At 41.2% G+C, this 72089-nt stretch overlaps 1 protein-coding gene and 1 long non-coding RNA gene across 2 annotated transcripts; both read left to right on the top strand.

Annotated features, from left to right (window-relative positions):
* The first annotated feature begins 6142 nt into the window (after nt 1–6142).
* Nucleotides 6143–23428, top strand: LOC308563075 (amyloid beta A4 precursor protein-binding family B member 1-interacting protein-like). Its single transcript, XM_081149781.1, has 5 exons — nt 6143–6272; nt 8472–8549; nt 14500–14659; nt 18165–18346; nt 22897–23428. The coding sequence occupies exons 1-3, from the start codon at nt 6180–6182 to the stop codon at nt 14653–14655; spliced, it is 327 nt and encodes a 108-aa protein (XP_081005907.1). The 5' UTR covers nt 6143–6179; the 3' UTR covers nt 14656–14659; nt 18165–18346; nt 22897–23428.
* A 10036-nt stretch (nt 23429–33464) lies between these two features.
* On the top strand, nt 33465–53972 carry LOC308558367. The gene is made up of 5 exons (XR_013998991.1): nt 33465–33728; nt 38149–38337; nt 49552–49626; nt 50915–50949; nt 53890–53972. It is a non-coding gene; the product is annotated as an uncharacterized lncRNA (long non-coding RNA).
* The last annotated feature ends 18117 nt before the right edge of the window (nt 53973–72089 follow it).

The raw sequence follows: 72089 nt of genomic DNA on the forward strand, positions 1-72089 counted from the left end.
TTATATATTTTTGAAGATGTTAAGCAAAGATTCTATAATCTTCCATTGATTTGAAAACATCAGTATGAATTCATGATATATTTTTTCCTTTCTATGAAAATGTGTGTTTCCTAGTCTGTCCACTAAAAAGGCCTAAAAGAAATGATGCCTAGTGGCAATGGGCTTTCCTACTCACTATCACCTAGATGGTGGTCTCTAAACACTATTTCCCAATAAAAGTGGCTAGACTTCCTTGCCCAGGTCTAATACAGGACACTTACAAAATACTCCTTAAGTATCTTGTCATGCCAGAAAGAAAGGACCTATCAGAATACTAGGGCACTATAAAAAGATAATTAACCAAAGGGGTTCCCACTCCCTAAAGATGAGACAATTTAAACATGACTGCAGTGGATTGAATCACATATAACCCATGTGTTATAAATCTATACAATTCCATGAGTTCATAAAGATGCTTAACAAAAAGTAAAACTATAAACATTTGGAAGTAGCTCTTCTGAAAACTGGTGATGAAAGGGAAAGTATCAGACACTAATTCTGCTTTCCTCATAAAATCTGTACTTCAGAGTAATAATTGGATGACAAGGGAAAAGTTTATAGAAGAACTCCAGCTAATCAGGGCTAAAGCAATAATAAAAATGTAAAACTCATCATGTTTCAAGCCTTAATAAGATAATGCATCCAAGCAATGAATCAAGGGATGCCAAAACCCTTCCATGAAAGGTGGATCAGATTCATTCTGTTAATCTTTTGATTTTTGTGTATGTTTAAATGTTTCCATAATAAAAGTTTCCATGTTTAGGTTCCTTGTTCCTAGCATAGCACCTGGCATGTAATAGTCAACTTTTTTTTATTTTATTGTGACTCAGTTCAGTCATACCTTATCTGTTTTCCTCAAACAGCTTCCCATTTTTAGGAAATCTTTTGTTTCTGTCTAAACCTGTGCTGCTCACACTTCAATGTGCCTGAGGATCGTGGAGTGGGACTGGAGGTTCTGCATTTCTAATAAGCTCCCAGATGGTGATGCGTTTCCTTGGCTGTGGACCGTGCTTTGGGCCTCAAGGATCTAAACCAGTGATGTAGTTAGTGGACAAGGTATGATCTCATATCCAATTACAGGAATAAGAAATAGAAATACATTATAGCTGTTTACTCATTCCACCCACTTAGGGCACAGCACTGAAAAAAAATCTACCACATTGAGCACGTTGACCCGACCCCTCAACCGCCACTGTTCGACGGGGGCTGTGGGAGCCCCTGGCTGCCATCGGGCTGCGTCTGGGATGATGCCGCAGCCGGTCATGGCCCGGGGACGGCCACATGCTGCGGGAAACAGTGCGCGGTAAAGGCGGCCGAGAGCTAGAGCCAGACAGTATGTATCTGTTGGCTTTGTTGGGCACAGGGTCTGTTGGAACATGAGAGTAGACAATATGTAAACAAAAGGAAGGCGTTGTGTTCCAATAGAGCTTTATTCACTGCAATTCAAATTTCATATAATTTTCACATATCACAAAATATTATTCTTCCTTTGATCTTCTACCAACATCTTAAAAATACAAAAAATGTTCTTAGTTCACAGGCTGTACAGAAACAGCAGATCAGATTTCAGCCATAGTTTGCCAACCACTGGCTTAAAAGATGGAAAGTCAATTATTCTTATTTTTTGGTTTTTGCTTTCTTACTGCTACTATATATATTTTCAACCCACTCAAAAAGTGCGTATTCCTAAAAAGTAGACCCCAGCCTCATGCTTTCTCAGAGCGCAGGGATCTTCTGAGGGAGTGTTTCTAATCTCTCTCTGAGGGTGAATTCCAATACAAATTGGTATCTTCACACCAACCTCTTTCCCCCTCATATTACCAGGTCTTAGCTCCCACAGAGAAGGTCATTACAACCAGGTACTGCAGTTCATGCTAAGGTATTCATTGGAGTGTTGTTTAGAATAAATTTAAAAAACCAAACAAACAGTTAAATAGAAATTATGGAATTATGTGATTCTATCAGGTCACCACTAAGTGGAAAAATACTGGTAGAAGGATAGAATTTACAATGTGATCACGTTTTACGCATTTATGAAACAAGTGTGATTTGTAATATTTAACATCAATCTAAATACACTCACAGATTTACTGAAAGAGTAGAAATATATTTAACCCCGAGGTACCAAAGGAGTTTTAGAATAGACACTATTTTTATAAGGTATCCTAAATGTCCAGGTCTATAGTCTGAAGCTGTGTATCATGTTCTTCAATATTAGAGTTCTGCTCAATCTAAGTTTTGGGTACAGCAAATAGTTGAAGTGTGGCTCAATTATGTTTCACTGAGATGCAAGAAAGCTTTAGCATATATATCAAGAATAAAGGGCTTCCACTCTTAAGGACAATCAGATCACGAATGGAATGAGCCTTCTGTTGATAAACATAAACCCCAGGTATATAATCTACATCCTAAAGTCAAATTCATTCACAGAAAACCACTGGTGTCAGGAACCAGCCTGAAAGAGGAACAAACCTGAGGTCCAGGGTGGGAATGAAAGAGAGAAACACAATCATGGGGTCAGGAGGGCTGCCTCCAATGGGGTGCACCCCAAATGGCTTCAAGCCTTTATTATATAGTGAGTAACAAACAACTGGTAAGGAGGTGAGGGTGATACAAAGTATTCTTTCAAGGCTGCAAAACACACTTTCAGAGTAAACATCCTGCCTCCTGCATGAGCCCAGACCTTGGTAACTATCTTCATTTCGGCTCCACACAGGAACCTGGAGGGAGGGTCGAGTCCCTGACTCCAGACCCTCAGGTGGCGTGGACCATGTCCAGATGCGTCACCGGCTCCCAACAACCAGGAGAAAATATAGATAAGATATTTAAAATTAAAAGATCAGTCATGACTTGATCATTGTTAAAGCTGGACATTGAGTACATGAAAATCATGATATTGTTTTCTCTACTTTTGTATATGTTTAAGTTAACATATATAATGATTAAAACACAAACACACCCATACACACATAAATATTATTTGGCTTAAATAATACATGCTGATCCTCTACTCTAACCAGACTTCTTAGCTTGGACTATAATTAGCATTAATCTTCCAATGTTTTAGAGCACTTAGGACCCTTATAAATTATCTGCAGCAAACTTATCTTACAAGTGAAGTAGTTAATTCCCTCTGCCAAACAGCATACTACTAATTAGCAGCTGAAAGAAGCCTCGTAATCATCTCTAAATTTCCTAATTCAGCCCTGCCCAAATGTTAGGAAGAGGGTTCCCACCCCATTGTATGGAAACACTTTTCCTCTCTTGGGCAATTGCTTCATTTGTCTTAGGCAAAGAAAGGTTCTGATGTAAGATACTACAAGACTGGCTGGTTTTCTCCATTTTTTTTTTTCTTTTTTTATTTTTTAAACAGTACCATGAGAACAACAGTGATTGACTTGCAAAGTCTGTGTCTGTATGGAAAAGGCAGAACAGCAGTACGGAGATATACAGTGTACTGTAAGCAGTGGTTTGCTGTAGTGGTCCCACAGGCACAAGCAAACATTTTGGCTCAGCTCGGCAGTCATCCGTTTCGACCACTTCCCGGGCTATAGCCGACCCCACCACACCTTATGAGGAATTGCAAAAGAATGTTTTTTTTGTTTTTTTAAAGAAAAATCATGATGTTTTGTTTTGCTGTCCAAAAATTCAAAGGACAGGGTCATGAGGGCAGAACTTTGCCAACTAGATCTAGAACCATTGAGACGTCCTTTCCCCTTCAACCATTCTGGAGACTGTTATAGTTTCAAAGGGAAATCAGCATCTCTAAGAAGCACCTCTACACCCTGCATATCCACAGAGAGCTAACTCCAAGACTCATTCCCTTCCTCCCCAATTTGGCAAACAGCAACCATGAGCTTATGCTAAAAAGGGGGGAAAATACCTCCTGTATGGGAGATCTCTCCTTGACACTGAGCACACTGTCCCCAGCTCCATCTATTCCTCAGCCTCAAATCAGACAAGACAATACAGGTGTTTTTGTCCATTCCTTCCAGTAGCTGAGTGAAGCTGTGACGGCACTGCCTTAATGAGATCTCAGTAGACCTTGGTAATGCTAAGGAACCTGACCATCTGCTCTTGGGGTAAGGGCGGACAATCTTTATGGCCAGGGGGAGTACAAACTGTTTTCTGAACCAACCATGACTCAGAAACAACATTTTTGTGTGCTGTGTAGGTTTGCTATAAATATCCTTCATTTGCAATAGTAGTCTCTTCATACAGTTTGCTTGATTTTAGGACCATTGCCAATCCTAACCCATCCCAGAGTCCTCAACTTTTACAAATATAACTTTTGCCTCCTGGCTTTTTTTTTTTTTTTTGTAAAGAAAAACTCCTAACTACAGTATAGCATGACATCATTACATAATTCTGTGTCAAATTAATTAAACTTAATCAGGAACTTCCCTTACTTAGAGAAAATGGTCAACAGCCCTATTTAACCAGGAGAAAAGATTGCCCAAAAAGGGGAACAATTCTTGATAATTCTTCAGTTTATGTAGAAACAAAATTTCTATCCCTTTGGGGCAGCATTTGGCAAATAATTTCCAAAAAGGTATGCATTTAAAAATACTTCCTTTAATACTACACATTAGGCACAACACTTTTCATATATATATTTTTTCTTATAAGATGCAAATGCATGAAATGTTTGTTGCTCTTCACAGGATCACCAGGTGTCAGCCGCTCCATTAGGTAGGAAACTAGCTCTTGCAGGTCTGTGACCTTCCTCCAGGACCTGTGACAGGGTCAAGGGCGGCGGGCCTGGCGCTCAGACGCTGAGGTCGGCGCTACATTCTCTGTGCCCCCAGCGCTGCTCCGGGGGCTGCTGCTCCTGCCCCGGCCTCGGGCCTGGGCTCCTCCTGTCCCGGGGGCGACTCTGTCCTCTCCGCTCCTTCCCTCCAGGGAGCGCTCTCGCCTCCGCCCCGGGGACCGTGCCCGCCTCGGGTCGGGGGACTTGGCTCTCCTTTCGGGGCGCCGCCCGCCTGCCCCCGGGCCCCCCTCGGGTCCCCAGCCGCTGCAGGGAGCGGCGGGCGGGGCGCTGTCCCCCGGCCGTGGGGCGCTCTCACCGCCTCTCCGGGGGGGGGCTCCCTCCGCTGCTCCCTCCTCTCCAGGGGGCGGCGCCCCGGGGCCTTCCCGGCGCTTCTCCCGCCGCCTGCCGGGCGCTGGCCAGCGGCCGCTGGGCGCCGAGTCCCCGGGTCGCCGCCCCGCCGTCGGGGTCCCGGCGGCTCCTTCCCCGGGGCGCTCGGGGCCTGTCTGCCTGCGCCCCGCTGCCCGGCGCCTCCCCCGTGCGCCCGCCTTTCCCGCGTGGGGACTCGTGGGGACCGGGTGGGTGAGGGGGCTCCAGTGGGCGGGCGGCCGGGCCGGGCCTCGGGATTCCATGTTTACAGAACAGACTTAGAAAATGTGTTAATAAGTCACTTTGACCTAATGACTAAATGTGCTGCAGAAATGTTAGCGTAGTGATCAACCTTCTGGGGCGGGGACCTGTTTCCACAGAGTTGAGGAGCCGACAGGCTTCCTCCCTCGGACCCTGAACCTCCCGGGCTGAATTTAACTACAGTGCGGGTTTAAGGATTTAAATGGTGAGCATAATAATTTCTTTCCTTAAGTAATTTGAAGTAATAATAATGACTGAACTATGTGTGGAGCTGTAATCTGAAAACAACATTTAAGGAACCTTGACATCATGGTAGGTACAATTTTTATAATTCTGGATTTCAGATTGCATTTTGTGTGTCTGGATTGAGTTGAAGGGGCAAGAAGATATTTTTGTCAGCAATGAAAGGGAACAGGATCCTGCATTTGAGTAAAGTCTCAAAACTATCTTATTTTTTGTAAGAAGTAAAGGGAATTTTTTTAATCTAAGCCTTTAGAGTAATAAGGTACAGTAAGTATAAAAATATTAATAAGTAAATGTTTCTTCAAAGATAATGTTGAACTGTTTGTTGAATAATGATTGATAATATATGAATGGATGCTTCCAAATACAATATATTTTAATTTCTATATATATTTAACATGATACATTTGCTCTATTTGACATTTTTTATTCTCCCTGAGATGTCACATTATTTTATTAACAAAAATCTCTCTTCTTGTTTAGTGCAGAGACAACCTCTGGCCCATGAGCCGTTCAGATTATGAGCCATTATGAGGATGATTTACCACCTCCAGCAGCAGATCCCACGTTAGACCTTCCTCTGCCCCCGCCACCTCCTGCACCTCTCTCTCGGGTAAGTGCGTGGGGCCAGAGATGGCAGGAGCTCTGCTACCCATCATTTTGATTTTCTTCAGTGAGAGTTACATTCATAATCTTGTACCTAAAAGTTCTGAGATACTAAGAAACAAGAATACTGACTATGTTCAATGCAAAGGCAGAGTCCTCTAAAAATAAGATGTGTAGTGTGTATAGAGAACATGTTAAGACCATAATCAGGCATTTTTATAGTTTGGCAAAAATCTATATTTATATGCAGCACTTCTTGACAATAGTTACCTTTGGGGGTAATTTTTTGTTAACTGGGTATGAACTGTGGAACTGATTTCTACATTTCTGTGTCCCTGGTGCTAGCCCAGCACATGAAGAATAGAAAGCATTCCTTACATATTTCTGAATTGAACTAAGTGGAATTTTGCTGAATTGGGGCAAAGATATAGCTAAGAGTCACTTGTAATGTAGTTAGGGAAGGGTGTTGTGGGGCAGGCAGGCGATGAGTGTTTGATATTAGTACATTTGTGAATACTGGGAAAACAGCTAGAAACTTGATGTGGTCACTGTTTGGGACATTAACTAATAACGTGTCTCTCATAAAAGTGAAAAAAGAACTTTTAAGATTTTTTTTTTTAGAGTAAATCACATTAAAATATTTAGAGCAAGAATATAGCTCCATTTCTTGTGGCTTCCACATTTGTTGAACAGTGTGATGATGGTTGGTGTTCATAAATATGACTCTAGTAACCCTGAAAGCTTCTGCAGTGCCTTTTGAATGAACAAATATTAAATAGAAATCAAATGTTAAATCATATTCACTGCTATATTGTGTACTTATTATAGAAAAATTGTTTAAAAATTGATGATCCACATAGAGCAGAGGTTCTTTTTTTCATCTATATTGAGCTGTAACTGACATAATGGTCTGTAAGTTACAGGTGTGCACATGACAATTTGATACACAGGTTGTGAAATGGTTTCCACAGTAAGGTTAGTTAATCCCTCCATCCCTCCACATAGTTACCTTTTTTGTGTATATGTAGTAAGAACATTTAGAACTACTGCCTTAACAACTTTCAAGTACATAATACAGTATTTTTTACTATGGTCACCATGCTGTACATTAGATCCCCCAAACTAATTTACCTTATAACTGGAAGTTTGTACCCTTTCGCCAACATCTCCCTGTTTCCTTCATTCCCCATGCCCTAGCAACCACCACTCTACTCTCTGTTTTCTGCCTGCTCATGTGTGTTTGTCAGTGTTCTTTCGGTGAATTGTAAGTTTAAGTTTGAGCCGAAGCCTTAACTTTAGGGAAATTTAGGACTCTTTTAGGAATCTAATGAAAACTAGGGATCCCAGAAAAGTGCATACTGATCCAAAAGTATGATATAATTTCAACTTTCAAAACTAAAACTCTATGCCTATTTTTTAAAATCCTCGCCCAAGGATATGTTTTTATTGACTTGACAGACAGAGGAAGGGGCTGAGGGAGGAAGAAGGAAACAGATCGGTTGCCTCCTGTACACACCCCTCACCAGTGATCCAGCCCACAACCTAGGTATGTGCCCTGACCAGGAATCAAACCCGAGATCTTTTGGTGTATGGGATGACACTCCAACCAACTGAGCCACCCAGCTGGGGCTGAAACTCTATACTTATTAAATGATAGTTTCCTACTCCCCCTTCCCTGAAGCCCCTGGCGACTACTATTCTACTTTCTATCTCTATGAACTTAACTACTCTAAGTACCTCATATGAAAAGAATTCTGGAGATAGATGGTGGTGATCATTGTACAGCACTGTGAAGTTATGTAATGCCACTGAAACTGTACACTTAAAATGGTTAAAAAGAAAAGCTTATAATTTCTGGAAGTGGGCAAAAGTGCTTTAAATTCCTTGAGCTCTACCCATAGACGCCTCAGGTTGGACCCCAGTTTTGAGCCAAGCAAAGATTTTTATGGACCAAATATGTGAAGTTCTGTTAGTGTCATCATTTCATTATATTCTTTGATATAAAGGGTGACTGCCTTTTATATCTTTGGGCTGGAGATTTCTGTTATGGTCACTTAATTCTGAAAATCGATCATGCAAAATTTGCTGCCTTATAATACAATCTTTTGTTAACGTAAAGTAACTAAGACACTAACAACGGCACAAGCATTTACTAGCTCGTACGTAGTCTTTAATGGGCTGCGTTGACTGTCTTACCATTTTACAGGAAGAAGAAGAAGCCCAGGCGAAGGCTGATAAAATTAAGCTGGCATTGGAAAAACTGAAAGAGGCCAAGGTCAAGAAGGTAAACTATGGATCACTTTTGCATGGGGAAGTTAAATTAATGACATTTTATTATACTTGTTTATTAAAAATAAAATGTCAAGTGGTACTTTCCAAATAATTGTAATTTTTTCAATTTAAGGACAAAGATAAATTATATAGGTATTCTTTCTATGACATCAGTTAGCTCATTTATGTTGGTATATGGCTGGAAGTTTTCAAGTGTCTATACCCAGGGTTCCCTCACACCCAAGGAGCCCTCTCTGGTTCTGCTTAGCTGTTAGCTAATAGCAGGTGGCACCACCTTCTGGGCCTGCCTTAATTGGGTTAGAGCTCAGCTTCTGTTGGCCTTACCTCCATCTCAGCATTTCTGTGATCTCTTTTGTACATTTTTTATATTCCCTGAGGCAGCCTCCAGCCTCGCTGCCTGCCCTGGATGTCCAGCTTATCTCCCAGTGTACCAAAGGTTGATCTGCTAGTGCTCTGGTTTCAAAGTTGCATGGGTTTGAACCTATTTTCCCAATAAGCCTGTAATTTTACTGTGCATTTTCTGTAGAACATAGGTTTTTCAGGAGTACGTACATTGTATTATAACAGAAACACCTATATTTAACTTTAGTAGAAGCGTATACCTAATTAAAGTTAATAATAGTTAATTAATAAATAAAGAGAAAAATGAAATACTCTTTGTCTTATTTCAACTCCTGAAGCATATCCATCGCTGAGACTCCTTAAGAGCTTTTCACATATAGTTGGGTGAATCATTGTTTTCATATAGGGCCCTTGAATTTATGTTCATGGCCCTTTGAATAAAGGCATTCAATACATGTTGATCGATATTCAATTAATATTGCATGACTGTCCCTGGATCCAGACTTTTTAAAATATTTATTGACTTTTAGAGAGAGAGAAAAAAACACACGCATCAATTTGTTGTTCTGCTTATTCACGCATTTATTAGTTGATTCTTGCATGTGACCCGACCTGTGATCAAACCCGCAACCTTGGTGTGTGGGGACGACAACACTCACTGAATGAGCTACACAATCAGAACGGGACCCAGACCTTCACGTTTTCTCTTTGAGTCTCCAGATCACCCGGTTCCATGCATCCTGTGACGCCCGGTTCAGTCCAGCTCTCCTCAGCCTGGGCCCTCAGTGCTGCCTGAGCTGTACCAGTCCAGTCACTCTCCCACTAACCTCGGAAACTCCTTCTACCTTGTCCTCTCTTAAACCCTCCAGGACCCCTCTCCCTCTCCCCCTCCACACCCGCTCAGCTAATGGTGTTGCTGCCCGCTGCACTTACCTGCCTGCCTGCACCTGTGACACAGAGTCCATAGTATTTGCTGTTACTTAGAAACTGTCATGTTTCTAGGACCAGCCTGTCCTCGTGTGCTCCAGTTCCCATCCTCGCTTCTTGTCCCTCTGCTCAAAAGCGCCCAGTGGCACTCAGCTCACACAGTAAAGCACACACTCTCACGATGGCCTAAAGCCCCTCTATGACCTGGCTGCCCTCTGCCTCGCACCACTCCTTCACTCACCCCCTTCTTACTAGCTGGTCTCAGGGCTGCTCCTTAAATGGTCTAGGCACACCCTTGCCCTGCTGCCTGGAAAGCTCTCCCCCAGATTCCAGGGGGTCCTCTCTGTCCCTCTCTTAGGTCTGCACACCTGCCCAGGGAGGCCTTTCCTATCAGACATCACACACACCCCAGTAACTCCCTGCCCTGCCCAACTTCCTTTTTCTCCTCAGTGCTTGTTACCTTCCAACACAGTCTACCTTATTCATTTGTCGTATTTACTGCCGACATCTCCTCCTTACCCCCACAGAGGCTCCTCCAGAGATTGTGTGTGTCCTTCACTGATGCATCCCCATCTCGCAGAGCAGGTGCAAGGGAGATAGAGAGGTGAACAAGTCAGGTGAGGTCCCTGCTTGAGGGAGGATAAATTCTAGCAGGAGAGAGAAGTGCCCAAAAGAAAGTAAAGCAGGAAGGAGCGATAGGCCCAAGCAAACCTCTGGTTGTTTATAAAATGAGGGCCACGTTAGATACATTTTCAAGAGGGGAAATGAAAAGAGAAGTTGATTCTTACATGAAAAAGTAGAGCCACTAACACATTCAGTCTGTTTGCTTCAGCTGGAGGTTAAGAGAACAGGGAGGAGAGAGCAGCTGCTTCCTGCTGTGTATCAGAATCCGAGAGAACACGGCCATAGTTTACTGGAGGTGAAAAGTAACAGTAACACCAGTCACAGCCTGCCCTGATACAACAAGGAAGATGTAAAGCAGAAAAATCATCCTGATCAGTGGGAAAGGAAAATTAAAAAGCCAGGTTGTATATTTGTGCTGATTTCAGACACTCCAAATGTCTGTCTTAAAACAAAAGTCTGTGTGTGGCACAGAACATTAAGAAAATAACTCACATACTCATACATCAATAAAATGACTAGTAGATGCCCACACATCATCTACACCGTGCTTTCCTCAAGATTGTGGAAAACAAGTTATCTGAAGTACTTTGCCCTCCAGTGTTCAGAAATGTACACATCTTGTAGGACAAAGCTTTGGAAACTGGGAGCACAATCAGACTCGCTTGTTAATTTTGTTGGTTTATTTGTCTGTTTTAAAGCTCCTGTAACCCAGGAGAACAATTCCATTTGTAAATTTTGTTATAGAAGAAAAAAGTATTGCAAATGACTCAGACCTGGGATATTCTTTTATTTAACAGCTTGCAGAAGAACAAAAAGACTTTCTAAAAACTATAAAATCTGTACTGGAATGCAGCAATTTTCAACCCTTTTCGTCTCCTGGCACACATAAACGAATTTCTAAACTTCTGCGGCACACCAAAAATACATTTTTTGTCCATCTGACAAAGAAATATAGGTATAATTTTGATTTGTTCACACCAGATGGCTACTGTTGTTTGTGTTGGCTGTTGTCATTTTTTAATTTGACAGCTAAGGGAAAAGAGGTCAGTGTCCCTGACTAAATAGTCAGGTAGTGCATGTTTTAAAATTCCTGCAGGTCACCAGTTGAAAATCACTACTGTAATGGATTAGAAAAGCAAGCTTTTCATTCTTGAACCATTCTACCCCGTATCACATAGTGTAGATGTGAAAAGTGCTTAGTTGACTAAATCACATAATTGCGATTTAGGGCTGTTCTGTGTTGGTGTAGATACTCTTCAGTTTGCAAATGAGATGGAAGGTGTGAAAAATAATAAATATGATTCCTTCTTGCTAAAATCACCAGCCTTCTCTTATTTTTTTTATTTTCTAAGTTTTATAATTGTGGACATTTATAACTACATGTGGATTCAATTTAGTTTGCAATTTCTGCAAAAAAACAACTTTTCATCATTGTCAAATTATGTGGTTTATTTTTTTCTATATACATATATAGAGAAAAATAGAAGAAAACACCAACATGCATTATTTTCTCAAGATCTCCTAAGAAAGAATGAAATGTGGTCAAACATCATTAATTTTTCCACCAGGAAGATTAAGTCTTCTAAATCCTATCATTGGCAGTGAGCTGCAAGAACTTTTAAAACATGCCATACCTGACTATTTAGTCAGGGGCATTGACATTTTCCCCCTTATATTGTCAAATTAAAAAATGACAACAGCCAACACAATAGCCATTCAGTGTGAATTAATCGAAATCATACCTTTTTTGTTTTTTGTCAGATCAGCAAAAAAAAAAATTTGTTTTTTGATGTGCTGCAGAATTTTAGAAATTCATTTATGTGTGCCATGAGATGAAAAAAGTTGAAAATCGCTACTTTATAGCAATAATTCTCAGCAGAGAGAAAATAAATCATAGTATAGACCTCTCTTTGAAGAATATCTGTTTTTCCATGCAACCCTCCAGGCCTCATTTTTCAGGTCAGGTGAATGTGTCTTTGGCACTGGCCCTATCATTTTAAATGCATCAAAAGACAAACTTGATAAAAAAGCAACTACCTAACTAGAGGTATCTGCGCTGCAGGTTGGAAAGAAGTATTCTTAGGTAAGCTTGGATTTGAATCATCCCAGGAGCCAGAATTGCACTTTTCCTGCCCTGATTTCTACATTTTGACTCCTGGGAAGACCAGGCACTACATGAAGCTTCGACTTGTGGTCCTTGCATGCTCTAACCCAGAATTTATCACCACTCACACCCTTGTTTGCTATCAGTAACTCTGCATAACACTCAGGGGCACTGCACCTTCTCGGTTGACAACTTGATGTTCTAAAGATCATATTAGGTGGAAGTGGGGCAGGAGGGTAGTTCCGCAGCTTGCTCAGAATCTAACTGAAAGTTTTGGGGAGGAAGAAATGTTACCAATTGTATGGCCTCTCTCTCCAGTCCATCTAATCACTTTTTAAAATAATGATAAGTCTCCTTTGTTAATTACCATGACCAACCCTACACAAACTGAATAGGCAGAACTTATCTTGAGCTATTTCCCTTTTTAAGTTAGAATAGAAATGTAAGCAAGAAGATCAGACCTAGCCAGTTTGGCTCAATGGTTAGAGTGTCAGTCTGCAGACTGAAGAGTCCCAGGTTTGATTCCGGCCAAGGGCATGTATCTCGGTTTCAGATTCCATCCTTGGCCCAGGTCAGGGCTCATGTGAGAGGCAACCAGATGATGTGTCTCTCACATCAATGTTTCTCTCTCTCTCTCTCTGATTCCCCCCCACCCCCCTCCTTCCCTTCCACTCTCTCTAAAAAGCAATGGAAAAAATATCTCAGGTGAGGATTTTAAAAAAAAAAAAGTACCAGATAGTTCTGGTTGATGATGTTGTTTCCAGGATTTCTCCACCGGAGTAGCTGCAGGCACCGCAGGTTGGAGGTCGGACAGTGATTGTCTGGAAGGAGGAAGGTGGCACCTTCTTCCCCCATTGCACTCAAAGATAGGCCCTAACCTGACTGACTCTGACTAGACTAATTCCCACTTCATTAGGTAGGATCAGTTTAGTAGGCACCTTTCCACTCTTCCTTTTGAAGACTGTATATATACCACCATTATAACCTGTAACACTCATAAATAACAAACTACTGTAATTGAAAATACACTGCAAATACACACATGTCAAAGACAAACCCTAGCTGCATTACTTCATGAATTTTGTTGTATTGCATCAGAATCATGGTCTCTCTTGAGGATCAGAAATTGAATAACTTTTATGAGTTGTCTGGGAAAAGCCAGAGAAATCCTATGTCCTTATTGGAGATGAGTAAATGCTGCTCCTACCCAACCCTCCGGGTCTGGAGTGAGGTAACTACCAATTTGACTGGGAACTCAGTGCAGTAGAATTTTTACATACAGAATGAAAAGTCAATTAGATCATTAATTTGCCTGCGTGTCTCCTTAATAGCTTCTTTCTCAATCTGCTTTATTTCACTTAATCCACCTCTGATCCCAACCGTGTTCTGCTGGGATACAACCTGGCTCTCAGGCTCCTCAGTGATGCCAGGTCACTGTGCAGTCCCCACCTTCAAAGAACGGTAGGCTCACCAGCTTAGTCTTACGTGTATCTTAGAACTCTTGGGTTACAAGAAAAGGGACCCAACTCCAGCCAAACAAAAGAGAATAATTTATACAAAGATACAGGTGTGGCTTTCAATCAAGAAATGCTCCTGGGCTCCAGGATGAACCTTGAATAAGTCACAGCCAGATGTCAGGAGAACAGGAAGTCAGCACTTGTTCGGTTCTGTTTGTCTTCGGTCCCCTCACCAGAATGCAAAGTCTCTGAAGGAAGGGCAAGGACTTTGTTTATTGTACGTTTTTCTATTTTTGTGAGTTGGTTTCTCCACCTCTACATTCTTACCTCCTTAAACAAGTGTTCAGAGTGTGAGTTCAAGTGGAGTTCATTTGTGGGACACATGCTCATGTAAATTAGCAGAAGCAATAGCAACTTTGAAACCTTAAATCTTGGTGGCCTTCTTCAGTTGCTGACATTTAGTGGCTGCTCTGTGGCTTTATCCTCAGCTGGTTGTCAAGGTGCACATGGATGGTAACTGCACGAAGTCGCTGATGGTGGATGAGCGGCAACTGGTCCGAGGCATTCTAGACAATCTTTTTGAGAAAACCCATTGTGACTGCAGTGCGGACTGGCATCTTTATGAAACATACCCAGAACTATGAATTGGTAAGTCCCACCCCCAGCTCCAGGCTGTTCTCCAAATACCTGTGGGTTTGCTTTAATATGGGTTTTGGTCTACTCAGAAGAGTTTGGTTGAAGGCCGTCGAGACTTCCCAGACATCCCCTCCCTTCTGTCAGGTTCAGTTCTTTCCTCTTCATTTCTTTGTGGGGAAGAGACTCAGGTGATAGCAGGTGGCCAGACCTTGGGAAATGTAAGCATTATTGCTGTCACTTCTCTAGTGCTTCCTAAGGGAAAGAAAGTGACAGGCTGATGCTTCTCACTGCATGCTTAGTAAGCTGAGCAGATTGTGGGAGGGCCTGGGCATCTGTCTGCTGATGTCTCTTTAGAGTTCGCTTTTTTAACTATAGTGTAGCCGCCTCACATCACTGTCCATTTCCCCTTTCTCCCTCCCACTTGCTTAATGTCTGATACTTTGTCTACTGAAGAGGCTCTGCCCCAAAGAGCAAAGTACTGTTGAGAGAAATTGACTTAGAGAAAAAAAAAAGAAATACTGTCACTTCTCATTCTTAATACCACTCACAGAACAATTGTCTGCCAGGAGAGCTTGGTGGAATATAGCATTGCCTGTGTTAGAAGCTTTTGGTGAGATTTGTTTCTGGAGGAAATAGCCTACACTGAAAGAACCCCTCGAAGTTTTCTTCAACTCTGAGTCAAACACAAAAACGAAAGCCTTCCTTTATGCTTAGGTCTGGTTCCAATATTCATGTATTGCTTTTAGAGTTTAAGGAACAATATTTTAGAGTGCTTATCGCATATCTCACAGTTTCATTCACAGTTGTTTAAACCGATTATTGCCTAATATTGCTGGTAGGTGCATAAAATGGTGCAGCTGCTTGGAACAGCTTGGCAATTCCTCAGTAAGTTAAACATAATTACCATATGACCCAGCAACTCTACTCAATAGTTATATTTCCAAAAGAATTGAAAATGAGTGTTCAAACAAAACTTATACACAAATATTCATAGCAGCAATAGTCAACAGCCAAAAGAATGACTGGATAAACAGAAGGTGAGGTATCCATGCAGTGGCATATTTATTATCAGTCATAAAAAAGGTGAAGTACCAATATACACTGCAACATGGAGGAACCTTAAGAAGGTTATGCTGAGAGAAAGAAGCCAGACACAAGGCTACATATTAAATGATTCCATTTATGTGAACTGTCCGGACAATGCAGATCCACAGAGACAGAAGCAGACCAGTGGCTGCCCAGGCCTCGGGGCGGGAGGAGTGACTGCTTAACACACGGGGCTCTTGTTGGGGTGATAAAAATGTTCTGGAACTGGAAAGGTGGTTGCACCACATCGTGAATGCACTAAATGCCACGGAATTGTATACTTTAAAATGGTAAAAATGGTAAGTTTTATGTTATGTGTATTTTACCAGAATTTTAAAAAGTAAACACAAATCCTAATTGTTGACAAATTTGCCTTATTTTTATAAATTGGAGAGTCATTTACTAATGACTGTTTTACCCCTCAAAGAGTCACATAAATTTTATTTTTCTTGTAGGTATTTTTTCTGTCATCAAAATTGTTAGACTTTCTTCTTCCTGGACTTTTAACTCCTTCCTTTGAGGGCAGAGTGTGTATTTTGTATCACATAGAAGGTTCTTAATAGAAGTTTTCTAAGTGGAACGATGTCCATCAGTTGAAAAGAGACAAAAATGTATTAGGGCAGAAAAGTGACGAGAAAGTGAGAATGTGAAGCATTATTCACAGGCTTCTGTCTCCTCACCTGCCAGTCCTTTAACTCATTTCTTGCAAGAGATTTAATTTTTCTTCACCAGGTACAGAGTCCTGTGGTTTTGCTTTTGCTTTTTTTTTTCTTCAAGGAAATTCCTTTGGTGAGAAATGGGAGAGAAGAGAGGATTTTGGGAAAGCAGAAATTTGGAGAAAGGGGAATGAGATCAGAAAGTGTGGGTTATAGGCTCTAGAGTTAGTAGTGATGATTAATACTCAAAAAACTATCTGAGAATTTGAAAATTCTACAATATAAAAAGTCAAATTAGCTTAAGGTAATGGCAAGAAATGTATCACCATTATTTTTCCACAATTATAAGAAAATAATCTGTGGAGCATTGGCCAGTGTGACTCAGTTGGTTGAGTGTCATCCTGTGCACTGAAAGGTCTCCGGTTCGATTCCCAGTCAGGGCACATACCCAGGTTTCGGGTTTGATCCCTAGTCAGGGTGTGTGTGGGAGGCAACCATTGTTTTTCTCTCTCTCTCTCACTCTCACTCTAAAACCAATAAAAACATGTTTTTTAAAAAAAGAAAATCTGTGGAAAGCTACTTTAAAACTCTATTCTAATTTTTACAATAAATTAGTAGGTATTTGGTTTCTGACATATAAAATTAGACTTTACAACAAATTTTTTAATATCTACATATGTTACATTTAAGAAACTAAAGAAATATATAAAATCAAAACATCATTACTAAATAGCATATTTCTTACATCATCAGTATATACCAGGTTTTGAGATATGTTAAAAATGTATTTTCTCCTCATAAATTTTTTTTGTACCTTAATATTTTAGCCTAAGTAAATAGAATGCATTCAAAACAGATACTATGACACCCAGTAACTTTAGACTGTTTAGGAACAATCTAAAATAGGGGATTACCTGGGTTCTGTCAATAAAAGGAAGACTTAGGAGACTGTTACTGTGTCATTATGTGAACCATAAAACCACACTATTACAGCTAAATACTTCCTAAACATTTAATTTTCTTAGCTATATGAAGAAAATGATGTTTCAGTTTTATTTTATTTCTTAATCTGACAAAATTTATATGTAGAAAGTATTATAAATATGAAGCATTCACATAATGTTAAGTCATTTCCATTTACCTTTTTAAAACAACATTTCTAAAAGGGAATAAATAGCATGTCCCATTGTTTGGCTGGTTTATTTACCAGGAAAAGTTTTAAAATGTATCATGGTTTTGCCTTTACATTGATTCAGTGATTGATAAGTGCACCTCGAAAGATGGCTGTTATTTCAGGATAACTTAGCACACCAGAAAGATTAGCTGAGGTCATGAAAGGCCTGCCAGGCTTAGAGACTGAGGGCAAGTAAAGGAAACAAATCTGTGAGTTGACAGTTTAGTTGCACATGCAAACAGTCCAAGAGTTCCCATGGGTCAAACAAATACCTTTAGTGTAATGCAGATACATAAAAAGCTCGTTACATAAAATAATGAATTTGTAGGAAATATAATTTGCAGGAAATACTTTCTTTTATGAATGCATGTTTTAGAATAAAACATTTGAGATGTAATATAAGACTGTTTAGCTACTAAAGGAAAGCAATGGGGGAACATAAAAAAATCAAAATAACGTTGCAGGATGCTTTTGTTTCATATTTAAAAGCTGTTGAGTTTTATTATATTAACGTTATTTTTACGTTAGTTTTGGTCTATTTTAACTTTTCGTTAGATAAGTGCTCAACTCAGTTTGAGTTTTATCTGTTTTACCCTTGAAGCGTTTCTACAGGAAAGCGGCTGCCTCTGCGTCACGGGCAGTTGCTACACGTTCCCCTCAAGGAGCTCAGGCCGCAGCTGATGGTGCAGCGCTGGCCACGCTGGTGATGCGCTCCGAGGATTTTGACCCTGGAGCCAAAGAGGTGCAGCCTGGCACTTGGATATATTGCAAGACATAATGCAGGTAATGCAGCATATTTGAAAAAGGATTACTGAAGTTTATATTTAGTATTAGGTAAATCTGGCTTTGTGTGGTAAAGCATGGGTGAGGTTTTGACGATGTTTTTATACATTATGGGAGATAAGCTCTGAACGATGCTCCAGTTGTTTGGATTGCAAATTTATACAAATATGTGCACATTCCGGTCTTGATCTTAGTTAGCGGAAGAGAAATTTGTAGATGGAAAGAGAAAGGGCAGGAGGGGGCGAGGCTGAGGCAAATGAGATATTAATTCTCAAAGACCTTGGTCAATTGGTTCAGTTAAGAAATTATTTTAGCTTGTCACCCCTCAGGGTACATTGAGTCTTCAGTTTCACTCCTGACATAGGGTATTCCGAATCAGCCAGGGGCTGTATCATGTAAGTAAGTGACATTAAAAAGATATGGGCATAACTTTCTAGAACATGCTTGTATTCAGCCCATATTGGGAAGGAAGGAGAAAGAGAAGGGTCATCTCTCACAGATGACAGCTCAGGGCCTGGCCCTCTCGCGGGAAGGCTGTGCTGACACCTGATCAGGAAAATACAGAGGGAACAAACTCGCCCGCCTCTTTACAGAAGTCGCTAATTAATACAAATAAGTAACACTAGAAGAATATGCAGTTTAACACACATGTAGAAATGATCCACTTTGCTAGTAATCAAGAACTGCATATGAAAACATCAGTGCAAATGGCTTTTCCCACCTATGGTTCCCGGGGGGTAAAAAAGAATGAAGCAGGAGCACAGCCAAGTGGGCGAGAGCGCTGTGGCACTGGGCAAGGCCCGAGTGCGAGCCCAGGTCCTACCGCTTAGCTGCCATGCGACATTGGATGTGGCTTTTAAGCTTTCTGAACCTTTACTCCCTTATCTGCAAAAAGAGGGCAACTGCTTCAGAGTTATTCAGAGATTTGCTGTGAGGATGGCAGACATGGGAAGCACCGAGACCAGCGCTTAGCACACAGTCAATATTCTGTAAATTAAAGGAAGTGGTATGAATACCGGAGGGTGGGCAGGACTGGATAGTGTTTATGCCCATGGGTGGAGGCGCCACAAATTGTCTAAACTTGTGGGAAAGTGTTTGGTAAAACTAAGTTACAAAAGAGCTTATGGTTACTCTAATGATCAACTTTGCTAGTAATTCACCCTAAGGAAAGAATCCCACAGAAAGAAAAGCGATATTCATGCAAATGTTATTGTAGCATTATTTGTAATATCAAAAAAACCCCTCAAATGTTTGGCAGAAATTTAAAAAGGCAATTGTGAATACTACATGGTAACATGGAAAAGTGATTATAATGTAAGAAAGGGCAAAACTGTGCATTAAATTTATAATAATATAAAAGTAAGTTTTTTATGTGGACATAAATTACAGAGAGATACACGTTTGTGTTACTAGGGTGATAGAATTAAGGATATTTTTCTTCGTTTTCCAGATTTTCAATGTTTATGTATGTATAAAATCATAGCTACCATTTACTGAGTAATTACTATGTCCCTGGCTCTGTACAGTGTGCTTCAGATACATTGCCTCATTTTGATTTTGCTGCCTTGCAGGTAGGTATTACCCTCCTTATTAAACAGAGGAAAAAGGTGAACTTAGAGAGGATTCCTGAAATTATGATAAGGGTGGAACTGGAATTAGAGTCTAAGTCTGAATCTAAAGCCCATGTTAACCTTGTGCCATATGGCTTCACTAAATGCTTCTTGAAAGAGTTTTGAAGAAGAAATTCAAAACAGAAACAGTAAGAAGTTCTCCCATGGTTATGTTTAATTTGGTTCTTAAAGTGATGACACTATTAGAGACAAAAAAGAAATTAAATGATATAAAAGTAAATTGAGAAAGAACACTATTGTCATGCTAAGAATAATTCAGAATTAGTATATTAAATTATTTCCTTAATATCTGGATTTTGGTTTTCCAGATAGGTTCACCTTAGGACTATTGCTTAATATATGTTGGTTGAGAAAACTAAGGTAGTGTTTTAAACCAGAAGCTGGTTGTCATGGGGAAACTACATGAATATATTTAATAATATATTTTTTTAATATCAGAGGACTTAATGGTAAACAGATTGTAACATGAGTACTTCAAAGGGTGGTGCAAAGAGCTCTGAGGCAGAGGCACAACTGTACAGATACATTCTCAGGCCGGTACTGATAGGTAACCTTTCCATATCTCCCTTTTGTTGAGTTTGAGACTGATAGTTCATAAGTAGGGTCTATAGTCCATAAGTAGGGTTTGTCTTAGGGATTCCATTCTAATTTTTTGCTATAATCTGGCTCCCACATGAAAGTCCCCCTGTAATTTCAATATTTCATAAAACTTAAAGGCCTGGACCCCAGAAGCTCCCAGAGTAGCTTTACTGCATATAATTCTTTGAAGTAAAGGGAATTGTTATGTAGAAAGCAATAAAAGAAGTCATCATTCACATCCTGAATATCAATGAAAATAGAGGATTTACCTCCAAATAACCTGATTTCTTTCTTGACAATTTCCTAAAAATGGAATATATTGAGATTAAGGGGAGGACAGTCATTCAATGTTTACTTCTTAGTATAAGTGGTGAAATGTTTGATTAGACTGATTAAGAAATATAAACCTCAGAGACGCAAAAGAAATAAAGTGTATCTTTAAGGGCACTAGAAGGAAAAGATTTTGTGTATAGAAAATAAAAATAAAGTAAGCACACAATTAGTAGAGGAGAGAAACCAATGGGCATTAGCTGACTTTTTCTTATTTAAAAAATACCATTTCTAAAGGTTACTTGTATGTATAGATTTTTAAAGCTTTTTATAGATAACTGAAGGGAACTGGGGGTTAACAACCAGAAGCAGTGTGTGTGTGTGTTTTAATTCTGTACAAATTGTATCATTAAAATTTCTATGATTGAACCAGCAGTTGTTGAATACACTCATAAAAGTATCTCTTACTTTGAGGATGTTATTTAATTTTTTGCTGCTCCTTAAAAAGGCTGAGGTAGAATTCTTCTCATATTGGTTGTCTCTCTCCTTCCTTCTTGCCACACTTTCCCACTCTGCAGAATGATCCTAATCCGTGTAAACGCTCTCACTGTTTCTAAAGATCAGTCTTGCTTTGGAGATCCAAGCAGCAAGGCGAGGACCCTGGCGGGCTGGAAGTGTGAGGGGGAGGCAGAGGAACCAGGGGCTGTGGAGCCACAGGCTTCCCCTGGGAGGGGCCCCCTCCCCCCCCAGGCAGCCTGCTCGCCTCGGCCGCCTGCAGGACAGTCCCGTTGAGGCCCAGCGCTTCCAGGGAACCGTGTCAGGAGTGGCAGCAGCTGGAGGACTTGGTGACAGGAGGGCAGTAGTCTGGCTGCAAGTGCGAGGAAGGGGGAGCCATGTGTTTTTTGCAGGAACAGTCTTCCACGTTTGGGCTCAGAAATAAGTTTTAGGTGCTTGTTTTGGGAGCATTAGCTGAACATGCTGTCCCTTGTGAACTTGGTCTCTTGTAAATGTTGGCTGTTCTCAAGCCTGGCAACAGGAATGCGTGTGATTAGGTGTTCTAAAGCGTTTCAGTCACCAAGGTAATTGTCATCTTATAGATGAGGAAACTGAAGTAGAGAGGTTAAAGGGTTTATTCTGGTCAGACAGCAGTTTATGGTGGAGCCGCCTGGCAGTTACTCGAAACCCTTCAGAGCGCCTTGGTCTTCACGCGAGGAAGGACCGTGTCCGAGCTCATTGCCCCTCCTGCCGCCTCCTCCCTCTGTTTGAAGGCCACGCCCGGTGCCTCTGCTCTCAGCCCCGGTGGCTGGTTTCCACGTGTGACTATTCTTCCTCCCACAGACCCGACTGATGTCCTTAGGACCTAGATCAAGTGAGGCGTTTCCATTCAGCTCAGGAGCAGTTAGGAGGGGAGACTGCAGCTGCCAAAGCTGAGCAGCGCCTCCAGGAAATGGCTGGTTTGCACGCGACGGACACTTACTAGAGTGTATCCAGGTTACTAAATCAGTAACATAAGGGAAGAATCCAGACAGGGCTGGCCAGCCTGATTCCTTTCTCTCTTATACACAATGGTGAAATGATTAAAGGGGAAAACAATTTTAAAATTCAGATTTTTGGCAAGCATTGTATTCTTATCATCCACTCATACCACCTGTATGTGAATACCAATATCCCAAATTGTATGGAACAGACTTAGGAAGCAGTAATTAAAAACCCACATTACAAACAAATACCTGAGTTAACTGGGGACTTTGTAGTGTATGTCTTAGAGTAAGTAAGGGTGGACAGGAGAAGGGGACAAGAGCCTGGTGATTAAAAACTTTTAAAAGCCCTACAGGCAACTGTCTTCACAGATGCCTGTAGATGATATTAATTTATGTACCATCCTTTTCTTTTTATAACATTTTGTTTTTATCATGGAGGGTTTGAGAAACACACAAGTATAGATGAGGAAGGCCAGTAAGCCAGAACAAGTGCAAGAAGGAAACTGAGACAGATAACTGAAGAAACTGGCAGAGCAATTTACAGCAGACACAGAAGGTCACCTCCCTAGAAATAACATCTAGGCCTCAGTTATATTTCAGCTCCAGACCCAGGAAAGCAGCAAGAACCAAGTAGGTGACCCCAGGACCATCTGTGATGACTGACAACCACCTGCCCTGACACTGACCAATCGGTGGAGACCACGGCCCTGGAGGAGCACACCTAGAAAACGGATTCATACTCTGCTGAAACCCTCCCCTGAGACCTCCCTAAAATTCCCACCTTCAAGAAAGAGAGAAAGCCTCAAGACAAAGCACCCAGTGCCTGCTCTCCCTCTGGGGAGCAGCCCCCACCATTCCCTTTCCTCTCTTTTTCCCCTAGTTCTTCCCCCATGGGCACACATCTCCTAAACTCTAAAGGACCCCACAAAGCTTGAAACCAGGGCAGCAATGGGCAGCAGCAGCTCCTCCCAGGCTAACCCCTGAACCTGACCCCAAGGCCCCCTTTCTCTGGCTTCCCAGAGATGCAGGGCAGCCCAGCCTGGGGTCTCCTGTTGCTTCTTCTATGCTAAGCCCTTTCTTGTTTTACTGTCTCCAGCTTTAATAAATGTTCCCTCATAGTCACTTGACTGGTGTTGTGAAATTTTTCCTGCACAAAGTCAAGAACCCACACACTATCTGCTGGCCCTAGGCAGATCCACCAAGGGCCTGGTCCCCTTTCCAGTAACATAGAGGCAACTGATGTTTATGAGATTATATATATTATACCTATTTTGACCCTAGTTTTTATTTCCACAAATACTAGGTGTTGGTGAAAAAAGATAGAGTGAAAATAAATGTCTTGTCAATGTAAGAAATGGTTTAACTTTTAGAGAATTTCTATGAGTTTATTTGAGCCAAAATGACAATTGCCAGGAAGCAAAATCTCAAGGGACTGAGAAAATGTTCCAGAGAATGGTAGTTTTGCATCTTATTTTATACATTACAATCAAAGGAGGAGGCATAAGGGGTTCCATGAGATCCATTGGTGATAGATGAAGGAGGCAGGAGAAAGCAAAGGGGTGGGATATCTGGGGTTGGATGAAAAGTAAAACGAGTAGACACACACTTCTTTTACATTTGTGGGTATCGGATAGTTAACAGTTAACAATAACAGTGAGGGCTTTTGTGGTCTTTGCTCTGGTGCAGCGAGGGGCCCAGAAGAAGGGGAATTACATTGACATTCCAAAGGTATGTTTGTTATGTAGATGCACAAAGACAATAGACAGGCTCAGTTAAGGTAAAGACTGACCTTTGTCAGAGAAGATACCAGCCTAGGACAAGACTACCCACCAGGACTCACTTTTAGTTAGAAAGTTTTAATTTCAGACCATCCTATGTGGTTACTTTAGGTCTCTGAGTTTTAAGGCGGCCAGGCAGGCCTCCCCTGAGCTTGTCAGGTTTAGTATGTGGCCCTTTTTATCCACAGTCTCTTCTATGTTCTTTGGACATAGAAGCCAAATGTATTAAACAAAATTACATTTTAATTACAACTTTACTCACCAGTTACCTAATGTGTTAGTCATTTTTAGGGTTAGTTTGTATGCTAGTAAAAATGTGTTGTAAATTCTCCTGTATTTTTATTTATTGTGATTTTTAAAGTTATGAACACTTGGTTAATAAAATTTGAGGGTTTCTTTGACTTTTTTTTTTAATTTTTTTTTTTTAGAATTCAGAATATGGGAAAATAAAATATAATTCTATAATCTCAGGTCCCTAAGTCACTGAGACCTATAACTATATATAAGGCTAGCAGTTTCTTTATCACCATCATCATTATAATCACCAAAAAAGCATCTGAGACACTTAACCCTCTACCCCACACAATACTTCCTCTACCTGATGGCACCTAACATTCTTATAGTCTGAGGCTTTGTTTCCTGTTTAGTGCCAATACCTATGCAAGAAATATCACCAAATGTGTGTGCTGAGTGCATAAAAAGAAGGGTATTTGTATCCTAGGGGTTTCATACATTAGATTAGAACAAAATTGTTTCTCAAACTAGGTTTATTTTCCGGTAATTACTGTATAAATCCTCCTAAGATCTTTTAGACATTGAGGGAAAACATACTTTTGAGTTTTATTTACATTTGAATTTCTAGAACTACATTAGGCATAGTGTACTTGACTGAAATTTGAAAGTGCTTCTCTTGGTGGCAGAATTGTTAGACCTGTGGGGTCAGAGCAGATCTGGGTTCAGCAACCTCGTTACTTGAACTCTGGCTAGGAAAGAATTCAGAGCCAAGACTGAAACTATAAGAGAACATTTATTTGGAAAATCACAGAGATAGAAAAAGTAATTTGTAGATGAAATGGGCTGAGGAAATAAGTTATAGAGGCAAAGGAAGGGCCCTTGAGCTTAGAAGTGAGGAAGGTAAAAGTGATGTGCCTGGGGTAGGGGCTGGGAGGGGAAGGAGGAGGGGAACGCGCTGGTGTGCTCCTGGGAGGGAGAGCGCACTGGGTCCTCTGTCCTAAAGGCTTTAAGGGTGGAGATTTTAGGGGAGTTCCTAGGGGTGAACTCAACAGACTATTCAGCAGCTTTCTAAGTGTCCTTTCAGGGTCTTGGTCTTCCTTCCCTTCTACTCTCTCTCAAAATCAATGGAAAAAATATCCTCAGGTGAGGATTAACAAACAAAAAAAGAATATGAAATATCTCATTAAAAATGTAAAATATTAATTACATGTTGAAATTATAATGTTTTGTATATATTATGTTAAATTATGTATATTATTAAAATTAATTTCACCTATTTATTTTTACTTTTTAAATGTGGCCACTAGAAAATTTTAAATTATATATGTGGTTCATGTTCCTATTGGACAGCACTGAGTTAGAATTACTGTGGTTTGTGCTTTGTGGTTATTTGTTAAAAGGCAAATATGGTAGTAATGCTGTGGGCTAAAAAAGTCATACTTGATATTCATGTTTATTAATCAGTGTAACTTAACCACATTTTAAAAAATATGTTTTTATTGATTTTAGAGAGACAGGAAGGGAGAGGGAGAGAGAAACATCGATGAGAAAGAAATATCAACATTGATCGGCTGCCTCCTGCTGGGGATTGAGCCCAGAACCCAGGCAGGTGCTCTGACCAGGAATGGAACCGGTGACTTTCTGGTGCATGGGTTGATGCGCAACCACTGAGTCACACTGGCTGGACTCAGCCATATTTTTAAACTCACTGTAATATGCAGTAAGTTAAGGAATATGGAACTAAAAATACCATTTGGGGAGAAGTAAATGATGACTCAGCTTCTCAATTGACGTAAGGGCTGAAATGAACTTTATAAGGTAAATGGCCAAACTGCCAGCCTCACACATTGTCAATAGGGACATATACAGATAATCCCCTTTGGGAACAATATTGCAGTGCATGTTAGGTTGACTTATATGAAATTACCTATATTCGACTGGTTTTGACTTTAAAAAAGCAAACACAGCAGTCTCATGTGGTTTAATCTAAAACTATCAAGAACCTCAAAACTGTCAACATTCTTCCCCTCAGTAAGTTTGCCTCTGGGCCTCTATCCTAAGTAAATACACACACACACACACACACACACACACACACACACACACACACGAGGACACTCAGGCAGCCTTGAAAAGGTCCATGTGGCCAGCGAGAAACTGAGCTTCCCAACAATGAGTAAGCTTGGGAACAGGTTCTCCCCAAGTTGTGCCTTCAAATGACTGCAACCTCAGCTGATAGTATGAAGGCAGCTTCATGAGAAATTCTGAGCCAAGACCATCTAGCAAGGCTGCTCCTGGATTCCTGACCTGCAGGAAATGTGAGATAATAAGTGATGTTTTAAGTTGCTGAGGTTGGGTCATTTGTTACGTAGCAATGGGTAACTAATACATAATCTTAATGCACAAAGAGGTTCACTATACTATACTTTATAATGGCAAAAACCAAAACCAAACCAAACCAATGTCCTAGAGGATGGGAATTGCTAAGTAAATTTATGGCATATTTACTTGGAATATTATGCAGTTGTTAAAAATTTGGGGCTGGCTTCATTTTCAGGAATGAAAGTGGACAGTGGAAGCCCACGTATAGCTTCAAGGAACTTCTCGAAAGGAGTCACACTAACAACGGCTGACTAGGGACCACTTTTATAAAAATACCATGTAAACTTTCTAACCATACAGTGTCTCATTTCTGTCTCCCTTTTCTGTTTCCTCTTTCCTTTGTGTGTTCTTGTAGAGAATCCCACCAGAGCACCAGGAGCCGTTTACTATCTAGCCTCCCCCATGACCTGAGCTCCTTGAAGTCAGGGACTTATCTAAACTAGGCTGGAGCAAAGTGTGAATGCCAGTGAAGTCTGAATACTAAATATGCATTTTCCATTTAAGTCTTTTTTAAGCATAATGCAAAATTTTAGGTAAGGTGGCTCAGTTGCTTGGAGTGTTGTCCCATACAGCAAAGGGTTGCGGGTTCGATTCCCAGTCAAGGTACATACCTACATTGTGAGTTCCATCCCCAATTGGGGCAAGTACAGGAGGCTATTGATCGATGTTTCTCTCTCACATTGATATTTCTCTCTCTCTCTCTCTCAAATCAATAGAAACATATCCTTGGATTAGGATTTTTTTTTAAAAGTATTATTTTTATAGCTGTTATTCTTGGACACACAAGTAATCAACATGCATATTCAAAAGATGTTTATTTCTGACAAGTAAAATGGTTAAGATAAGTTTATTCCTTTATCTAAACATTAGTATTTATATACATAAAAGTAGCCTGTTTAGTTGTAGATCTCATTTTGAAAGTGTTCTTATATGTGCAAAAATGCACCTTTTTATTTTGTAAAAAGTTTGTTTTAATCTTGATTTTTTCAGGGGGGAAGGGGGGAGAGAGGAAGGGAGACAGAGGGAGAGAAAGAAATATCGATGTGAGAAATAAACATGATCCACCGAGACTGAACCTGAAACCTGGGCATGTGCCCTGACCAGGAATCGAGCCTGTGACCTTCTCATGCATGGGTCAGTGCTCAACCAACTGAGCCACACTGGCCAAGGCTTTAAAATGTCTTTTAAAAATACTATAAGATAAATGGAATTTAATATTTGACATATTGGCACAAGATTCATGTTAATGTTTACTCATGTAAATAGTACAAAATACTGCTTAATTAGTGTGTCTGACAAATTTTTGGTACTTTTTCTCGTTATTGTAAACCATGCATAAAATGCTTGTCTACTGAGAAGTGCAGAATTGTCAGAGCTCAAACAGCTGACATCTGCTTACTCTCCTAAAAAAAATCCATTTCCGCCTAATCTACCTAAATGTGTTCATGTAAATGGAGGTCCATCTATTGACCTGTATTCTTTTCAGCTCAGGATTGGCCCACATGGTTTATGAAACCAGGAAGGCTGATTTGAAATGCAGATGTCGAGACACTGAAGTACACCCTCCCCTTTTTTCTTCGCTGTATCTGTCAGGGTGAAAAATGGCTCGCACAAGGGTCAGTCCCCCATCCTCACTCAATTATTTTCTTGGACCCACAGAACTGTCACAAGCTGTGGTGGATGTGGGAGCAGTTCCTCTTTTAGTACTTTGTATCCAGGAGCCAGAAATTGCTTTGAAAAGGATTGCTGGTCGGACCTCAGTGATATTTCAAAGCATTCTCCAGAGTTAGCACAGACGGTAGGGAATGCAGGAGCTATTGCTCACTTAGCCCAGATGATTCTGAACCCTGGTGCTAAATTGAAGGTATTTAAGAATAAGTTAAAAAACAGACTTCTGCTAATCTAAGAAAATGGAAATGTGTATAGATTAATATATTTTCAAAAATAATTTATATATCATTGAAAACGTGACTATATTACATATTTGATCTTTTAATATGTGAAAATTATGCTGTAAGGATTAGACAATAAAGACATGACTGGGAAAAATAAGTTCAATGTTAAAAATTAGAAGTAGCATCAGTATTAACATTAATCATTAAAATAAGGAATCACATGATTGAATTTCAGTGTGGGAAGGCACCTAAAGGTTTTCTAGGTCACCACTATTATATTTAAATTTCTTTTTAAATTTTATTTTGTTTATAATATTACAGATGTCTCTTTTTCACCCCAATGACCCGTTCCACCCCGTCCCATCCCCCTCCCCACCACTGTCCCTGTCCTTGGGTTGTGCATATGTGCATATAAATTCTTTGGTTACTCTTCCCCCCTCCACCCACCCGCCCTCCTGCATCCCTCTGACATTCATCAGTCTCATCTATGCTTCCATGTCATTGAATTTATTCTGTTCATCAGTTTATTAAGTTCTTTAGATTCCATGTATAAGCAAGATCATGTGATGTTTGTCTTTGTCTTTCTGGCTTATTTCACTTAGCATAATATTCTCCAGGTCCATCCATACTGTCCCAAAGGGTACGAGATCCTTCTTCTTTACAGCTGCATAGTATTCCATGGTGTAAATGTCCCACAACTTTTATATTTAAATTTATGAAAATTGTCATATTTATGTTTGTCTTTTCTTTAGCTTTCCACAATCTGATTTTCAGTTAATACTCACCAGTTATACTTTTATATGCTAATAGTTATACCCCATAAGGTTTAAAAATTGTTAAAGTTAATTAACGAAGCAATGGAAAGTGCTTTGATGTTATTAGTCAGCATCATGCCAAACATAAGATGTTAGTTCTGCCTGATCTTTTTGTACTGTATTACCACATGTATTGTAAATTAACAAGCTAAGCATTACATAATTAAGAAATAGTATTTATACACAGGTCATATTCTGTGATCATCTGTGATAGAGATTTAAATAGTCCACAGAAAACCAAGACATTCAATTTGAAAATTAGGGAATTTAAGAAATTGAGTATTTACTGATCTCTGCAGTGGACTCTACGTAATGTTTTATTTTATTTTGGTTTTTGCTTGACAGCATCAGGTCCTTTCAGCTCTCAGTCAGATTGCAAAATATTCTGTGGATCTGGCAGAAATGGTGGTTGAAGCAGAGATTTTTCCAGTGGTACTTACCTGCCTGAAGGACAAAGATGAATACGTGAAGAAAAATGCTTCTACTTTAATTAGAGAGATTGCAAAGCATACACCCGAGGTAAAAAAAAAAAAAAAAAAAAAAGCTTTTTAAGTACAATAATATTACTCAGTTTTTGTTGTAAAGTAAAACATCAATTTGTATACAAGGCCCAGGTGCTGTGCCACATGATTTGGTTAGGTCAGGGTTTGTCACCCTGAGCACTGTGGACCTTTTCGGCTAGATAATTCTGTGTTGTAGGGGGCTGTCCCGCTGTCCTGTACACTGTAGGATGGATATTTAGCAGCACCCATTGCCTGTCAGTAGCATCCCCCACATCGTGACCATTGCAAGTGTCTCCATATGTTGCCAAACATTTCCCAGGGGGCAAAAGTGCCCCTCGTTGCAAACCCCACTGGGTTGTATCAATTGAGTCTGAGTCAGAAATCTCAGTTTTTAATCATTTCCTGCCTTCCATTTCTAGATCATGGGGACCGTAGACTTTGCCATTCTTGTCATTTAGGTGATCTGGGAGTAGTAAGAGCCGTACAGTTCCAGGTGGGAGAGACCAGCAGGCCCCAGCCTAGTGTGACTCCTCTAGGAGCCGCCCTTCCGTGGTGGTTCCCGCCCTGAGTTCTCAGATGCCAAAGGCATAGAGATGAAGGAAGCCTGGGTGCCTTCTGCAGTTGTATCTTTTTCTGTGTATATTTTGACTGATCAGTTTCATTTCACTGAAGTTTAAAGTCCTCATTCTTTATTTCACCTAACATCTTTATTTGCTTGAAATTTTTTTATAATTGAAATGTAATCAGCTAGTAATCACTGTTTGCAAAGGGGGATAACTAGGCGAGGCTATTTCAAGTCTGACATTGTCGTTCAGCAGTCAATGAGTAATCTGCTTCATGCTCACACTTTGTGCTTGGGGTTTTCAGTAGTTAGCTAGTTACGAACTAGCCTGAGCTTAGTGTCTAGGTGGGAGTTTTGACATCCATTAGGATAGAGATAAAAGTTGTGCCACTGATGCATGAAAAGTGAAGCACAGTAAACTCTGAACAGTGAGTATATTTGAAGTAAACTCTGCACAGTGAGTATATTTGTACATTCGAAATAGAATTATTGTACTTACATGTTTCTTTAATAAGTATAGTAATTTCACTAAATCATACTTTTTCAAATTTTACCAGGTGTTATTAGGTCTAAGTAAAAATGTCTGACAATGTTTACAGACCATCCTGTCCTGTCCAGTCACAGCCGCCTAGCTCTCCGTCCGTCCCCTCAGCTTTCGCAGTTGTAGTTCACGCAGGAGGAGTTGCTGCCGTGCTGACCGCATGGGGCCTGCAAAGGAAGCACAAGGCTGCCTGGCGTCACGATGCTTGGCTATGTGGCGGCTCATTCTGAGAACCTGGCAATGGCGGTGATCATTAGCAAGGTTTGTTCTTGATTTTCATCTGGTTACTGCAGTGAGATATTCTAAGACAGAACCACTAATACTCTCCAACAGGTTATAAAATATAACTGGCCAGAGTGAAAGGAACCTGAAGAATTTTTCGGCATGTTGTCAAGGCTTATTAGCAAGTTTTTGAAAGCAATGCTTGAAGTAAGGTTTACTCTGTAGGCAGTGTAAAGTTTTACTCAGTATTTAATATCTACAAAACATCGATACCTCTGAGTATTAGTATTACCTGTTTTGAAATACTCAGTGTGTTTGCATCCTGAAGGGTTGACTGTGTACATTTACAAACACGTGAAGCACACCGTGATTAAAGACAACTAGTGTAATTACATGGCCAGTAGTCATCCTCCCCTTTCCTGTCATTTGGGTAGAAGATGACAACGGCTAGGACATCCCTTTTTATCCATTTTCCTTCCGCTTTCATGAACTAATTTCTCTTTTTAGATGAAGGCAATTCAGAGCACATGTCGGAGAGCGATGCTGTGTCATTGTTTTAGGAATTTGGCTTCATCTCAATTTACAGCTTGGTATTAACCCATCATACAGTGTACCCCTGACACATAGTAGGTGCTGAAAAATATTGAGTGCATAAATATTGATCTGAGCAATGCTTCAGAGGCTGTGTGCTTAGTGTCTCTAGCGGCCCTCTAGCATGTGGGTTTCTTATCAGCATGGGAAATCTGCTCTGTATGTTAAACAGAAGTGTGGATTTTGTTTCTCCCTTGCTAACCTCAGAATAAAAGGGAGCCTCAGATCTTTATTTTCTACCTATTCCTTGATAATTCTTTGCTTTACTCGCTTTTTATCCTATGCTTTTCCTTTTGTTCTTCTATTACCAGAGACTATGATAGTGACTAGCACAGTAGTGCCGCTTTCTGAAGGGTCACTGTGGGGATATTACTGGGATTTTTGATTCTTGGTTCCGCTGTGGATCGTCAGAAAGCTTACACATAGGAAGAATGATGAAAGCAGCAGCAATTGCGTTTGCTTTCTCTATGTCCTCCCCAAACTAACCAGGAGGCGCTCCCCTCCTTTGGTCGAGGGCAGAGCTGCTGCTGGCCTCTCCCACCTACTTGTCTCTCAGTTGGTTGAAGACCAAGGTGGCAGCAGCAGTTTGAGGCAAATGCACAGTTCTGTGTCGTTCTTTCTTTTTCCCACATAGCACCCTAAGGACTAATAGCAGTACTTCACATTTAAATAATACTTTATACTTTTCCAAGCACATGCATGTTTCTTCTCTTGTTTGCTATTCATAACATCTGAGGCCGGGAGTCAGAGTCTGGAGGATGGGGTTGGGGGGCTGACTTCGCTTCCTCCAGCTTCTTAGTTTTGATACGTCCCAGAGTACAGACTTTCTGTTACGTTGCCTCATTCAGAAGACAGGTCTGACCTTTTGTATTGCCAGACAAACAGTTTTAGTTGGAAAAAAGAAACCAATGAAGAAATATGGCAGATCTCTTCAAGAAATTGGTCTTAATAACCAAATGTAAAGGCACAGGGGAAAAGCGTGTATGATCACTTGGACTTTGCTATGGTAGCATGGCAATGTGACATTGACCTTAGTGGTACTAAATTTAAGGCGATCATTGTTGTAGTCTCAAATTAGTTATAAAATTACTCCTATACAGAATCCAGAATTATAATTTGATTTGGCTATTTGATGGTGCCTTAGATATAGAAACAGATGTATTTGAGGCCATTAAATTCTGTTTTGATTATTTAGATAAAACTGAAGCCTAAAGTTCAAAATACAAGCACCTGCTATTTGTGTAACAAAAGTAATCATTTCTACTTTGACATTCAGTCATGTTAAAATAGGCAAAACTATCATTTAAAAGTTGACTAAGTCCTGGCTGGTGTGGCTCCGTTGCCCAAGCATCCTCACATGCACCAAAAGGTGACCAGTTTGATTCCTGGTCAGGACAGGGCTCATTCCTCCCCTTCTCCCCGCACCAAACCCTCACCCCCAACTCCCTCCCCCAGATGCGGGGAGTGTGGGCCTGGGCGGGTCCACTTGTCGCCCCCCCACCATGGTGCCTGCTGGGGTGAGCCTGCGCCCCCTCCCGCTGTGCGCCCCCTGCCCCCCTGCAAACATTTAGTGCCCGCACCTGAGCCCTGGGCGCGTGCACACGCCCCGCCCTCACTGCCCCCTCTGGGTGCCTGGAACCCGCACTTGCCCCGCAGCGCGCCCACCGCTCCTCCCGCAGTCGCCCCTCCCCCAGCGGCCCGCGGTCGGTTGGTGACCTTAAGGGGCCCGAGCGCAGTCCCGGCCCAACCCCGCGCGGCTGTGGGCGCCAGACGGAGGGGCCCCGGGCGGGAGCCACGCAGGGGGCCGGCTCGCAGCCGAGAGTGCGGGCTTGGTGCGGGGGAGGGGCGCTGAGCTGCACAACCTCTGACCTGAGCCTGGTGGAGACGCCGCGGGGTGAGTACAGGCGGCTGCACGGGGAGGCGGGGAGGCGCCCCCGGGAGGGGCTCCCCTTGGCCTTCCTGGGGGGGGGGGGGAAAGGGGCTCCCAGCCGCGGGGGAACCCCAGCAGCCTGCACCTGCTCCTGTGCCTGCCCGCCAAGGGCGCTGGCCAGGGCGGTTTTGCGGGCGCCCTGCCTGGGCCCCTGGGAGCTGCGGGAGCTGCACCGGGTGCTGCGGAGGAGGCGGCCCGCCCGCCCCACTCCCTCCTGCAGGGGGGCTGGGGCGCGGGAAGGGGGGCTTGGAAAACCCGCTGCCCCAGGCGCCCCAGGCACGGACCAGCTGGGCCTGTGCCTCTGCCTGGAGACCTGCTTTCGCATCCCTGCCAAGTCCAGGTCCCTCAGGGTCGCCCCACACGCCCAGCCAGGCCGGCTTCAGGAATCGGGTAACTCTTGTTCCCGTTCATCCCGCCTAATGAACGTTCCTCTCCATCCGCAACAACACAGGTACAAAGTCCTTGAGAAGTAAGACAGGGGCTGCCCTGAGTGCACCTCCCAGCGCCAGCTCCGCTGGTGGGGGCGCCGGCCTCTCACAGGCAGGGTTCTAGTAGCTCCTGTTCTGTGCTTGAGGCTGCCAAGAGCCTTTTCTTCCTGGGACAGTATCAGCAAGAAATTCAGTCTGCTAAGCACACTTCAGTTAGAAACAAAGCTTTGCCTGAGCGGGTTTGGATTAAAGTCCAAGAAGCCTATGCAAATAAGCAATAAATAAGAGGAATCTCAGAGTAAAAGAGTTGGACACAAGTGTGGAGGGAAAAGCCCTGGGGAGATTCATAACATGAGCCATGGCACCACCTGCACCCAGAGCGCCTGGCAGCCCAGGGGTCCTCACAGTCCCACCTTGGGGAGCAGGCCCAGAGCGGCTCAGGAGGAAGGTCTCCACTTAGGGAGAAGCATAAGCACATGGAGACAAGGTAACGCCTGCGACTGATTGTCGGGGTCATCTGTAGGCACCTACCTTAGGCACACAAGATTGTTGAGTTAGTAATAACAGGCAACTTATTTTATAAAGCAAGAGTTTTGCCATTTCTCTGTTCAAAGGGAGGAAAAATTGGCAAGAGTAAACATTAACTTGTTTTCTGGATGGATCGGGGTCCCCAAGACCCCTGGTTTGCTGATTCCTTAGCAGATCCTTGGCTTTGATTTATTACAGGGAAAGGAAAAGGCAAAATTTGCAAAGGCTCCAGGGGAGAAGTCCTGGGGAATCAGGCGTTGTCTCCCAAGGTCCCCTCTCAGGGGAGTCACAGGGGAGCACTTAACTCCCAGCACCCAGTTCTAGGACACCTGAAATGCTACCAGCAAGACTCAGTGCCCTGAGATTTTGTTGGGGGCCCATCCTCTGGGCATCCCATACCAGCATACAGCCAAGTTCCAGAGCCACAAGGAAAGCCAGTGTTTCACACAAACCACATTGTTTGTACAAACCGTTTAGGCACAGGGGGCTCCTCTAAACTAAATGTGGTGGGAACCTTCTGGAAATCTAAGTTCCCAGGTGCCAGATGGGCCAGTGTCTGGGACGGCCTTCCGAGGACAGAGCGGCTGGCTTACAAGTCCGGCCTGGTTCTTCCAAGGGCGCTGGGGACGGAGGAGGTTAAACCTGTTACTTAAGTCAATTTATCTGTAGATTTCTTTCCGCTATTCTGCGTAGAATCAAAAGGTGGCTAATTTTTCTCTCTTACAGCTAGGTTTTTCCAAACATAAAATTAATTAACTTAGTCATTTATTTTTTTAAAATATGCTTTTATTTATTTTACAGAGAGGAAAAGAAAGGGAGAGAGAGAGAAACTTCGATGTGAGAAATATCAATCAGTTGCTTCTGTACACGCCTCAGTTGGGATCTAACCTGCAACCGGGGTATGTGCCCTGACCAGGAATTGACCCAGCGACCTTTAGGTGCATGGGACTACACTCAACCAACTGAGCCACAGAAGCCAGGGCAACTTAGTTATTTATTGAGCACTGTGTGCCAGTTTCTCTTGTAGGCTCAGGAAATTAAGCTGGAGCAGGACAAATACTCAACTTTGAAGCCTCAGTTTTGAACTGGGGAGGGTTATTTCTTTTTTTTTCTTTCAATTTATCTTTATTGTTGGAAGTATTACACATGTCCTCTTTTTTCCCCTATTGATCCCATCCCCTCTGTACCCCTCCCCCCAGGCCTTCACGCCACTATTTTCTGAGCCCAAGGGCTATGCAAAGATGCATATAAATTCTCATGTTAATCTCTCCCCACCCACCGACCCCCATCTGTTTTCCCTCTGAGATTCTTCAGTCTCTTCCATGCTTCTATGTCTCTGAATCTACTTGGTTCATTGGTTTATCTTGTTCATTAGATTCCACATGAGTAAGATCATGTGACACTTGTCTCTCTCTGACTGGCTTACTTTACTTAGCATAATACTCTCCAGATCCCACCATGCTGTCTCAAAGGGTAAGGGATCTTTCATTTTTACAGCTGCATAGTATTCTGTGGTGTAAATGTCCAAGAAGATACTTGATAGGATTTCAGTCTTTTTCAACTTGTAGAGACTTGTTTGGAAGTCTGTCTTCGAGAATATCCCATGTGTACTAGAAGAGAATGCATATTCTGCAGCTTTAGGGTGAAATGTTCTGTAAATATCAGTTAAACCCATCTGATCTAGTGTGTCATTTAGAGTCACTGTTTCCTTGTTGATATTTTGTCTGGAAGATCTATCCAGTAAAGTCAGTGGGGTGTTAAATTCCCCTACTATGACTGTATTGCTTTTGATTTCTCTTTTAAAGTCTTCTAGAAGTTTTTTGGGTTTTTTCCCCAGCCTGTCTGAGTCTTTTGTTCTGAGGTGGGTCTCATGTAGACAGCATATATTTGGGTCTTGTTTTCTTATCCATTCATCTACCTTATGTCTTTTGCTTGGATCATTTATTCCACTTATCTTTGTTATTATTGATAGGTACTTATCCATTGCCATAAAATTTCTTTATTGCCTATGTTTTTCATTCTCTATTTCATCTTCTCATTACAACAGTCCCCTTAACATTTCTTGCAGTGCTGGTTTGGTGGGGATAAATTCCTTTAGCCTTTTTTGTCTGGGAAGCTTTTTATTTCATCATCTGTTTTTTGTTTTTTTTTTTTAATATATCTTTATTGATTTCAGAGAGAGAAAAGGAGAGGGAGAGAGAGATAGAAACATCAATGATGAGACAGTCATTGATCGGCTGCCTCCTGTTCGCCCCCTACTGGGACCGAGCCTGAAACCTGGGCATGTGCCCTGACTGGGAACCAAACCCCGATTGCCTGGATCTTAGGTCGACACTCAACCACTGAGCCATGCCCAGCCGTGCTTCACTATCTATTTTGAATAATACCCTTGTTGGATAGAGTACTCTTGGTTTCAGATCCTTGTTTTTCATTACCTTGAATACTTGATGATACAGAGTTCAGAATACTGATTATAATGATGCTCAACAGCATGAAAAAAGGTATAGAAACTATGAAGGAAATTAAGAACGACATAGTAGAAATAATAAAAAAAACATTGGAAGGAATGAACATCAGATTAGGGGAAGCTGTGGATCGGATCAGCGAATTAGACGACAGGGTGGAAAAAAATCACTCAATTAGAGAACCAAAAAGAAAACACAATTAAAAAACAGGAGTATAGTTTTAAGAGAGCTGTGGAACAACATGAAATGTAACAATATTTGCATCATAGTGGTGCCAGAAGAGGTTGAACGTAAGCAAAGGTTAGAGAACCTGTTTGAAGAAATAATGGCAGAATATTTCTCTAACCAATGAAAGAAAAAGTCACACAAGTTTAGGAGGCACAGAGAGTCCCAAGCAAGAAGAACCCAAAGGGGCCCACACGCAAACACATCATAATTAAAATTCCAAAAATCCAAGGCAAAGAGAGAATCTTAGAGGCAGCAAGAGAAAACAAGCTGTTACCTACAAAGGAGCTCCCATAAGGCTGTCAGCTGCTTTCTCATCATAAACTCTATAGGCCAGCAGGTTATTTCTTTTTAAAGGAGTATATTAAAGCCAGCTAGCCAGCTAGATACCATTAAATATGTGATGCACATACACCTCACTGAACTCACCAGAGAGATAAAAGGCATTTTTTCTACTGATACTTCTTTAATAAACTTACTGAACACCTAAAAGGAAATGAAAAGGAAGGAAAGGAAAAGAAAAAACCCTCCTCTAACACTGGAAACCTATCTTAGAACTGGCCTCATAAAATGCTCCGAGATTTGGGACTGTAATCACAGTGGACCTTTGGGGCTGACACTGACCTGTCCAATAAACATTAATGCCCTGATGGTCTGGCAAACTAACACCCTTATTATTTTTTCAGAGCATCATATCAAATAAATTAAAATTCTCATGTCAATTGACTCACTTGGTGGAAAGAAACCTACATGCTGTGAGAAGACAGAAGATGGGAGAAGAGTTCAGAAGGCTTGGAAAGAGACAGGTGGAAGAGGCACTGGACAGTTCACTAAAATGTGAATATCAACATCATCGAATGCCCTACTTCCTAACAAATCTGGATTATAATTTTCTGAAGTTGGGAATGAGAGTTGTTCCACATCAAATCAGGTATAGTAATTCTTAGCATTTTTGTTTACATATGCCTTAGAGAATAAGATGATGATGATGCAGTCAGCCGTGGAAAAATGTGCATATTACTTACACACAAAATCCTCTTCTGTAAGAACCACTCATTATAATACTCAGGCTGGACCCCTATTAGTCACAGTACCCATGTTCTAAGTAATCCTGATGACTTGACTGCAGGAGAATCTTTTTTCTATGTAACCTAGTTTCATTCTATGGCTTAAACCCCTCTCCACTGTTCCTGTCCTGTTTGCTTCAGAAAAGACTATTACAGACCTGCTGGTATAAATTTTTCACTTATGCTTACAAAGGGCTATGATATTTTATCATGATTATTCCTGAAGTTGAAACTTTTCTAATCTTTTCTTACATATTGTGGCATAGAGTGCTAGTTACTTTCCAATAATCAGTTTTGTCTTCTGTCTTACTTAGTCAGTTATATGATTATATATTTTGAGCCTCTCTTGCAGCTAGGTGTGGCCATGTGACTAGTCTTTAAGGCAGTAATATATAAGCATTGTGCTATGTGGATATTCTGGAAAAAAATGTCCCTTATCATTTTGCCCTGCTGTCTGGAATGAAGACAGAATAGCTGGAGATCAATAGCCATCCTGAGCCATGAGTTTGTGGTGGGATGGGCAACACTGTGTGTTGACCCTTCTACTAGAAATAAATTTTATGACAATAGGCACCTTGTTTATCTTGGTCAAAGCAACATCCCCAGAACCTAAGAATGCATGTATGTAGGCTGTGGTAAAGGCTCACGTATTGAATGGTATTGAATGAGTGAATGAATGAGTTCACACCAGACCATGTTAAACACTGATCATAAAGTCCTCCCAGGGGATATTCAGCCATCAGGAGCAAAACCAAGGTCTCTGATTCTGTCACAAAATCAAACTCTGCCCTAACTCAAGTCATATCACTCCTATTAGCTTCCCTTTGCTCTCCCTGATTTGCTACTGTTATAGAAGTAGAGGATTTTTTCTTACTGCTCTGCAGTGTTTTCTTCAAACAAAATCTTTTAAAATCTACTTTCTTGATAATTCTTTCTATTAATTTTTCGCTTAGCAAGTTTAAAATTCTTTAGTATTCAAGGTCATGCATTTCTTTATGTGTGGATCTGTTGACAAATGCAGGCGCTACTTTGTCACATAATCTTAGGCATCCATCAAGTGTACAAGAGTCATCCAGAATGGTATCTAATGACATTCCTAGGACGTTAGACAATAATATTATCACCACGGAATTCAGTCACTAGGTCCTAAGGATTTAACTCCATGTTGTTTACTGAAACTGAACTTCATCGAGCCCTTTCCCACTCCACTGTGGTCTCCACATTTTAATATGTCACTCATTCTTGTCACTAAACCTTACTTATATCTTTTAAACTATTAAATATTAATAATCTCTGCTTCCCTGATTTTTGAGCTGATCTTTCCCTCCTGCTGTCCTTTTAATAAAGGGGAACACTCCCTCTGCTCCTTTTTATTTTTTTTGGCACATGTGTGATTAAAGGGCTTGTAAATGTTCACACTTTTTTCAGTCACATGTCATTGTTGTCTTAAATTTTTCTCTACTCTTCTCCAAAAGTTGGTGCTATTCCTGTTAATTATTTGGGGAAATAATTAGACTTCTCTTCTACTTCTGTGACATCTATTTATAGTAGAGCTCCTTGGTTTTGCTCAAAGTTCTTTTGAACCTGCCCACCTTTGAGGAATGATATTATTTGGGTTTTGTTGGGTACTTTCAGCTTTTCTGAAGGGCACACTTCTGGACACCTCACCCTCTCCTTCTCAGGGGCTTTCCCTGTAGGAGCCTATTAAAATAAAGACAGACAGAGGTCATCCAACGAGCTCTTCCTAAATCTCCCCTCTACCAGCAATGTCACTGTGGCCGCACAGGTCCTGCTCCCTCCTGGCCTCTCCGTCCTTCCAGAGCTCGTCCGTCCCTGCTCTGGGTGCATCCCTCCTGCTCACGAGGGGCTTGCTCCCTTCATTCCCCCGGCTCCTCTAACTTCTGTTTTTTTCTGCACTGGCTCTTATCCTTTAACATATAAATATACATGTATTTTTCATCTAAGAATAAACATATCCTAGCAGTGTCTTTCCCTCTCACTACTGCCACATCTCTCTTCTCAGCCAAATGCTCGGGAAGAGAAGCCCTCAGTTGCTGTCTTCACTTCCTCGCTTCCTGTTCACTTCTTCACCTTGATGCTGTAGGCAATGGCCTTTGTAGCTTTCCTGCCCTCCTGACAGCACTGGACTTGGTTAGGCAATTATGTATGGAAGCTGAGACCGGGCCAGGCCTGTGCCCTTGGTAAGGGGGTGGAGTGGGTGCAGGGCAGGGCAGGGGCATCCTGAACCACTGCCTTCCCTGTAAGGTGGGTGCCTGGAGGGAACTCTGGGCGGGATTGTTCCCTCGTAACCAGGTGACCTCGGAATGTGCTCTGGTTGGCTGGTGCCAACCAGGTGAACTGCCTTCAGTTGAGAAGCAGCTGTGGAAGGAGGAGGAGCTTCGGCTGTGCTCTCTTCTTGCGGTGGCTGTGATTCTCAGCAGTTGTCTGATCTCCACACCTTTGGACTAAGTCAGGCTGCTCGCCGTCCTCACAGACTAGTCAGCTCAGTGGAGGCGGTCACAGCTGACAGCAGGGGGGCAGCAGCAGGGGCACAGCCAGGCCTTGAGCCCTGCCCAGGGCCTGGCAGCCCAGTGGCCCCTGTGCTGTACAGGGCTTTGGCACTGTTGGGAGTTGGGGGGTGGGACTGTTGAGTGAAGGCAGTGACAGCAGCAAGGAGTGAAGGGTCCTCATGGGGAACAAACTGTCCTGCTGCTGCCTGAAGCCCAATGCCAGCCCCAAGCTGGGCCAGCACGCTGGGGGGCGGCCTCGGGAATATGAGACTCCTGTGTATGGGGGGGGCTCCAGGAACTCAGTGGCAGAACCACCAGCCACGGCTGCCATGGAAGTTGACAACTTGCATTCCCTGTTCTGTGATTGCCACCCTATCCTGCGCCTCAGTGACGTGGAAAAGCCCGATGGTAAGGAGGTGGCGGGTGTTCACTGCTCTAAGGAGTACCTCTGTCCTGTGCTGACCCCAGGGTCCCCTAGCAGGGAGCCACCCCCGCAGGCTCCTTGCCTGGAGGCCGCTTTTCTGGAGCTGGCTCTTCCTGGTGTCCCCACCCCTTATTCCCTTCCCGTCCTGTCTGGCCAGTTTCCATGTTCACTACCCAGACCCCTAGTTCGTACTCCAACCCAGCCTGAGACACTCCAGGCCTTGGCCCTTCTTGTTTATGCCTCTGTTTAATGTCTCGTGGGCCTCTGTGAAGACTTTTGGGTATATCTTCTCCTTTTTGTCAGTGAAAACTTGAATCCCCCAACTTCAGAGTATCCATCCCATCTCCCTCTCCTTACTTATCCATAAGGTTCTTAATTGAAGGAACCAGGTAGGGGCTGGGGATACCCTGGCTCCCACCTGTTAAGATAGTTGATAATCAGGACAGTTCAACTGCAAAGATGTTAGAGTTTATTATTTCAATTCAAAATAGACAACTGACATGGACTCTACGTGGTGTTCTTAAGTAGGCTGTTTTCAGTTGCCTGCCTAGAAGCTGCTTTATTCCTCCCAACTGTGATTTGAATACAGAGGGAAATGGTGGGAGAGGGACTTGAAATTACTGAATGATGTGTAATGTGCTGCCAGTGCTACAGAGAATACTATTTTGTTTGTTTTTTACACAAAGGAGAAACCTCTGAGTCTGATTAATTTATTTACTTTGACACAAATATATCTTCAGAACGTTCGTCTCCATGGCGCCCTCTAGGTCCTCTCCCCTCCTGCAGGGAGATTCCTGTCTAACTGTAGGAATGTTGAGGTAAAACTTCTGAAGACCAGGTGCCTAAAGGGGGGTGGGGGGGGGAGAGGGAGGAGAGAGGGAGGGAGAAGAAGTACTTGCTGGAAAATAAGCCTGATGACAGTGTAGCTAATGGAGACTGGTTTTGAAGTAGAAAACATTCACAAAGATGTTAAAACCCCATTGGTCCATTTGTTTCATGTAAATGCCAGAGATTATTTCATAGAGCAAATGTACTATAGCTCTTATTCTATTTAAACTTTAGTTGAGCTTTTAATTTCTTTAAATGTTAGAATAATTAGCCGTGTGAATTCACCCCGATGGTGCACATGGCTTTGTAACTGAAAAGTACTCGCTTTTCAGAATATTCAAATATTATGAAATAAATGAACAAATTATGTGAATCAATTAAGTGTACCTTTAGGCACAAGGCAAGTAAGTACCTGTGAAAACTTCTGCTCGCTCTGCTTGGCGCTGCCAGGTAAGCCCCTGAGTGATTTTATAAACCAGTTAGTGTATGGGTAGTGTTGGATGAGAGGCTAAAGAGGACCTTGATTTAATTCTTTTAAGGTGTACAACTCCCTTCCATGTATATCTCCTTTGGCCCTTCTAACTGCAAATAAGGCCCGTGTATACTCTCCCTCCATTGCTGCCGAGGAAACCGAGACTTAGACTGTGAAGTGACTGTGGCACAGCTGCTGAGCAGAAGAGGCTGACGTGCAGGTGGAAATGTGCCAAATTCAGTTTCTGTGGTGCTTACAAACTCTTTAGATTGCAGCTTATATTTCATATTTCTCCATAAAGTGAGCCCATTTTAACTTCCTCCCGTCGTGATTACTCCCGTTTGAAATCACTGTATACAACTCAGAAGCAACAGCTACTCCCCCTGTGTCTATAAACTCATCACAGTGGGTAAGAGTGACAGTAGAAGTCACGGGGGAGCAGGAATTTCCCCGGGTGCGAGTTGCTGTGTTTTAAGGAGTGTGTTCCGACGGCCTCGGATGGAAGCCGACAGTGCTCTGGACGCAGAGGGACCTTGTGAGAAGCTGGTGAGAGGGCAGGTCAAGGACCAGGGCGTGAGCACAAGCCTGTAGTGAGTAATGTAAACCAGAGAAGCTGGAAATACAGGGTTCAAAGTATAGAATTGCCTTTTATGTTTAATGTGATAGATTTTCTATTTCAAATTGTTTTTAATTTTGGAGATACATTCAATAACTTGATATGAGAAAGCTCAGTTTCAGCAATTGCCTGTTATTAAGTTTCCATAGAAACAAGGTGAAAATAGCAAATGTAAAGTCCAAGGACACTGAGAATTTGCTTTTAATGTCTATATTTCAGACAATTTTATATCAATTTCCCTGGAAATAGGAAATACCTACTTAGATGTAAAACATTCTGGCTTTTCTGTGATGGAGAATTGAACCATGTGCCTCTTACACAGAATCACCCTTGAATGATGCTCTGCCTTGTTCTTCTGGAACAGAAGGTGGTTTCTTTAAGTCATTTCCAGGGGATATTCTTAAAAGCCTAGTACAGATTTCAGACAGACTTAAAAGAATTTGTGTAGCAACTTGCCTTTATCTAACAATATATCGACTATAACCGATGGTGGCCTCAGTAACACAAAAAAGACACTAAGGTCCTGTCATGCAGTGTTGTTATTACTCACCAACTGCTCACACAGCCTTTCATGTCCTGACCTCATGAGCTTTGCTAATTTGCTGGCTCAAGGTGCTCTCTCAGGGGACCCTTCCCCCTGCTACCCCTGAGGGGTGCGTAGGAAGGAACTGGCAATACTATGAGGAAAAACCTCTGGGCAGCAGATCTTCACTCTTTCCAGGAGCTATTTTAAACCCTCTTTTTTTGGTGACAATATTAATAAGCATTTGATGTAAAAGATTGGAAAATAGAGAAAAGTCACTCGCTTATGGTGAGAACACCCAGAACGTTTATTAATATTTCGGTGTTTATTCTTCCTGAACCTTTCATACGCATATAAACATAACATGTGATTCTACAAAAATGAAGTCATTGTTTGTGTGCTGCTTTATAGCTCTGTGTTATAAAGAGAAGTAATGACATAAAGCCCCTGGACCTGTGCCTGACCCCTGGAGGGCGCTCCAAGGGGTATTTCTATGCAACTGCGCGCAGCTCTGCTGCAGACCTTTTCATAACTGTCCCTGTACCTTCAGATGGTTGGAGCATCACTCAGGTGCCCAGTCTTTAGGATGGGCCATTGTCCAAAGTGAAACCATGCACACTCCCATTATAATGCTTTATTCTGGGGACCCAGATAAAAACAGATGCATTGTACTGACCTGTAGACTTCAGATGGTATGCTTTCTTATATCTTGATTAGGATGTCATTTTGCAGTTAAGGTATTTTAACACTAAATGTTCTTATCCCAAAGTAAAGTCACCATTGGTTATTCACTGGACAGCAGAACTTCTCTTTTAGTTTTTTTGTGGATTTTGTGTAACTACTACGCTAAGATCTGAAAGACTTGCTGATGTTAGATGACAAATCTAAAGACTGCATTTGGTAAAATCTTAGGAGTTATAAGAGAATTGGGAGAAACTTAATTGACTTGGGGTACACTGAAATAGTTATTTACTGGGCACCATTCCAGATGCAGGACAAACAGTGATATTCAAGGCCAGGCTCCCACCCTAACCAAGGTTTTCACGTTCTAAAGGATCCTAGGGGCAAACAGCACATGGACAGTTAAGAAAGTCAAGGTTAAAGACGGCTGCTCCCTTTAGTGACACTGAGCCGGTCTGAAAATGAGGGAGCCCTGTGAACACGCTCCATGCAGGTGGGGGTGCGGGGAGTGCAGGCACGAACAGCAGGCCGGGGGGGGGGGGGGGGCTGCGGAGACTGACGGGCGCCGGGAGGAGGAAGGCGGTGCGTTCAGACCTGCATGCCGGTGGGCCTTGACAAAAAATACGAATTTTAGTCTAGTAATGGGAAGCCACTGGAGGATTATATGTAGGGAAATGATGCTAATTGTATAAAGAGAGAGAGAGAGGAACATCGAGGGAGAGAGAGAGAAGCTACTGGGTGAGAAGGGGGATGCAGGGGTGTCAGGTAGACGGCGGGCAGAGTCGCGCAGGGGAGTCAACCGTGGATTGAACAGAAACTGTAAGGGCCTAAAATGGGCCAAGTTAAGGAAATTAAGTCTAAATGTAGTGACACAATAGGAATTACAAGTCACAGAAAAATAAACTAGTACATCCCCACAGTCGACTACTATGGAGCTATAAAAAATAAAATATATCTTTCCTGGCGTGTGGTGATCTCCAGGATAAGTTACATGGAAAAGGAAGGAGAGGACATCCAGTGATGTACATGACAAAGCAGGGGAAATATGTATTTGCTTATTTTTTAAAAACGCTGAAATTCCTGCTAATTGTGTGACTTTGGTTCCTTTCCCTTCAACAGGCAGCCAAGGCTCACATTTACTTAAGATGACATGGGGGTGCTGGTTAATGAGCGGGCACTTCATACACTTCCTCTGAAGTGATGCTAAATCTTCATATTTTGCTTTTGAATTAATTTATGAAAGCTTTTTTGTCATTTCTTGGTGCTCTATATATAGTACATAAATTCCTCTTGCATTTCATTTGACCCTTACAGTGTTTTGAGCTCAGTAATATAGGAATTATATCTGTTTTACATGTGAGAAGACAGGCTCTGAGTGGTATAAATTGAGTTTTCCGAGGTTTAAACATCAGGCTTGATGGAGCAGGAATGTGAATTTCAGATGGATGGACACAGGGATGGGACTGATAGAGTGACATGTCATGTGATCAGCTTTGGGGATACTACCTTTTTTCACACACCCTTTTTCTAGTGTATTAGAGTAATTAAACTTCAGGGTTGAAACAGTAACATTCCATAATTTGAGATGAAATGGAGGTAAATTGTTACTCAGGAATGTTCCTAAAAGTCCAAGACACTGCGCAAAGTACCTTTAAAAATACATAATGGAAGAACGGTGTACTTCACTGTGGGAACTGTCACGTCTCAGTCACAGTCACTGACACGTGTTGAGGACTCCAACAAGGCAGCCCTGAGGTCCAAGGCGAGGCCGCTGCAGAGGGGGTTTGGAAGCCAGAGCTGGGAGGGGCAGAGGCTTCCTAGGAAGCAAGGCTCAAGGAGCAGCAGCCTGGGGGACTCAGGGGCTCACCCTGTGCCCTTGGGTGGGGCAGCCAGCTCCAGGCCAGGGGGAAGGAGCCACCTGCCTGGGGGGAAAGTGCAGACTCAGAGAGAGAAAATCATTAGTGTATAATCCACTTGTTAGAGCCTAAATTTTGTTGTGGGTCAGAAAACTAATACAATGTATAGTAAATACAATGTGTAGTATAGGGGATAGAGCAGTCAGTACATGCAGGAACCTTAAGTGAACAGGTGCCCAGCAGTTGGCCTAGAAACTTCTGACATTTCTATTTAATTGGAATAAATTGAAATCAATCTCTTTCTAAAAAATGCTGCTTAAAACCACACTATAAAATAGTGATGCAGTATTTGTCATTAGCAAAAAGTGGAAGTTATATATATATAAAATTGTTGGAGGCTATAAACGGTAAACATTTTATGAAAGGCTCATGCAAATTAATAACCTTAGGGTTCTCGTGGGCACAATACATACAGTACCTGTAAACAAAAGGCGACTCACCAAGGTGGAAATAACACTGTTAACTGTGGTCAAACTATATAATCAAAGAAATGCAAATTAGAGACACTGTGAGGTTCCTCATTCACATAACTAGGATTTCTTTAAGTATTAAAGCTGGGGTGGAAGCTAAAACTGGTATGTTTGGAGGCATTATACTCTAGTGTGCCCTCACCTGTTTTAGAAAGCAACTTAGTTGTATGCATTGAGCCATAAAAACAACCAAACCTTTCGGTCTAGTCATTTCGTTTTAAAAAGCTTTTCTAAGGAGGTTCAAAAGATTGTTTAAAACCACTGACTTGTATGACCAGAGTTCACAGAGTAAAAACCAAGGTGCTCCTTGATTCAGGAATGAAATGAGCTTCTCAGAACTCGTCTCAGTTCTGCTCCTGTGGATTTCTCCTGAAAAGGCTTCCTCCTCATGCTGGTAAAGTCAGCGCCCAGAGCTCCAGAGGCCCTAAGGATCCTAGAGATCAGCTCTGCCTTTCTCTGAGGTTCCTGGGAGGTGCCAGACCAGCTGGGATTGATCGGCCAGCCCTGGGGCTGTGCCTGCCCTAGAACTGGGTGTAGGGTAGGGGAAGCTTCAGCTTTGTGTTTGTTACTTGAGCTAATTTTGTTTTTTTCTGCATATTGTCATGTCTTTCATTCCAGCCTTCTTGATTTTTATATTTAGAGCCATAGCAGCACATCTTGTTTTGGGGATGTGTGTGTGTGTGTGTGTGTGTGTGTGTAAGCCTGCAGCTTCCTTGACTGAAGTACATACTTTTCTTGGGCTTTCCAGTGAAATTACTAATTTAGCTATATCATGGCATAGGCACCTATATAAACATGGCTGCTTCTGCAAATGTGTTATTTTTTATTCAAATTCAGTATATTTGCATTATTTTTGGTAGGAAATAGTCTTGCATTCTCTCAGCACCTGGAGGTTACAGGCTGCTCTGATAGTCTCTGCCTCTCACTTTGTGCACAACGGAGTTAGTTTATTTTTCCAAATAGCTCACATTGTCTCATTTTTCAAATATGTGGGGAAAATCCTTTAAAATAATTGTATGAGTTTTTTACAAAAAAATGTTGAATAGAATAGTGTCTTCAAAAGCAATTTAATAAACTTGAAATTCAGAGAAGGAGCTTCCTTGAAGCACAAGGCAATTGGTTCATTTATTTAATTTCTCTGCTGGCGGGACTGTCAAAGTGGACGGCTCAGATGTCTGCAAAACCAGCCAGTCCCCAATGATGTTTGGGCAACATTCTAACTGTGTTAGTCGGAGGGGAAAGTCTTCTGGGTAAATACATTTGGACATGATGTTAGACTTTATTCATTACTATAGTTTTAACATATCAGTGAGCATTTTGATTCTCCAAGAACCAGGGGTATAGTCTATTTATATTTGACCTCCAAATGCCCTTTTAAAAACAGGCCCATTATTATGTGACATGGGGAATGTCGCCTGAACCATTATTCCATCAGGACCTTGGTCCACTTTCTTACAAGTTTGGTTAAATGGTTTGAGATGGACATTGCTAAGGCATATCAGAGGGTTTGTTTTTTTAAATGACAACTTTATAATCGCATATAGTGGGGAACTTTGTGTTATTAAAATTCAAGTATGTGTTTGGTATTCTTGCCTAAGTAGAAGATTATCCCACCTCGGTGCAAGGTGCACTGCAGGGGACCTACTTTATGTGTTCACAGCAGATTTCATGTTTGCAAGCAGCCCTATGATCAGGCCGAGAAAGAATTCCTATTGAAGACCCAAATTAATCATGGGGCATGGAAGGAAGAAGTGAGAGTTTAGCTTTGGAAATTGAGGGCAGAACTAAAAAATCACTTTGTCAAAAGTATAAAAAGTCACTGTCATGAAACTATTCCTGTAGATTAGAGCACTGAGCTCTTATGCTATCCTTTAAAATGCGCCACGATGAACAGCCCCAAGTAAGCCTCAGCTGACTAAGTTTACTATCTGAATGGAGTTAGAATCAGCCTACGTGTGTAAAGAACATTTTCCAAAAGCAGCTCACTTGATTTGGGCCTATTTGATGTATTAGCTTGCATCTGTCGCTAATTGGCCACAGTGTAACTTGCTTCTTGAGACTGTTTCTGGAATGAGCTAGTAATATCAGCATAAAAGAGAGTGACTATATTTCTAATTGATAAGTGGAAAGGGGAAAGCACATATATGATACCCCAATTTAAATTAGATTGTTTATGTGCAAGTTAAAAAAAAGTCTAAGATATAGCCTGGGTTGATTCCTCATATCTAGAAAGATCTTGCAATTTTTAATAACCCTGGTAGAATTTTTATGTTGTTGCCTTCACTAAAATTGTTTTGTTACCATTACTTAAAAACTTTTTTGCCCGGCCGGGCATTGCTCAGCAGTTGAGTGTCGAACTGGGATCCAGGCGATCAGGGTTCGATTCCCAGTCAGGGCACATGCCCGGGTTGCAGGCTCGATCAATGACTCTCTCTCATCATTGACGTTTCTATCTCTCTCCCCCTCTCCTTTCCTTCCTCTGAGATCAATAAAGGTATATTTTTTAAAAAATGAAAACAAAAAAAGAACCTCTTTCAACTTCGTTTAAGTGATTAAAATGGATGTATAGCTATTTTTTAAATTTTGTATTTTTCTACTCAACTAAATCAGTATGCTTATTTCTCTTCTTCCTATACAGAGTGGTATTTAGAGTTAATCCCTTCCTACCATCCCAGGGCAAGGACAATTTTCCTAAAGAAATATCAAATGCATGGTAAGTCAAGATAGGATTTAGGTCACAGTTAGGTTTTTATTTGAACAAATCAAAAAAATCAGTTGTTTATGTATGAGGATTGAATTTGTGATTTTGGCTTTATTTTACATAGCGCTCAACCAAATGCTCCATCCTCCCCATATCTAGAACTTTCCAGCTCCTCCCAGCTCCCTCACCTGCTGCAGGGCTGCCCGGGGGCATCAGAGCAGACAGGCCTGCGGGGCCCCAGAAGCTCAGCATCAGCAGGGAAACTAGTGTCAGCTTCCTGTGCCCTGTTTGTTTTAGGAAAAGAGTCAGAACTGTAGGATTTTATCACCCTGCTTGCCTGCTTATTTTCCTTAATGTTATGTTAAATCGTGTTTACTTGCTTAAAAAGGCTCACTGACCAAGCTTTCAGTTGATTAGACAGCAGAGGCACAAGAAGGGCAGGCTCCAGTGTATCTGAATTAACGCAGCGCAGTAACAGTGGGGCTTTTTAACATGCCTTTTCATGGTACGTGTGCATTTTGACTTTCTGGAGCTGATCGTTTTTGGTAGGATTGCTGTATTTCTGTTTCTTCCAGAACCATGGGCTGCTCTCATGTAGAGAGGGGGAGACAGTAAAGGAAAAGCTGCCTTCAGTCCTAGGAAGGTGCCTGTGATGCCCGCCCCACCTTCGAGGAGGCAGCGGGGGGAACAAAGTGCAGCCCAGGACCCTCTTGGAGCTTTTGTTTTTTTTTCATTTCTTTGTGAGAGCAAAACAATTTTGTGTTGCAGGTGTTTAGTTAGGTTAGCCACACTCATTTTACAATTTAAACTAGATGGGATCCTTTGCAAGATATTCCAGGTGGTTACCAGTCAGTGGTGCAGGATGCTTCCAGGGGCCTGGCCAGAAACTGGTTCTTGGAGCCATCAACTGCTAGATGCTGGTGACTCACGTAAAGTGGGTGTAAATGCAGAATTAGGAACCAGGGCTGAGCAGTGGCTCAGAGATGCAGCAGTTAAACTTGTTCATTAGCTGATTCTCACCCGGCCTAATTAGCTTTGCCTTTTCTTCAGTACATGGAGTGGCTTTGATTTGTATCTAATATAGAATCTCTCTTAGGTAAAACAGTAAAACATAGGATAAAGTTTTACTTTATGGGACTCCTCTTGCCAAGTGATTTAAATTATAAATTGTCAAGAAGTGATAAAGGAAATGGAGTGAAATCTGTGTTATTTTGTGTGTTGGTATCTGTCAGGGAATCATAACTTTTGCTTCCCTGAGGCGTTTGTATCTGCATTGATCACTTATTCCTTTTATTCTTAGTGCAAGGAAAGAGGGGGAACAGCTCTTCACACCATGTAAGTAAACACTTGAAAACTTAAGTAAGAAATTAATAATATGAATTAAATTGTCTACCATGATTTTTAAAAGTATATAATGGACCCAGTGTCATCAGCATGTCCCTTTTTTGGTAGATTTTCTAAATCACTTCTGTTATCTTAATTTTCAAACTGTTATCTTAATTATCAAACTTACATATTCAGGAAAGTTTTTGGCTTAGTAATCCCCATTTTTTAAGGGGTTCTGACCTTTAAGTTAAATTTCAATAATATGGTTGTGATAGAAAGATCTGCCTTAAATTTTTACCTAAACTTTTAATCTTGTTTTTTACAAAATAAACAACAATATAATAGCTAAGTCAATTTTTAGCACCATCTATTGACTTATTGTCATAGCAGCTGAAAGCTTAGCTTTCTCAACTCCAGCGTGGCCTTCTTTCCCTCCCCCTGTCCTCTCAACATGTAACATGGTTTTTATTAAATCAGAATCAATGTTTACACTGTTATATTATGTAAATACTTTTTACTGCTGAGCCATACAGTTCTGTGGCTGTACCTCTTTCTTGTATACCCTTCATTCTTTTTCTCAAATACAGGGTGTCACAAAAGTTGTGTATGCACATTGAATGATTATCAAGTCAGTGTTTAGTAACATATAGTTCAGTTTCAGAATTTGAAAGAATCTACAGAAGTGAATAATTTTTTGGTCAGTTCCTGTTTTCAAACTGATGACCGTTCTGGTCCAGGCACAGATGATAAGGGAAAGCAATGGAATCGCAAACAGCAAGAATTATTTGGTTCTGTATTTTGCTCCCTCAATTTGTTGACTGTTGCTGCTTCTGTACCGTAAACTTTATGTTTATGAATCCCTATGAAAGAAGGTCTAGTGGGTTGTTAGGATAAGTTTTCTCTGCTCAAAGCTTAGTCTGTCTCCCCCCATTATTTCAAATCAGTTAAACCTGGAAAGGAGTGAAAATCTAGTGTGTTACCAGCTGTTACAGTGTGTATACAGTTTTGGGACCCCTATGTGACTGAAATCTGAGCACTTCTCCAGGACAATCCCAACCCCTTCTTCCTAGTCACCATGACCTCACACAGCCAGATGCAGCAAGTAGGCTGGTCTCCCTGCTTTCAAAATAAATTTTTTTCTTCCTAACAATCTAGTAATTTGGCAGAGAAAGATGGCTATCAGACAGAAATACTACATTTATGCTACATTAACATAATACTTAGTAAGTTTTCACTTTTGTGTGTGTGGAATTAATTTTTTGATTATATTCACTTCTTGTTTTCTAACAAATATTTTTTCCCAAAATTCTGTAACATTTGTCACAGGGCTGTCAAAAATATTTTCCATTTCCTAAACAGAGTTCCATGTTTTATTGGAAGCAATCTCCTCCCTCTTGTTATCCTAGTCTAGTAGAGACTTGCTTTCCCTAAGCCTGCTCTGTGTCTGTTTTGTGGCATATTTCTTTAAAGTCACCTGGGAGCTCACATAACTGTTCTCTTGTGTGGGGTCCCCTATGTCTTAGATCAGTGATTTTCAACCTTTTCCATCTCATGGCACACATAAACTAATTACTAAAATTCTGTGGGCCCAACCAGCGTGCCTCAGTGGTTGAGCGTAGACCTATGACCCCAGAGATCAGGGTTCGATTCCCGGTCAGGGCACATGCCCGGGTTTCGGGCTCGATCCCCAGTGGGGGGCGTGCAGCAGGCAGCTGATCAGTGACTCTCTCATCATGGATGTTTCTATCTCTCTCTCTCTCTCTTTCTCTCTCCCTTCCTCTGTCGGAAATCAATAAAGATATATTTTAAAAAGTAAAATGAATGAATAAAATAAAATTCTGTGCCACACCAAAAAATATATTTTTTGCCAATCTGACAAAAAAAAAAGTTATAATTTTGATTAAGTCACACTGGACATCTCTTGTGTTGGCTGTTGTCATTTTTTATTTGACAATCTCAGGGAAAAGAGATTAGTGTCTCTGCCTGAATAGTCAGGTATTGCATGCTTTAAAAATTCTTGTGGCACCACACTGGGCTGCGCTTACACTGGTTGAAAATCGCTGTCCTAGGTGGTATGTTTTCCTCTTTCTTGTTACACTCCCTCATTTTACTGGAGCACTTTTTCCTGGGAAAGGATACATGAACAGAAATTTTTTAGAGATATAGCCTCTCTGAAATGCCTCCTGTTTAATAAAATATAGAATTCTGGGTTGAAATTAATTTTTGCAGTACTAGAGGCATTTCTACTGTTTTCTCACCACAGTTGCTCTTAAGTCTGTTGACATGGGATGATACATTATATATTATTAATTTTAGTGATTCCCCCATCCCTTTCTTCCCTGGAAACTTTTAGAACCCTCTCTGTTCCCGGGGTTCTGGAATTTATAATATGTTTTTGTTTATAACTTTCCATTTTATTGTGGCCTTCAAGGCTACAGGCCTGATCTGCTTTCAGAGAATTGTTTTTGATTCTTTCATATATCCTCTATTCCTTTTTTCTAGTATTCCCATTACTAAGAATTTGGAACTCTCAGGCCAGGATTCATGCAAGAATCTCTAATTTTCCCCCCTCTTTTCCCTGTCCTGTCTGTGTATTTGCGGGAGATACTGGTGGGAAAGTGTGACAGCATGCTGAAAGCTGCTTTATAATAATATGAGAAAGGAAGGCTCATCTGAATTAGTTTATAAAAATACAGCAACACCGATACAGTAGGCAGTTAGGCAGAGATGAACAGAGCAGGAGCGACAGGCCAGGTTTGTCACCAGGGTAGAACGCTTTTGTTCCTAAAATGGGGACCTCGCCCCAGGGTGACCTTTCCTGCCCTAGCATATCACAGGTCAGGCTGTTTACACCCCCTCACCTTTCATGTTTGATATTTTAACAAAGAAAAAACACTTTTCTAAGTTTAACTTACTGTGATGTTTTCTTCTCTTCCCCTTCCCCTTCAGGTATTTCCAGATCACCTTAGAGAAAAATATAGCTCATGCTCAACAATATTTTTAGACAACAGCACAATTTGCCGGCCCGAGACGAGAATCAGTGTTCAATGGTGAGTAAAATAGGCTGCCCGGGCTCAGTGACAGACACCTTATGCTACAGGCATCCTACCCATATGGGATCTCATTTGATTATACTTTTCCAAGATCAGGTTAAGAAACTGGTATCAATTATTATTGATTTCAATTTCCATTTTAATCTGAGAACATGGAAGACGGGAAAGCCAGTGAGCAAATATAAATTTCCCCCCAAGAGTATTCATCTTTACCTGAGGAAATACTGTGGCTGAGATATTGTTGAACAAAATGCAAGGAGAGGTGCTTCTCATTGACTCTTTCTAGAGAAAAGTGTTTCTTTATGAGATAAAGGCCTAAAACCACATGTGCTACTCTGCAAGCTGCTCTTGGCAGGAGGACCAGCTCGGCCCCCACTGGCCCAGGGCATCTGCCTTTACACTTAGTTGGATTTGGTCAGATTTCCCCTGTTCTGTTTTTCCTGCACTATTTCTGTATTAGAATTCACTTTTCTGTCCAGGAAAAATGCACCAAACCAGGGTTAAGGAACAACTTCTCAAGGCTGATTTCTTCGTGGATAAAATGTGTTCAATTGAGGTTTTAACTTTATAGACATATTAAATTTAGTTATATATGTATATATAGATATATAAATACACTTCCAAGACACTGTATCAATCCATATATAAGAAAATCAAAGCAGGAAAAAGTTAGATAAGTGAAGTTTTGGAAACGCAGCCACAGTCAGGTCTATACTTAAGCAAACGTAACAGTGTCATGATGCTGCTGAAAATTATTCAGTAAGTTCTGTGAGCCCTACATAGTTTACAATTGCAGATGCACTTTATAACATGCTAAGATGAAACTTTAAAGCTACTTAAGAGCGAAATAAAATTAAAGTAGGACATAGAGCTTCCTGAATTCCATTGGGGTTGTCCAAGGAGCATTATCAGCGTCTCCCTGGGATATGAGAGCTGATTTTCCAGAACAGTTTGGGAAATGCTACCTGAAAATATTAGTAGCCTCATTCCTAATTTTTCAGTCCTAAAAATATAATTTGTTCATAAATTTAATTTTGTTTCTCTTGTACCAGCTTTTTTACTAATTAAATTCTCAGTAACTTCTACTTTATTAAAAACTGGGAGTTCACAATCATAATACTGTAACTTTCTTCTCTCACTTATAACAGTAGTTGAGATCAAATTGTGTTTCATCAAAAATTGAGCCCCAAACCTCTCTAAAGTCCTGAGCTTTGGCACCTATCATATAATCATTTAATCTTTTTGTGCAGCCAGGACACTAAATCCAGGAGTAAGAAAACGACTCCACTCTGGCTGCATTCCATAGCTTCTTTTGAATTCAAGGTTCTGATGTTACAGTATATAATTCAAAAGTAGTTGTAAAGACTAACCTTGCTCAGACAAGTAGGTGTTATGCTTTTTTTCACCAAATTAGTCTAATTTTTGGAAGTACAGTAGGCTTTAATTTCCTCTCATCAGGTTTTGAAAATGGTCAGTACATTTACTATTTGTAAAATAAAGGTTTTCTGAGAAAATTAGTAGGAATGGTTTTGAAAAGATGTTTATTATGAGGCAGTAGTGCATTGTTCCCAATGGGGTGGGTGAGCCTTATTAGAATCACGGATGCAGCTTTTTTCAAAATGTGTGTCTCTAAACACATGCAGCCCCTGTTCCCTCCCCCAGCACACTCCCTCTCACAAGCCTTTGATGAGCTGAGGAAGGATGGGAGGCATCATTATATGGAGAAAAGCATCCAGGGTGATTCTGATTTAAACCATAATCCATGTGTTCACATTGCAATCACCTGAGAAGCTTTCAAAACAACCCAGAGTCATACCCAGTGCCCGTTAAGTCAGAGCATCTCAGGGCGGAGCCAGGCGGTTTTCAAAGCTCCTCTGAGGATCCCAATTACAGCCAAGCTTGGGCAGCACACTGCCTGGTGAGAGGGCAGGAGGGAGAGGCCTGCTGCTCACCATTGCCGGGACCTTGAGCAAGTCAGTTTTCACCTTGGTTACCTTACCTGTAAAATGGGTTGTTGAATTAAATGTCATCACAACTTCCTTGGTTCTTTTCAGCTTATATGCTTCAAATTCTCTGATTTAAAAATCAATTTGAAGATGAAACTGAAGCCCTATAGAAGTACCCATTAGATACTAACAATGTTACAGGCCTTTTTACAAGTGCTCATATTCTATAGACCTAGTTATAAAATTCAATTTTGCTTTCCCTCAGTTATTTTGAGTTTTATTTTAGAAACTGAGAGCAAAGAGGAAAAGCATATGACTTAATCTACAGTACTCCTTTGTTTCATATTACACAGAATCTGCGAATACCTTAGGAATACAGTACCTTACACAGTACCCGAGGACGTACATCTGCTCATTAAAATTGCACTTAAACTAATTTGGAAATAAATGTTATTAATATTATCCTGTATACTGCTATGTTGCATTGTTGGCACTGCTTGTTTTAGGAGAGTTAGACCTGTTGATTTTGTGGATTCTTATATATGGCATTAAATTTTCTAACAATTGTGTAAAAGTGATCTTAAATGATTTGGTTTGGTATAGAGAATTTAATTTACCTTTAGGCAAATGATGGAAGATGGGTGGGTGGAAAAACTACTGTATGGCTTAAATTTAAGCATGTGTACAAATAGATCTATCTTGTACAGGATCAAAGATTCTATGAGCAAAGGGCAAATTACAGGAGAGATGTGTAATAACTTCCATACTGAAATAACCAACCAAAACATGTCGTCTAACAGCATATTCCCTAGCATTTTGGTTTTCCTAATTTTGCTCAAAGCCAGAGAACTGCAACAAGGTAAAAAGTGCCCAAGAGCAACTGTTCTGAATGAGGATTTCATGGCCACTGGGCCCTGGGAAGGTCCTTCCCCACCACAATCCCTTTGAAGACATGTCTTCAGACCTAACATGGACTCAGTTCTTCCATTTTTTTCTCTCCACAGCCTGGTATTAGCAATATATTACCACATCAAGAAAAGGTGAGTTTTAAAACCTGTCTTGTTATTCTAGCTAATAAACCGATAAGATATAAACTTTAGTGTTAGGTAATATATATGGACATTATTGGAGTAAGCTGTAGAGTGCTTTTATTACATTATTAAAGTGAATCATTTTTGTCTTAGGACTCAACGCTTAAGCTGTTGATCCCAAAGGATATTTGTTTATGTGGGCTATACTGATATTTACTGTATTAGAAATTAGAAATTAAAATTGAGAATTTAGAAGTAATTCCCCTGTATGTTGAACCATGGTTTTTTGTAGCACTGTTGAAATGTTGAGCTAGATAATACTTTTTTCTAGGGGCTGCCTTGTGCGTTGTAGGATGTTTAGCAGCATCCCTGCCTGTCCTCACTAGATGCCAACAGCACACTCTTCCCACGCCACACGGTGACAAGACATGTCTCCAGCCAGGGCGGGATGTTTCCTGGGGGACAAAACACCCCTGATTGGGAACCGTAGTATGAACATAATATTTTCTAAAGGAGAGTTACTTTGCACAACAAAAACATTGAATGGAAATTGTGTCACTTATTTACATTTTTGCAAGTCTCTTTATGTCTGGTAATAGACATCAGCTGATCTCATGTATACCTTGTCTTCAGTCATTTGTGATTACTTCAGTTATCTTGATAATTTGTTTTGAAGAAAAAATGTGAAGACCATGCCTGATGTAGCTGTATGGCTAGAAAAGGGTGTATTTTTAAAGCCTTCCGATAATTGTGGATATTCTTTGATACTGTACCCAAAGTCCACAAGTGCTGGTTTCTTAAATTAGTTACAATGGAATTTTATTTTTTAATTTATTTTTAAATACATCTTTATTGATTTCAGAGAGAGGAAAGGAGAGGGAGAGAGAGAGACAGAAACATCAATGATTAGAGAGTCATTGATCGGCTGTAGCCCGCAACCCGGGCATGTGCCCTGACCGGGAATCGAACCCTGATCGCCTGGATCCCAGGTTGACGCTCAACCACTGAGCCACGCCTGGCCGGGCACAATGGAATTTTAAACCATATCTATGAACTTCTGGTAAGGTCTCTATTAAATTCATATCCATTCAGATATCTTGTATGCTGAATGAATCTTTTTATTGTAAATAATTTTATGATAATATTATGCATTGGTCATTTGGAAAGTATTGGTTCACATTACTTTATACAGTATTAAAATTCACAGTTGTTAGTTAGCATCATATCACCACCAGTCTTCCCTGAAAGTCCCTTAAGTATTGAAAAGCTGTCAGGCTCACACAAAAAAGGTACAAGTTTTCCCCAGTCTTGATTTTTAGCTTGATAGCTTGAATTGTTACACTGGCAGCAAATATACAAGTTATTTTCCTTGAAGTGAGATGCTTACTTTTCAGTTTTGAGAGACTGACAGTTATACTATCAAATAAAGATGTTATTCAATGAAAAAAGTCACTTGTTCAGCTCACAACTAAGTCACAACTGCTCTTCCTTAACAACCACATTTCGGTATGCAGAAGTGCTTAATGCATACTTCCCCCTTACTCAGATATAAATAAGAATCAGCGTTTAATAACACCATCCTTACTGCTTTGTCAAGGATGTGCTCCAGTGACGCAGAATTTGTTTTTCAACCAGTGGCCGTGAGGAACAGAGTGACTCCTGGCACAGGGCGGTACCCCGGCCTTGACTCAGGCTCAGAAGCCAGTTTTACTGACTTTTCTTTTATACAGTCATTGCAATGTCAGTGTAGACGCAGGCAATGCCTTAGGATTTCTATAAAAACAGTTTTGGCCTCAAGTTTCTCCTGAAACTGGTCTAGGGGACCCCAAAGGCCTGTAAAACACATTTGGGGGACCACTGTGTGGAAAATTAAACTTAAAAACAGACTGGTTTTCCTGGCCAGTGCGACTCAGTTGGAGCATCGCCCCAAGGGGGCAGGTTCCATTCCCAGGCAGGGCACATGCCCAGGTTGTGGGTTCGGTTCCATGAGGCCACGTTCCTGGGTTTCAGGTTCGATCCTCAGTTCGGCATGTGCAGGAGGCAGCCTTTCCATGTGCGTCTTTTCCCCTCACTCCCCCTTCCTCTCTAAAACCAGTAACTGGTCATTTTAAAAATAAAAAGGCAAGTTTTTAACTCAAACTCTTTAAAAAGGACAAGAAGAAACACACAATAATAATATAATATAGGAAACTAACAAGAGAAGCGAAACTGGGAAACATGAGTCTCGTATTCACATGCATGGCCCGCTCCTGCTCCGTGACGCGCTCCTGTGTGGCCCAGGGCGAGGCGGCAGATGGAGTCTGTCGGGGTGACCAGCTTCGCCTGTCGGAGGGTCAGCGCCTAGAGAGGCAGCTCTGGCTGCTCACTGTAGAGAAGATTTCACAGAATTGGATGTGCTGGGTAAAAAGAGGCCAGAAACTTCTTACAGCACCTAAGAAGAATTAGTGGGACTCTGTAGAAGGTTAAGCTTCTCCCTCCACCCCTCTCTCTATTCCCAGCAGATGTGTTACTAAAATATTAGCAATTCCTGGATTTGTTTTTAAAATCACCTTCTTACTTTATAGAGATGGAGACAGATCCAAGGACATTTTTGATGAAAGGCTGCACCCGCTGACAGTAAGTATCAGTTGTACTGAGGCTGTATTCTTTCTCATACAATTGTGTTTATTCATGATGATTTGCTTTGAAATTAATCCCTAGAAGAAAATTACTCTCTCCAGCTTGAAGTCAAAATTGTCTTCCTTTGGTTTTCTTCCTCATCTCATGTTCTACCTAATTATTTTACAAAGGGAATGTTGTATAGGAAATAGGTCAGTAAGAACTGAGCTTCAGCTTTGTACAGGTGGTGAGCTAAGGTGAGTAAACACGCCCCCTCCAGAAACGTGTATCCTTTTAAAAGATAGTTTTCAGTAACATCAAACAATATGAATATTTGTAAATAAACCTAACAGATATGTAAAGATCTCTGTGAAGAAAATTAAACAACTATTTAAATTTTGAATTAATTAGAATGGCAAAAAAATTTCCAGTTCCCATCTTCTGATGCCCTAGAGCAGTATGTGACGGCTGCCTGCTGTTTCTCACGGCACAGCCTTAGGGCCCTGTGGGTACAGGAAACTGGAAACACATTTTCAGAGTTGGTTGCAGAGAAGTAGGACATGAGGGTGAAAAGTCCTTTGAGCCTAAAGATAGTTTACATTTACATAGAATTCTGTATGGGGAAGGTGAAAAGGAACATGTAACTTTTCTGAGGTTGTGCCTGCATTTATCTTAAATGAGTGTCAGTATTGAATATTGTTTTTTAAGGTCTCATTGTTTATATTTAAAAGACTAAAAGACATGTCACCCAATCAAAATTATTTTCAGGGACACGTGGGCACAGGTAGGAGACGGCTCTCAGGAAAGCACTTTTTGTTTTTCTTCAGTGGATAGTGACATTGCATTTTTCCTCCTTTCAGCAGGAAGCGGTTCCAGAGGAAAACTTCGATCGTAATCCTGATCCTGAAACTATTTACGGATTCATTCGGCCTTTTTTCAATGACCTAAATCTAACAGCTGAATTTTCAATAACAACTTTGGTAAGATAGTTCTTTCAGAACTTTATTAAGGGAAACCTATCAAAGGAGGTGAAATACACACATTTGAGCTTAATAATCATGATTTCAAATGCCCTTGCTTTTCTCATCCCAAAACACTTGCTATTAAAGGCAGCAGGAGAGGTTTCCTATTTCTCCCTCCACACCTCAGGAGACATGCGCACATGCACTGCACACATGTGCACACCTACAAGGTGTGCTGATGGGGCAGGATGTTGGCAATAACAGGGCCCCAGGCAGTGACCGGTTCAGTGTAGGTCTAAGCTGAGTCCCAGGCTGTATTCCCCAGGCAGTTCTAATGTGTGTCCTGACTGGGAACTAAAGCCCTAAATTCTCTGTTCCTTGGATGATGGGTGTTCACCCATCCTTGCTGTCCTCTCGTGCCTGCCTGTGAAGTTGCCCAGGATTGGCGTGCAGTGGTGTCTGACAAGGCTTTGCTAGTTGCCTGCTAAGCTACAGCTGTGTGAGGACCTTTGTGTCATTCATACAGAATTCCTATGGTCAGATTTTATCATCTGGAATAAGTGGTCTTATTCTAACGAGAAGTAATGGGGATTGTACTAATTCCTGCTCCAGCAAACCTAAAGGGGAAAGTCTGCTGCTTGGTCTGGAGGGAAAGATTCCTTAGGTCAGTGCCGCCTCCTTCAGTATTCAGTTCAAACCTTGGAGAGGCAGCCTGTGCTTCTGAATAGAGACCCCTGAATGGGCAACGGGTCAGACACAGGCCTTTTCCTGGAGCCACCAGCCACTTGGAGCGCTTAGCACATGCTGGAGAAAGGCAGGAGTGGGGCTCCCATGAGGGGAGCAAGTGATACAGGAGGGAGAGCATCTGGGTGGGAGGAGGCGGGTCTTTTGTAGACGAGTTAAGCTCGATGCACCTACAAGACAGCAGAGTGGAGGTCTCTAGAAATCACTCGAATGCATGGAATTAGAGCATGGATCTGAGCTAGAGGTAGGGAATTAGGATTAGCTGTTCAAATGCAGAGAAAGCATGTGAATAAAAAGTGTACAGAAGATAGAACAGTGACATGAATAGGTATTCAGTGGACATTTATGGAATTAGCAACTTCTTGGCAGCATTTAGCATTTTGACCACACTCTCTCTCTTGAACCTCACTTACCTTGACTTCTTTTTGTTATTTTCTCCTTTGGCCACAACTCTAAGTCACTCCTGGGCCCTTCTCCCTTTAGTGTAATAGTCCTTACAGATCTAAGTGCTGAGGATGGAGAGACCTCACTGGACTGGGAAGATGAGGAGCTCTGTCCTTACAGGCAGAGGGGACAAGTGCAAGATTCTGAGATGAGAATGTGTTTTTTCTGATTGAGGAACAGTGAGGTATGGCCATTGTGCTCAGAGAGTGGAATGAGGGAAAGAATGTAGGACATGAGGCCATAGAAGGAAAAGTCGTATATTATAGGGTTTTGTAGCTGGCAGGCCGTGGGAAGAAGTTCCATTTTTATTTGGTTGATGGGAATCCTTTGGCAGATATTGAGCAGGGGAGACAAGTGCTCTTAGTTAGAGGCCGTCCTGGCTACTTTTGGGGAGAAGAGACTGTAGCTGGGAGTCTGAGTGGAGACCAAGAAGTCAAGAGGAAATAACAGTGACACAGGTGAGAAGTGACAAATAGAAGAGATAGCAGCCTGATTTCCAATGACAGGTGGAGATGACAAGAATTGCTAACTGATTGGAGCAGGGTAACTCAATTGTAAGTTTTTGGCCAAGGACCTAGACCAGTGACAGTGCCCTATATGATGTTAGGGAGTGCTTGGGGAGGGGGGATGAAGAGCTCCGGTTTGTATGCCTGAAGGCACCGATGGCCTTAGCAATAGTAGCTTCAGTAGAGTGTCAGTGCCAGGGGCAGACTAAAGTGGGTTGAGGTGAGAATGGGAGATGAGAAGCCTCATCAGCGCATTTACTGTGAACAATGTGAGGAAGCAGTCTTGGGGTTGCAGAGGGTGGGAGGGAAACAACATAAACACATTCACATTGAGGGCAGTCTCTGGAGGACAGAGGATTTGTCAGAGAGAGGCAATTGTGGGAGTTGTTCTTCAAAAGTGGGATGGGATCGATAGAAGAGTTTCAGTGAGAAGAGAAATCTCAATTCCACTGACACAGGAGGGCAAGTGGTATAAATGAATGAATAGTGGCACATAGCACATCTGCCAGTGAAGGTGATGGGAAGTTGCGAGATTGCCAACGTTGTGTAAGTGCCTCTAATTATTCCCATAAAGTAGAAAGTTGAACATTGTAAATAAGTTCATTCTTAAAATACCTGACAGCCCTGAGTTTTGGTACATTGTTGGAAACTTTCACTAAGAACACATAATGTTCAATAACCATTTGTTTTTTTAAATACAGTTGAGTTTCAATACCTTTGGTAAATCTGAGCTGTCAATCTGATAACCTCAGACAGTAAATATACTCTTTAAAGTGGGACTTTATTCTTTTTGTCAGAGGGCACACATGCTCTTCTGCAAAGCATCCTTTGGGGTAACAAGGGACCGCTTGCCTCTATAGCCTTTATTTAGCTGTTAACTTCACACAGTTCTTTGTGGAATAGACATCGAATATGTGAAAGAAATCATGAAACCTCGCCAGCTACCTGGCAGGTTTAGAGGAGGACCAGGGAGAGAGACTGGCAGCTCTGTTCCCACCTGAAACCAATAGAATTGACTAAGCTTCTGGTTGTGTGAGACAGAGATGAATTTCATGAAATGATAATGGAGATGTGAAGCTTGGGGGATATAAAAGGACTGTTCTTTGTGTGCGTGTGTGTTTCTTTCAAGGACACTAAGACCAGGAATACTTGACAGCTGCTCGGACCTGCCTCAAGCGCTCCTGTCTGTCCTGCCCGTCCTGCTGCACCCACAGCAGCCACTGGGGGGCTCTCTTGATGACCAGGTTTTTCCTTCAGCTTGTGCCACAAAAGGAGTAGTCACTGTGTAAAGAAGATACAAATGTGCTCAGTGTTACCAGGGGTTTACATATTCAAGTGCTCTGTAAAATCGCCCCATAACTACCAGCCAGGCATGAAGCAGTGCACATGGCAGGCACTCAAGCATCTGCGCCGGGCCTGGGTGTGCTGCCCTTTACAAGTGGGATGGTAATAACATTTCTTCAGGAAGCCCTTTGCCAAGGTGTCCATTCATTCCTGTCACCAAAAAATGGGCTGAGAATTCACATGGGCCAAGTAGGCAACAGAAGTATTTGATTTGCAGCTGTGACTTGGCCTCTGGCTTTGGCTGGCCAAGCAGCCTCTGTAGAACCTAAGAGTAAAAGGCGAGTCAAAAACAGATGAAATCTGTCATTCCTAACAGTTCTTATCGCAGCACTTAAACTGAACTAGCATCAAAGACGAGTGTTCTACTTTTGCAGATTTACTTAGAAAGACTTACAGTTTATGCTGAGATCGACATTTGCCCCACGAACTGGAGGAGAATTGTTCTGGGAGCCATTCTTCTTGCTGCCAAGTATCTGCGCGACTGGGTTGTACGGAATTATCGCTTCTGCCAAATCCACCCGGGCATCACACTCAAGGACATGTGAGTTTGCAAGGTTTTGGTGACCTTTCTAACCATTTTCCAATACCTCTTTTGCCCCCATAATGTTTACATATTAAGAAATATTTTTAAAGGTTCCATTGTGCAGAGAACTGAATGAGGCATACAAGTACATTCATTTTTCTATCCACATTTGCTATAACAATTCATAGTCCTCACTAATCAGTAGGCCTTCATGTGCTATTGTTTTAATAATCTTCGTGATAATTTGAAATGTAATTTTCTGACGTTTATTTGCAAATATTTTACAAGCTAACATCCTAAAACAACAGTGCTATTAATATCTTCATGGCTTTCTGAAAGCAGTCTACCAGTTCCAGTCTTTTTCTTCCCCTTTTTCATTTTTACTTATTTATTCTTTTTTCCAGTTAGAGTTTACATTCAATATTATTTTGTATTAGTCTCAGGTGTACAGCATCACGGTTAGAAAATCATATGATTTGCAAAGTGAAATGATGTGGTATTTGTATTCCTCTGACTGACTTATTCCACTTAGCATAATCCCCTCTAGGTCCATCCATGCTCTCACAAATGGTAAGATTTCACTCTATGGAAAGATTTCTTTTCATGGCTGAGGAATATGCCATTGCTTTTTCATCCACTCATGTATTGATGGGCACTTGAGTTGCTTCCATAGCTTTAGGATTGTAAATAATACTGCAGTGAACACAGAGGGCATAGATTGTTTTGAATTCGAGTTTTGGGTTTCTTCAGATACATTCCCAGAAGTGGAATCACTGAGTCATAAAGCAGTTCCCTTTGTAATTTCTTGAAGAAACTCCATAATGTTTACCACAATGACCGCACCAATCTGCCTTCCCACAAAAAGTGTGCAGTGTTCCCTTTTCCCCACATCCCCTCAACACTTGCTGTTTGTTGGTTTATTGGTGATGGACATTCTGACAGGTGTGGGGGGAAATCTCATTGTGGTTTAATTTGCGTCTCTCTGACGATTAGTGATGTTGAGCATCTTTTTATATGTCTGTTGTCCATCAGTGTGTCCTCTTTAGAAAAGTGTCTCTTCAGGTTCCCTGTCCATTTTTATTTGGATTGTTTTTATTTTTCCTGTTGAGTTATATATGTTTTTTATAAATTGTGAATAATAACCCCCTTACCAGATATATCATTGTCAAATATGCTTTCCCATCAGTAGGTGGTCTTTTTATTTTGTTGATGTTTTCTTTTGCTGTGTTAAAACTTTTTTGCTTGATGTAGTCCCATTTGTTTATTTTTTCTTTTGTTTCACTTGCTTAGGTAATCTATTAGCAAAATAATATTACTAAGAGAAATGTTCCAGGTTTTACTGCCTGTTTTCTTCTAGGAGATTTATGCTTTTGAATCTTAAATTTAAGTTAATAATTCATTTTGAGTTTATTCTTGTATATGGTGTAAGGAGGTGGTCTACTTTCATTTTTTGGAAGTATCTGTCTAATTTACCCAACACCATTTATTGAGTTGACTGACTTTACTCCATTGACTGATCTCTCCTCCGTTGTCAAGTGTTAATTTACCATATAGGTGTGGGTTTCTTTCTGGGCTTTCCATTCTGTTCTATCGATCTATAGGTTTGTTTTTATGCCGTTACCATGCTTTTTTGATTACTATACACTTGTAGTATAGTTTGAAATCAGGTTGCATGATACCTCCAACCTTGTTTGTTTTTCTCTCAATTGCTCTGAATATTCAGGGTCTTTTGTTGTTCCATATAAAATTTTGGCTTATTTGTTCTACTTCTGTAAAATACATCTTTGTTATATTGATAGGAATTTAATTGAATCTCTAGATTGCTTTGTGTAGTACAGACATTTTAAATATGTTAATTCTTTCTATCCATGAGCATGGTATGTGCTTCCATTTATTTGTATCTTCTTCACCTTCTTTCTTGAGTGTCTTGTAATTTTCCAAGTACAGAGGTCTTTTTACCTCCTTGGTTACATTTATTCTTAGGTATTTTTTGTTGCAATTATATATGCGATTGTTTTGTAGTTTGCCTTTTTGATAGTTCATTATTGGCATATAAAAGTGCAAATGATTTCTTGATATTTATCTTGTATTTGCTACTTTACTGAATTCATTTGTCAGTTCTGGTAGGTTTTTTGGTGTAATCTTTAGACTTTTCTATACATAGTAACATGTCATTAGGAAATTATGACAGTTACTTATTCCATTCCAATTTTGTGGCCTTTTACTTTTTCTTACTGTCTGATGGCTCTGGCTAGGACTTCCAGTACTATGTTGAATAAGAGTGGTGAAGGTGGACATCCCTGTCCTGGTTCTGATCTTAAGGGAAACTATTGCAGTTTTTCTTCATTGAGTGTGATGTTAGCTGTGTGTTTGTTATATGTGGCCTTTATTATGTTGTGATATGTTCCATCTGTTCATACTTTGCTGAGAGTTGTTATCATAAATGGGTTATGGAATTCGTGAAATTTTTTTCTGCATCTCTTGATATGACCATATAGTTTAACCTTTCGTTTTGTTCATATTTATGTGTGTCATGTAAATTGATTTGCAGATATTAGACAGACTTTGTATCCTAGGAATAAAGTTCACTTAATCATGGTGTATGATCTTTTTAATGTATTGCTGAATTCAGTTTGCTAATATTTTTTTCAAGATTTCTGTATCTATGTTCATCAGGGATAGTATAGTATAATTTTCTTTCTTTTTAGTGTATTTATATGGTTTTGGAATTAGGATAATGTTGGCCTCATAAAATAAGCTTGGGAGTCTTCCATCATCTTGAATTTTTTGGAATAGTTTGAGAAGGATTGGTGTCAGTTCTTCTTTGAATATCTGGTAAAATTTACCTGTGACATCATGTCCAGAACTTTTGTTTGTTGGAAGTTTTGTTTTTTATTTTAATTATTACCCCTTCTATTTCATTAGCTGTAATCAGTCTATTCAGATTTTCTATTTTTTATACAGCTTTAAAACATTGTATATTTCTAGGAATTTATCTATCTCTTCTAGATTATCTAATTTGTTGGAATATACTTGTTCATAATCTTTTCTGATAATCCTTTGTATTTCTTTGGTGTCAGTTCCTACTCTTTCATTCCTGCTTTTATTTATTTGAGTCCTTTCTCTCTTGATGAATCTGGCTATCAAGGTTTATCATCTTGCTTATTTTTTCAAAGAAAACCAGATCTTAGTTTATTGACCTTTTCTATGATTTTTAAAATTTTTATTTTGTTTATTTCCACTATGGTCTTATTATTTTCTTCCTTCTACTCAATTTGGGCATTGTTTGTTATTCTTTTTGTCATTCTTTTAGGCATAATGTTAGATAGTTTACTAAAATTTTTCTTATTTCTTGAGGAATACTGGTATATGAATTTCCATCTTAGAACTGCTTTTGGTGTATTTAATATATTTTGGGTTGTTGTGTTTTCATTTTTATTTGTCTCAAGGTACCTTTCGATTTCTTTTTTGATCTAATTGTTAACCCATTGATTGTTTAGTTAAATGCTACTTAATTTTTTTAAATCTTCACTTGAGGATATGTATTTATTGATTCTTAGAGAGAGAGAGGAACCTTGATCTGCTGCCTCCCATATGTGCCCACACCAGGGATCGAATCTACAACCTAGGTATGTGTCCTCATAGAGAATCGAACCCTCAAACTTTTGGTGTATGGGACTATGCTCCAACCAAATAAGCAACCCAGCAGGGCAGTTAGATGTTATTCAGTCTCCATGTGTTTGTGTGTTTTTCAGTTTATTTTATAATTAACTTTTAGTATTATACACTAAAAATTAATCAGAGAAGATGCTTGATATGATTTCAGTTTCCATAAATTTATTGAAACTTGTTTTGTGTCCTAACATGCAGTTTATTTTAGAAAATATTCTCTGTGCACTTGAAGTATATTCTGCTTCTTTGAGGATAAATTCTCTGAAAATATCCATTGAATCCATATGGTCTAGTGTGTCATTTAAGATGGGTGTTTCCTTGTTGATTTTCTTTCTGAAAGGCCTATTTATGTCAATTGGGATGTTAAAATCTCCTCCTGTAACTGAATTACTGTAGATTCTGTAGCTGCTTTATATATTTAGGTGCTCCTGTATTTGTGCATAAATGTTTACAAGGGTTATATCCTCTTGTTGGATTGATCCCTTTATCACTGTGTAGTGTCCTTTTTATCTCTTATTACAACCTCTTTTTTAAAGTCTATTTTGTCAGATATACGTATTGGTACCCCAGCTTTTTTCCCCATTTGCATGAAATATCTTTTACCATCTGTTTACTTTCAGTCTCCATGTTTCTTTCATCTTAGTTGGGTCTCATGTAGACAGAATATATATGTCTTATATTCTTATTCAGTCAGCTACCTTTTGTCTTTTGATTCGAGCATTCAAGTAATTGACATTTAAAGTGATGATTCATCGATATGTATTTAATACCATTTCATTCCTTCTAACTATGTATATGTTTTTCCTTTTATATTCTTAAAGAAGATCCTTTACTTTTCCTGTAGTTCTGTTTTGGTATTAATGAACTGCTTTAGCTTTTTCTTGTCTAGGAAGCTCTTTCTTTTTCAATTTTAAATGATAGTCTTGGTGGGTAGAATAGTCTTGCTTGTAGATCCTCTCTTTTCATCACTTTAAATATGTCCTGCCTGTGCCTCTGGCCTGAAATGTTTCTGTTGAGAAATCAGTTACAGTGCTCACTTACTAGATATTAGCATGGCCCGTGCACAAGGATGACGTGCAAATTTGTGCAGCGTTCCATAATTTTAGTCAGTGAAGCATGCAACAGACTGGTGTGTATCAGAGGGAAAGGGAGTTTTGGAAGAGATTAAGCAAAGAACTTATAGGCATATATGCACAATACATGGACACAGAAAATAGTGCAGTAAAAGTTTGGGGACAGGGTGGGTGTAGAGTGGAAGGGATCTAAGGGGAGGGAAGAGACATCTATAATACTTTCAACAATAAAGATAAAAATTAAAAGATAAAAAGGAAGGCTTTAACAGTAAAAAAAAAAAAAATCCGTTGCATTCTTTTGGGAGCTAGCATTTAGGTAACTAATTGCTTTTCTCTTGCTGCTTTGAAGGTTCTCTCTTTGTCTTTAATCTTTGCCACTTTAATTGTGATTTCTCTTGGTGTGAGCCTCTTTGGGCTCATCTTGTTTGGGACTCTCTGCACTTCCTGGACTTCGGTGTCTTTTTCCTTCACCAGGTTAGGGAAATTTATAGTCATTATTTCTTCAAATAAGATCTTAATTACATGCTCACATGGTCTTTTTTTTTCATTCTGGGATCCCTATGATGCTGATATTGTTATACTGCATGTTGTCCCAGATGTCCCTTAAACTATCCTCATTTTTTACAATTTTGTTTTCTTTTTGCTGTTCTGTTTATTTTCTTCTGCCTGGTTTCCAAATCACTAATTGAGTCCTCTACTTCATGTAAACTACTGGTTATTCTTTAAAGTGTACTCTTCATTTCAGATACTCTTCCTCTTGACTGGTTCTTTGTTTGTTTGTTATCGTCACCTGAGGATATTCTTCCATTGCTTTTCAGAGAGAGTAGAATAGAGGAAGGTGGGGAAAGAGAGGATCATCGATGTGAGAGAGACACATCGACTGGGTGCCTCTTGCATGCACACAGACTGGGGGCAGAGTGTGAACCAGCAACCCAGGTATGTGCCTTTGACCGGGAATCAAACCCATGACCCTTCGGTGCTCACGGTGATGCTCTAAACACTGAGCAACACTGACCAGGGCCTGAGTAGTTCTATTTTATGATTTCTAGGTTCTTTTTCATGCTGTTGAAGTTCTCACCAAGTTTCTTGAGCATCCTTATAACCATTGTTTTGAACTCTGTATCTGGTAGATTGCTTGATTTCATTTTATTTAATTATTTTTCTGAAGATTTCTTCTGTTCTTTCATTTGAGGCATGTTTCTTTGTCTCCCCATTTTGACTACCTCTCTGCCTTGGTAGGGTGGCTTTATCTAGTAGGTATCCTGTGGCACCCATGGCACACTCTGGAATCACATTAACTGGTGCTCCAAGAATACTTCTTGTGTGAGATAGGTAAGCCCTTCTGTTGTAGTTTAGTCATCATTGCTGTTGGCCCATCTATGTGTGGGATTGATCCTCATGCTGATTGACTGTGAGGATTGACCTTGACCACAGTGTATGAGCTGCTGTGCAGGAGCTTCCACATGAAGCAAAATTCACCTCAGCAGGCTCTTTGCTTCCTGAGATCTCCCTTTGGATGTGCTGCTTATGGAGCTAATTGCTTCCTGTTCTGATGCTTTCTCAATCTTGCCACTGGGTATATTGGCTTTGAGGCCTTTTGGGATTGACTCAGTGCAGGTCAGTGTCAGACTCTGCCTGTGACTGGCCCTGGGCAATCATCTTGGAGCTATAAAGTGAGTCACAGTTTGCTGCTGCCCTTGCTTTGACTGGGAGTGCATGGGAAGGGCCAAGCTGCTCATCAAGGCCACCTCCCACCAGCAGTGAGCTTTGGTGTAGGTCAGCCAAAGTCCCAAGGCACTTCACAATCCACCTTTACCTGCCTCCACTTGGAGGGTGCCTGTTAAGCTCAGTCACTAAAAGAGCCTCTGGCAGTACCAAGTTACTTGAGTTAGGGTCTCAGTGAGTCATCAGGGAGGGGCAAATGGTGTTCATCAGGCTGATACAAATTCAAACTTGGTGCCAGTGCTGAGTCTCAGGCCACTCAGAAAAAAATTCCCAGGGTACATCAAGGCCAGTTGACAAATGCTGGGTGCACATAGACATTTTTGGTGGAATGGTGTCTCAGAGAGTCATGTAGGGTGAACCAACAGAGTTTCTCAGGCCCAAACAAACCAAGATTTGGTGGTTTGAAGGGATGGTTCTGCAGCAGTTGAACATGAGAGGGAAAATTGGCCCCTGACTTGAAGCTACGCAATTCAGTCTGTCCTTGATTCAGCCGGGACCTCCTGGAGATCCCCAGCGCAACACGGCAGGGCTGTTAGGATTCCAGAAGGTGGAGCTAGTGGATCTCTTATGAGGCTGGGGTGGCACTTGTTAAGCTCTAAGGAATGGGGATGGGAGGAAAAGGCCCCTGAACCAAAGCCATACAACTCAGTCTCTGACACACCCTGAATCTGCCCAGACCCCTACACCCTGGGCCCAGGTAGCTGAATTTTCTGTTGTATATGAGCTCTGCAGAATGAGAGGACAGAGAGTCGGAGGGTGGGGTTATGCATTCTCTCAGGCTGATGTAATAAGAAAAGAGTCCTCAAGGAAGAAAGATGATGTCTGTGGGCAGTGGGGGAGAGGGACTCAGCACAGAGATCCTGGCAGCTGTCCCTTAGCTCTTTCCCCAGAGCCACACATCCCAGTTTCTTTTCACTAGTCTGCACTGAGACACCGTGTTTTGTTTGTGCTTAGGGTAAGTGACCATAAACAAGATTTTGTGTGCTGGCTCTTTAAGAGGGTGCCTGGGTTTCTATGGGACTCCTGTCTCTCCCTGGAAGACAGATCCCTGATGATTTTCATAGCCAGATGTTATGTGGGCTCCTTTTCCTGGCTCTGGTGCTCTGGGCTGGGGAGCTGGGCGTGGGTCTGAGACCCTGTGCTTTTAAGAGGAGACCTTTGTAGCTGAGATAGCCCTCTGGGTGCTTGGCCAGTGCACGTGGGAGCCGGGCCCAGCCTTTTTCAATCTCTGCCCTTCCTACCAGAAGCCTCTCGATGTGGCTTCTTCATAAATCCTTGGTTATAAGACTTCTGTTCAGCTAGTCTTCTATTGGTTATTTAACTTGATGGCTCTATACTTTAGTTGTAGTTCCATTTTTGTCCTGGGAGGAGTGAGGGTAACTTTTACCTACTCTACCACCCGTTTGGATCCCAGTCAACATTTTTCTGTTGTCCCCAGTCCGTGTTTAAGGGGCATACATCTGGCCTTTGAAGTAAATTTTTGGCCACTGCTATGGCCTTAGCGCCACTAGACTATTGAGCAGGTTCT

Source organism: Miniopterus schreibersii, assembly GCF_964146895.1.
Source record: "Miniopterus schreibersii genome assembly, chromosome: 1".
In the NCBI taxonomy this organism is placed as follows: Eukaryota; Metazoa; Chordata; class Mammalia; order Chiroptera; family Miniopteridae; genus Miniopterus; species Miniopterus schreibersii.

What these genes read in the sequence shown, in the direction of transcription:
- LOC308563075 (XM_081149781.1), top strand. Translation starts at nt 6,180, where the DNA reads ATGAGCCATTATGAGGATGATTTACCACCTCCAGCAGCAGATCCCACG. An exon ending in CTCCTGCACCTCTCTCTCGG is followed by an intron (nt 6,273 to 8,471) that starts GTAAGTGCGTGG and finishes ACCATTTTACAG; the next exon opens with GAAGAAGAAGAAGCCCAGGC. An exon ending in AAGAGGCCAAGGTCAAGAAG is followed by an intron (nt 8,550 to 14,499) that starts GTAAACTATGGA and finishes CTTTATCCTCAG; the next exon opens with CTGGTTGTCAAGGTGCACAT.